Here is a 60000-nt window from a genome sequence, read left to right on the forward strand (position 1 = left end):
AAAGCAGTGAAAACAAAACCTACCATATCTTCTATCAAGAGAGGATGACGATCAGTCTGATGGCAGCTCTGTCTGGGAACGTGTTGGCAGTCCAACATGTTACTGAGTGTCTCTTTCTTCCATGGAGCCGTTTGTGTTCACCTCCTTTCATTCAGAGACGTCCAATGAATCATTTCTAGTCTGAAACATTAGATCCTGATCTTGTTAAAGACTCCATGCCTAACATGCTGTGGCAGCTGAACTGGAGTTTGTGGATCATGAAGTTTCTCTGCAGGCAGATTTTCTCCACATTATGTTACTGTTATGCCTTACACATGTTTGAAGTTATTGTAGGGTTATGCAATAACTCTCGGCCTGTTCGCCTGTATGTGTGCAGTGATATCAGCCCAAATGGCTGATATTGGGACAATAGTTCAAAGGTGATTTGAGCACTTGGATTCTTTTAACTGCAAACTCGCACACATATGAAATAACTGAATGACACTTCTCTTGTGTAAAAACAGTCATCATTTTGAAGAGACAAAAGGTGTGGGCTCTGCTGTTTCCTCATCTGCTTTCTTCACATGGTCACATCTTTGTCCTCAACCGTGCCCCCCCTTTCTCACTGTGGGATGTCCCATTTCCATTCTTCTCTTCCCATTTGGGACTCATCTGAGTCCCAAATGTCCTGGCCATGAGCCCCTTTTTATTGCATATGTAACACTCCATATCAGCCAGTCCATTTTCTTTCCTCTTCTTCTTCCCAGTGACCTCGATGTCCAGCTGGTTTTCATCACATTGTCTTTTCTTGTGCTTTTCTTACATTGAATTTTGCGTCTCTCATTATCAGTGATAAATCTTGTTGTCCAAGCATTGCACAAGTTCTGCGCATACTTCTCTGTTCTTTGTTTCATCCTTGACGAGGGCTGCTTTGTCTTTCTCGTCAATCTTTGGCTCCTCCAGAATAACTTTTCTGAGGCCTCGTAACTCCATGTGCGCGAGGAACATTGTTTCTCAAAGCTCTGAATTTTCATCTAATAAAGGTCTAAACCACTTTTGGCTTTCTTGATACAGTGAAACATTAAAAGTAACCTTTTTAAACTTTCCTTGCTCATTTCCCTGCCAAACCTCTGCCTTTGTCCATGTGGTTGAGTTTAGGCCGTCCGGTTGGAAGACCAGTGTGAGACTGGCTCGGGGCAGCAAGCAAGTGGCTAGCTCAGAGAGTAACTCCTTGTGAATCCCGGTCTGGAATGCAATTACGCAGGCTCCGATGGACTGGGCTGGGCTGGGCTTGGCCAATCGACAATGGGGACCTCTTCTTGTATGGCCTTAGGCTACCTGCACAGCTTGAAGGGGGGATTTTCAGATTAGCTTTTTTCTGCATAAACTGAGGAAAGGTTACAAGCAGCCTGGTTTCATGGCAGTCAGCTGGTTAGGTTCCGATGCTGAAAAGCAAGCTGTACTTAGCTGTGATTCTGGAAAACACCAATCATTGCTGGTCTATCCAGTGTGGACGCCTTCACAGACCACAGGTAAAGGGGAAAATAAATCCGGGGGAGCTTGGTACATAATAGTTTAGGCACACTGCTGTGATGGGAGCAGTTCCTTCAGTGAGGGAGTCTGCAGTGTCTCACATTTCAGAGAAGTCTGATTTTGTCCTGCCTGGCTGATTTCCTAACATCATCATTTGTCTGTTTTTACAGGTGTTTTGGCTCATTGTGGTAGATCAACATCCGCGCTCAACATCACTGCACCTAATAACACTGAAGCTCTGAGTGGATCTTGTTTGGAAATCCCATGTAGCTTTAATACAGTTAATCCCAATTATGACAGTAAAACAACTGTCAACGGAGTGTGGATGAAGGGTGGTTTACATTTTTGGTCTGTTCCAAAGGTAGTTATTTTCAACAGCAGTGGGTCAGTTAACACCTTTTCACTGAATATTGGAAACCTGACAGAGAAAAACTGCACCACTCTGTTTCCTAATTTAAACACAAGTTTTACAGACAGATACTTCTTCAGAATTGAAAACGGGAACTACAGATCAACAGCTTGTGCTGATCCTGTCAACATAACAGTTAAAGGTAAAAGCATTTTTGTTTTAACATACCAATATATTAAAATGTATACTGCTCTGTTGTTTCCATTTTCCTTATAATTTTTACAGGTTCAAAATGTCAGAACATTGGTTTTACAGCCTGTGCAAAATGTGCAAGCATCATTAGCAAGTTTACTCTAAGCTTTTGCTAAAAAAAAAAAAAAAAAAAACACCATGTGGGGCTGCTACACATATAACATTAATCAGATTGGAATTAGATACATTTGTCAGAAAAATATATATGTATATAGATGTGTGTGTGTGTGTTTGTGTTTGTGTGTGTGTGTGTGTGTGTGTGTGTGTGTGTGTGTGTGTGTGTGTGTGTGTGTGTGTGTGTGTGTGTGTGTGTGTGTGTGAATACATTCAGACATGTTCACTCTGAAATTATGTGTTTTATTTAAACTCCCAGATTCTCCTTGGAGTCCCAGCATTAACATCCCTGCTGATCTGAAGGAGCATCAGTCTGTCACTATCAGCTGCTCAGCTTTGACTCCCTGTCCACACTCACCTCCTGAACTCACCTGGAATCTCCAACAAGACTCTCACAGACAAACAGAGAAAAACACAGAGGGAACCTTTACAACTAAAATCCAGGAGACCATCACTCTGTCAGACACACATGATGGATACAACATCAGCTGTTCTGCCACATATCCTGTGAATGGAGGAAGCAAGACAGCAGAGACAGAAGTGACTCTCAGTGTTTCATGTAAGTGATCCTGTCAGCACGTCATGGTTCAGCTGTTTCTGATCAGTAAAGTTAATGTGTGTCCCATTTTCCTCAGATGCTCCTAAAGACACCTCAGCATCCATCAGTCCATCAGGTTTGGTGTCAGCAGGTAGCTGGGTGGAGCTGAGCTGCTCCAGCAGAGCCAAGCCTCCCATCAGCAGCTTCACCTGGTTCAGGAACAGCAAACATGGAGCCATTAATGTATCTGTGGGGCAGGTTTACAGCTTCAATGCTACTGAGGGAGAAGAGTATTACTGTGTGGCTACAAATGATCTGGGTGATCAGAGGTCATCAGTGATCCTTCTTATTAACAAAGGTAACTATTGTAATTTTACTGATTTTATTCTCTTTTCATACTCAAAATAGACATTATCATAGGATTTATCAAATTTTAATATTTAAGTTTTCTATCCTTTTGTAGAGGCATATTTTGCCGCAATTAGTGTTTCATGTAAGTGATCCTGTCAGCATGTCATGTAATTAGCAAAAAGATTTTACCCTTTTTTGTTAATTACCTCAAGCTCGGTAAGTCTGGGTGTAGAGCATCTGTATGCATTAATTTTAACATTTTTGCACCCAATTCTATAGATTTAGGCCTTGGTCTTTCTTCTGTATTGAGCTCCAACAAACCTCTGAGAGCTTCACATAACAGCTGCCATGACACTGAGATGAAGTTACAGACAGGTGGAGTCTTGTCCCTGCATCTGTGACTTCCAAAGGCAATTTGTTTACTCCAGTTGGAGTAAAAGGGACTGAATACATTATCTATACCTAACCTTTTTATTTTTAAAACAAATGTAAACAGTGTTTCACAGTTATGTTCTATTTTCTATTAATCAATCATATCAATATCTTGAAAAATAGATTTTTGTATATTTTTGTAAGGCTCTTGTGAAGACGTATATAGACACAACAATGGATAGACCAATGAGTGGAGGAAGTTTCATTGTGTGCTTTCAGACTTTCTTCATATGTGTTATGGTTTAGACATTTCCTGTTTTCTGTTAGGACTTTTTTCCCTGCTGTTTAGTGTTCTTCCTCTCATGGCTAGTTTAGCATAGGAACCTTGCGATGTCCCCTACCAGCACTAAGAAGCCTCAAGGTATCCCACAATCCTTTGTGTTACATTATGTGTAAGCACAGCCCACCTCACGAAAATGAACAAAAATCTCCTCCCCCCTCGGGGAGAAGAGAGCACAAACTTTGTAGTTCATTTTCTGAAGGCTTTAAGCCTGGATTTGACTCGCATAATCCATGTGCGTTTCCGTCACGTAATGACATCGGAGTTAAAGGCTGTTCAACATTGGCACGGCAGTCCAAAGCTCGTTTCCTGCCCACGACAGAGTTCTTACTGTTGCCCCCATGAAAGGTCAGGGGGCAGGAGCTAGAAGTTAGTATTAAGAGTTTTCAGTTTGAGTCTCAGTCTTTCCCTCTCACCCATCGCCACCATCCAATGAAGCTCATTCAGTCCACCTTCTGCCTGCTCATCACACTCATGCTTCCCACCCGTCTCTCCTGCTATAGAGGCTTCCATTTGTCATTTGCTGCTTGCTGGATTATGTTGTTCTTTTTATGCCAAGCCTACCTATGACCAATCCTTTTTTTGTTTCTATGTTGTTTGGTGCTACTCTCAAGTTATGCAGTAATCATTAGTTTTTTATTTTTTGTACTCTTTTATACCTGCCTGTCTACGTTTAGGCCCATCTCCAAGAACCTCATCCTGACACATCTCTTCAAATCATGGTTCATAAGATAAAAATGTCTTTAAGCCATCGGCTCAGATTTGACTTGTCAGCAAACTGGTGGAACATAAATTGATGATTTGGAGCCCAAACATATTCTGGTCAGAAAAAGCTGAGTATGCTGTTCTTTTGCAGGTCATCAGGACTTTGGACTCAGTTTCTATGTTACAGTGAAGATCCTGGGAATTCTAATGCTCTACAGTACAATCATCATCTTTGAGTGGTGAGACACACCTTGCTATGAGTTGATGCTCTGTTACAGGGTGGGGTTTAATCCTTATTATTATAATTATATAATTTTTTTTCAGCTGGTTTAGATTCTCCAACAAACCAAAGAAGGTAAGCTACATGACTTCCTTAACTTTAACATCCTGTAAACTTATTGTTTAAAAGTGGATGCAGAGTGTATTTATCATGTCCTATGGCTGGATTTGTTGTAAGACTATCAGAAACAGAAGTGACTTAGAAAGTTTGAACTGCATTTAATTAACTGCAGAGCAGAAACAATTCTGCTGTTTCATGCCTACTCAGAAGATGCAGGACTCAGAAGATGATATCAACAGAGTGATGGAGATTCAGGCATCATGAACCACAAGAACATGAGGAAGATGTTCACTGGTAGAGGTGGAGGGGGGTCTTCTATTCTCTTTCTGATATCTATTTAGCTTTTATTTTATGTCATAGTAAACATTACCACAAGCATCCAGGGAGGAGGCAGCTGTTTAATTCATTTGACTACATCCAACCATTTTAAAGGAGGTAAAACAATATAAAACGTTGCCTGTATGCCTGTATCCTAAGAATAAACAACTAAAGCACAAATCAACCGACCAAAGGAAGTTAAGATGTTTTTCTTTTGATAAGCACATGTCATGTGTAAGACTTGTTTTCTATCAATCATGCTACTTTATTATCTTATTTAGTAAAACACTGTATGTATTTAGTTTATTGTTGAGAATGAACTAAGGCTACATGTAAAATGCCAAAAATTGACTATAAAATAGCAGAGTGAATTCTTTCTTTCCTCTTGGCCTGCATGGCAAAATAGTTGAACACCACTGGTTTACAGGGACCAGATCATGGTTACCCATACCCTGTAGCTACGTTACAGTTCAGATGGATTTACAAATGGATATCTGTGCACAGCGGTGTTATTTTGTTTGTACTTTTTTGGTCCAGAATTTTAAAGTATGACTTACTCATGAGAAAAGTGAATAATTTCAAATGTTATTTAAAAGTTGCCATAAAACCTTGTGCAGTAAAATTGCACACATTGCTCACATAATTCCCATGTTAAGGGCATGTGTTGCTTTGGAGAAAAAGACAGATTGTGGCTGTTACTTTGTGATTAAGATTGTTTACTGAAATATGTTTTGTCTTTTCTGTATAGAAAAATAATTCTGTCTTGAATTGTTTTTGGATTTAGTATTTTATGAAAAACAAGTTTTTATTAAAATCTTTTCAATTGGCACTAGTTTTTATTTTGTGTTCATCTTTTCTTAAAATTACTTTGGTTATTTATACATTTGACCCTAATCCTATGATGGACACTGGAAGTTATTGCCATATTTTGCTGGTCCCTGTACAAATGTGTTAGATCAATTCAATTATAAATTCTCAAACATTCCTTGTGTCATAATTTTGTTCAGGCACTTTGACGGAATCAAGCAGTCATACGTTCGAGCTCAGGTTTTGTGTTTGTGGCTGTATTCAATATTGTTTTGCAACAGCGGCATGTCTTGAAGTAACATAGAACACTTTCTTTGAACACCTCCAGGTCTGGGTCTTCATATATTTCCTAGTTGGTCCCATCAGCAGTCCTGCTGGGGGTATCATCAGGACATGTTTGATCAGTTTTTGTGATTTCAAAAGCAGTTTTCTTGAGGAAGACATAAGTGGAAATTAAAAACAGATGTGATGATCCTGGCACTGGGGCGGTTCCTGCTCTTAATCAGTCACACCTGTTCAGTCTCCACCTATCTGCAATCAACCTCTACTGGCTCCACCTGTCTCCAGCTGCATAAAAATCCCGTCCTTGTCAGTCTCCAGTGCCAGATCGTCTTCGAGCCACCGTTGAGAACTTTCCAGTACTATTCCAGAAAACCTGCCTGTCTGTTGCACGACCTGTTTTGCCCTCTGTTTTTTTAGCCTGCCCGGTCCCGTTCTGGTTATCCTGCCTGCCTGAGTTCTGCCTTGCAGCCTCTGGATTCTGGACTGATTCCCCGTGTTTCTGACATCGGCCCGCCTGTGAGTATTGGAACCTGCCTGTCCCCTTTAAGCCTGTTGCTCTGTCGGATTTCGGACCTGGATCTGGACCCGGACCCTCTTTGGATTTCCCCTCTGTACCACTGCTGGAGTTGTGGATTAACCATTACCGGACCCGGACTGTCTCTGGACTTACGCCCCTGGAAAACCCCTCGTCGTCTGACTGCTGCCAGCCGCTCTACGGTCCGTTCCCATCTACCAGCGGACGGCTTCTGCCCCGAACACTCCCAGCTGTCTCTCCGTGCCCTGGCTGCTCTCGTTATCAGGTTAGTCAGTTTGTTACTTTGCTAACCTGCCTCAGCAGTCTCTGACCTGTCCCTCTGCTTCCAGGGAAGCTCCAGCCATAACAGCTGCATGCCCGAGAGCCGACACTGGTTTTACCCTACTTATTAATAAACTGTCTGTAAAGTCACTGACCTGTCGTGGTTGAATCTTGGGTCCGATTCTGATACATTACAACAGACACAGGTGGCCAGACTGGGCCAGGTGTGGTAGTGGCTTAGCCAGCTTGATGCTGCTGTACACCTTGTCCAATGTGTCTTCTGGTAGCGTACTTTATATGCTGGTGTAATTTAGAGAGTACAACCTTTAAGTCTCCATGATTAAAGTCACCCACTATAATATTTTGTACAGCATTAAGATGCTTGCTCTGCTAGATACTAAAGCTGCTGTAAAAGTCTGATAGTCGAGCTAGAATTAGCATTTGGTGTGATATAAACAGTAATTACCAAGACTATGGTGCGCTGGAGATGCACTGCCCTGCATTTCACTGTCACATATACCCCGTTTAAACTACCCCTTTTTAACTGTGCCGAGACCAGTCCGAGCTCGGTGACCGAGATCACTATGGAGTGTAAATGGAACGCAAACTGAACTGAACCGAGCCAGACACAACCGGACCGTGCTAAATGCAGACCAGTTCCATGTGTGGGCTCGGCCTGGTTTTTCCCTGGCTCGGCTCTCTAATAACAAAGAGCGCATGAGCAGAACACGTCATCTCTTTACAGCCTGCTGGCATTTCCGACATTCATAAAAATACTAGCTTCCCTACCGTGACACACGATTTCCAGGGAGGATTCTGCTTAGCAGTGTGATGAACCTTAGCATCTGTCGTTTCCTGCGTCTGTAAATCCTTATTAGAGGTTTGTTTGTCTTATCCACTTCCCAAAAGCCGACTCTGTCAAGTAAATTCACCGCAAACTCTCAGCAAACAATGAAAAATAACCAAACATAACTTCCTGAATGTTACGGGCGCTGCCATTTTATTTTCTTGATTTCCTCCTTCAGTCCTAGAGAGCAGTAGTACCACAGATCGTCACTAGGAGGCGAGGAACCAAGGAACTGAGATCGTGTGATGTGTAAACGGTCGTCAGAACCAAGCTAGGCTTGGTTAACTGATCCAAGCTCGGACCGGGCATGGATCGGTTTAACAAGGGTAGTGTAAATGGGGTTATACTCTAGGTCTGATGTGTACATCTACAGACACTCTAGGTTATTTAAGAACACACTTTCACTCCAAACATTTTCACAACGCACATCCATGTAGGCCACGATATGGGGGGCGGTGGGGGGAAGACGTCTGGGGGGGGGCTTATGTTGTTTGAGCCTCGCCCCGGGCGGCTCCCTTACACCCCCTCTAGCATTAACATGATCGGGGTAGTTTGCTTGGAGGGAGGCTCAGCTGGCACCTCATCCCAATCCGAGGGGGGTTGGGTGTGCGTGCCCACCCCTTTCGTGCACAGTTGTAAACCACAAAATCAACACTAAGACAATGTTTTTAACACACAACATCTAGAGGGTGCGTATTAGGATCGTGGGGCTTTGTCCCCCCCAGATCTCGACCGCGGCACGGATTTGCAGTGCTTAAATGAGTATTGCGTGCCACTGGGTACTGGATCTTTCGGGGGCTTTGCTTATCCACGGCTTACCGGACTGTGACGCCTTGCTCTTCCCAGAGGGTGTTTGGCTAGGTAAGTGTCTGGGTGATTATTATTAACTTTATATAATGTTATATACTTGGGCAAGCTCTAGGCGGATTGCCCGTGAATTCGTAGTCATGCCACCACTCTTTGAATGCCGTCACGGTAAATCCGCCTGTCATAACGGGCCAGTTTCGGCACTCGCAAACTCTCATGCATCGAAAACAACATGTAAAAGGAGAACGATGGAATTGAACCATACCATAACAATTTTATTTATAAAACACTCTACACACCCACAGGACCAAAGTGCTATACACAATCATAAATTACAAATGATCAATCACAAAACAATTAGCAAAATGGCATAGAAAAGTAGTGATAAAATTTAAAAAAGTAAAACGCAGTAAAACAAAGTCAACATCTCAGATTGTGTCAAAAGCCAAGGAAAAGAGATGGGGCTTAAGAAGGGATTCAAAATCAGAAAGGGACGAGGCCTGTCTAGTGCCCAAGGGAAGGTCATTCCACAGTTTGGGAGCTGCTACAGAAAATGCACTTCACTTGTGCTTGGACAACATATTCTTACCACAGATTCTTCCCCCATGTTCATCCATCCATCCATTTTCCAAACCGCTTAATCCCTCATGGGGTCGCGGGGGGTGCTGGTGCCTATCTCCAGCGTTCACGGGGCGGGAGGCGGGGCTCACCTGGACAGGTCGCCAGTCTGTCGCAGGGCCCCCATGTTCATTTAGAAGTTTAAAATGTTTTCATATTTTTTTTTATTTATACTGAAAATGATTTTTTTTGATACCCTAATCATCTTTTTTTGGAATCAAGTTATATTTTAGAAACTTGCATCATGGTTCACAGCTGTATCATGTAAAAATATTGACAGCTCATCTTTATTACATGTGTCGTACTTGTAAATCTAACAATTTCATGCAGTAATCGGCTTCCAGTAATAACTATAAATACAGGAACGTCCCCGTCTGAACAATGCAGTTCTACTTGTGATTGAAATAACTTTTATAAAGTCAGCAGTTTGCTCATAGTCAGATCTTTTTTCAGAGTTATCCAAACAGAATTTAATGAAAATGAACATATGTTTTTCTGCTTCACATTTTTTATTTTTGCATTTTCAATTATAAAAATGTGGTTGTAAATCTTTTGTTGTTTTAAAATAGTTCTGGCCACAGGGGAAAAGGTAGATATAATGCCCAAAATTACAACCCACAATAGCAATCTAGAGCTAGAAAATATTTTGTTCTACTCTGCTATAAGAATTGTCCCAGGGATGGGACTCAGATTAGATTTCACTAACACATGTAGAGTCAGAAAAAACAAGGAAAATCTAAAGCAAAAACTCCTCCCATTGATGATGGAATTTACCACAATTACTCTGTTGATATCATGCGGGTCTTCTTCCCATGGATGTAAAACATAAAATGTGTTGCTGCCCTGCAATTTAAACTGTTGTATGAAAAAATACATGACATTGGTTTTCCCCCTCTGTTGAATCAACACAACAATGCGAGGAGGAGTTTGATTATCCCTGAGGTCCTGTGAGCTGTCCAAGGCTTTGGTTCCAAGGTTCACATTGATAAGAAAGTTGAATATTATAAACTTCAAGGAGATTTGACAAATTAATAACAAATTGACCTAGCTAAAACCTTGATGTTGCTAATTACAATTATTTGTTATTTTGATGATATTAAATCCATTTCATTTTGTACATGGTTTATTTGTTTTACTGATGAAAGAGCCACAAATAAACCTGATTTGATGGTTGCATAAAAATTACCAAATCTAAATCTATGAAAATTTGTCATGCAACTGAATTATACAAATCCCACAATTTTGGCCAAATTGCATCTTGTTTGTGCTGAAATGAATTAGAATTTCTTTAAAATGTCTTTAAACTGAAGCATATTTAAATTTGAAAGGCAATTTAACCCATCATATATGTTAAAAAAAATTATACAAAAGATTAAAAGCTTTGGTGACCTATAACTTCCCAACTCGTATACTCGTAATACCCCTTGGCATCTAGAGTGCAGAATATCCACAACATTTTCAGTCAAGGTCCATTAGGTTAGTCATGGGTGGATACTGACGAAAAATTATTCGATACACAATCTACTTAAAACTTAATTGAAAAAATACTTGTTCAAACCAATGCAACAAAAAAGCATTTTAATTTGTGTTTTGGTGACATGTATAATGTTAGAAAACGCCACAGCCCAAAATATGCACCATCATCTGGTAGCCACAAGATGGTCCCATAAGCTCTTCAAAATATCTGTATTACAGTATATCTGTAATATACTGTTCAATAAGAATTGTTCCAATGATTGAGTTCAGCAAAGCATTAGATTTTACAACAGCTAACACAGGTAGAGTAAAAGAAGGAAGAACTAAAACAAAAACTCCTACCATTGATTATGGTCTTGATCACAATTACTCTGTTGATGTCATATGCTTGTTCTTCCTGTGGATGTAAAACATAAAATGTGTTGCTGCTTTGAAGCTTAAACTGTTGTACGTGTCAGCTTTTGCCATGATTAGTTGTCTACCAATAGTGCAGTGAATGAGGTTGAAAAAGGAGCCTGTATGGTTCCTCTCACAGCTCCTTTAGCATAGGAACCTCGCAAGGTCCCTTAAACAGGGCATACACTGTACAAGTTTTTGCCCTTTTTGGGCCAATTCGTGCAAAACTTTTTTGCATTGGGCTGAGTTTCAGCTTCATCATGCGTCCTGTATCGTGTAGTATATAGGGGGTAATGAGGGGTGATTAGCCCCTCATGACGACTTCCCGATCAGGAATCGGACGGTCGGATGAAAATTAAACATGTTTAAAATTCAATTGGCCCTCGTGAGTGATTGTGCGCGTATCCTGCTGTAGAAGCAGAGTTACGAGCGTCTACGAGATGATTTTTCCCCAACCTCACGCACTGTGCATGTGCAATTCAATTCAATTTTATTTATATAGCGCCAAATCATGAAACATGTCATCTCAAGGCACATTACAAAGTCAAGTTCAATCATATTATACAGATTGGGTCAGATTATACAGATTGGTCAAAAATGTCCTACATAAGGAAACCAGTTGATTGCATCAAAGTCCCAACAAGCAGCATTCACTCCTGGAGAACCGTAGAGCCACAGGGAGAGTCGTCTGCATTGTACATGGCTTTGCTGCAACCTGGACGAGTGTTTTGACATCGTAATGGGGAAATCTAAAATCCCGCAGCTTCAAACACACCTTCATTTAAACGCAGCCGGTCTAGCTCATCTTCTACTTTGTCTCTTGACAGGAGCTACAGCGACGTCCTGGAATCCATCAACAAGAAGCTTACCAGCCTGGACGTCCACCTTGCTTTGGTAGAAGTCCTACATAAGGAGTTTCAAGCCCTGAGGGAGTCGGTGGAATTTAGCCAAGCCCAGCTGGCTTCTATCACCACTGAGAACGAAGCGCTGAGGGGGAAAGTCACGGAGCGCACCGAGGGGATGATGCAGCTGTCCGGCGAAAATAAGAAGATGAAAGAATCCATTCTGGACATACAGTTGCGAAGTATGATAGATAATCTTGTCTTTGCAGGCATCCCGGAGCAGCAGGAGGAGGATCCCGAGGTGGTAATCCGTGAGTTTCTCCAGCAGAAGCTGAAAATACCGGCGGATCAGATAAAAAACATCACCTTTCTACGGGTTCACCGGCTCGGAGGTAAGAAACCCGATAAAACCCGTCCCAGACAGATTGTAGCTAAATTTGAGCATTATAAACAAAAAGAGCAGGTAAGAAGTCAGGGCAGAGAGCTGAGAGGAACGGATTTCAGTGTTAATGAACAGTTTCCTAAGGAAATCCTAGATCGTACGCGAGTGTTATTCCCAATCAGGAAGAAATACATTACGGAAGGCGTCAGAGCTACAGAAGCAGTTGACAAACTTTATATTAATAGTCAGTTGTTCAGGGATCAGAAGATCACTCCTTGGCTTTATGAGATGCACAACAGGTGGATTTAAAGCATGTCACACTTGATAAAAGTGCATAGATCGGAACACGGTGATAAATGAAATAAATGCACAGCTCAAGAGCACGTTGGCACGGTATGGTTGTTAGTCACGGTTGGGTACACGAGGCATGGGCTGTGGTTCTTCCTCTTTCACCTTTTCTCACTCTTTGCACTTTCTTAATTCTCTGGCTTTCTTTATATTATTCATCTGCTTATTTCCTGTTGACCAGACAATCACAAGCACATCATATGATGCTACCTGGGTCTTTGTATAACTATTTTTTCCAAGTACATGCACTTTTCAACTTCTCACTTACACCTATGATAAATGTAAAGTTGGTGTCATGGAATGTGCATGGAGCTGGCACCAGGGAAAAAAAGGTAAAGATCTTTAACCGGCTTACAAGATTAAAGGCAGATGTTTTTTTATTGCAAGAAACCCATAAATCAGCTACAACTGTAAGTGATCTTAACTCACCTGAGTTCCCTAATGTGTTTGTCGCCTGCTATAACTCTAGACAGGGAGGAGTAGCAATTTTAATCCACAAAAACGTTAGTTTTACAATATTAGACAAAATTGTACATCCTGAAGGTGTCAGGGTTCTCTTTGTTTTCCGTGCTCTAACTCTGCTCCACAGGTGGTTCTAGTTGACTGGGGGGCGTGGCCCACACCTGCGGCTCGTCAGGAGCGGCTTCCACTGGCTTCTTAAGGAGTGCTCAGACAGATGGAAGACGCCAGAGTGTTAACCCAGTCATGGTATGCCTAGGCCTGTGCCTTGTATTTGTGAATTCTTGGAAATCCTGTTTTTGGAATAATTTTTGTCTCTCTTGGTGTTCTTCAGTGTTTCGTGTTTGGATTTACTCACCTGCCTTGACATCGTGCTCAAAGAACCAGTTCCTCAGAATCCCCGCCGCTCCGATTTTGCTCTGGCAGCTCCCCTCATACTCTCTTGGTGGTACCAAGCCAGGTGTGAGACCCCCGTCCCTGGATTCACCTGGTTCACCCGCAATACTCCGGTTCTTCCATCTGCTCCTCCCGTCTGCCATCAACTGTGGTGCTCTGTCAGCTCTCCAGTCACTCAGCCACCTGTTACCATCAATGAGGTACGGTCACAGAGTTCCCTCGTCATTACTCTCCCCGGATAGGTCTTCTCGACTAAATGTGAAGCGGCGCAGCTTCTGGAATTTTCCCCTGGTTCGATCTCTCATAACTTTGTTCCTCTTTCTTTCCGTAGTCGTTCCAGCACTGGCGTTCAGACCTCGCTCAAGCCACACGTTGTGTCTTTCCCCATTGTCCGAGCCTTTAATAAACATCTTAAATTTATTCCTGTCTCTATCTATATCGGCAGGTGGGCCAAACACTTAAAAACCATGACAGAAGGTAGATTCATAATAATTAAAACATGGATTCATAACCAGAAGGTATGTATTGTCGGTGTATATGGTCCAAATGTTGATAAACCCTCATTCCTCCACAAACTCTTCCATGCACTTTCAAAACACTGGGATTGTTCTCTAATTGTTGGGGGTGACTTCAACTTTGGTCTAAAAGAGGAAATAAACAGGTTGAATACAACAGGGACTCAGCGCAGTTGACAGTCAATAAATGTAGTCAAACAATACATGAGTGATTTTGGTCTTTGCAATGCATGGCGATCTCTTCAGCCTAACAGTAAGGAATTTTTTTTTTTCAAATGTCCACCATTCTTACTCTCGTTTGGACTATTTCTTAATCAGCAGCTCGCTGCTGTCAGACATTTCAGAGGCTGTAATTCATCTTATTGCTGTCAGTGATCATGCTCCTGTTACTTTAACCCTAATAAATAAATAAATAAAATAACCCCACAAAACAAGAGCTGGAGATTTAATACATCGCTGCTTGAAGATGAAGAATTTATTTAAAAAATTCAAAGAAGAGTGGGCTTCATACTTGAAACCAGGCACATCAGCATCTATACTATGGCAAGCAGGGAAAGCAGTGATGAGAGGTAAAATAATTTTATTGTCATCTCATTAAAAAAAAAAGATAGAAAACAAAAAGATTCAGGAATTAGAAGGAAAAACACTAGAAACTTTTCAAGAAGAGAAAAAGTTGGATAAAATCTGTAAAGTAAAATTAGAATTAAACCAATATATTGAAAAGCAAAATAAATTTCAAATCGAAGATTTCGAATAGAAAATTTTGAAAATGATCTGTTGTGTAGGACAAGATGTTATTATCCCAATAGACAGCTAGGGCCCGGGACAACACAAACACACACACACAACCCCCCCCCCCCCCCCCCACACCCCCCCCCCCCCCCCACCCAAAAAAAAAAACTTAACTGTATACTTCATGCCCTGGAAATCTCTGTATTTTATATTGGATATTTTCAACCCATCTATTGAATTTAGCACACTAGTTAATCTTTTCTTCATAAGAGAACAGCAGCACTGCAGTCAAAATATGGCCTTTTTTGACCTGTTGTATATTAGCCAGCCCATAACAAATGTTTTCCCTTCCATTGCAGGAGGTAGAATATGTTAGATACTTTGGGAATTCTCTGCCCTCTGAATCTCTGAGAAAGGCTTCCTTTTTGCCATTAAACGCACAACATTCACAGATACTTTCGACATTTAAGCTTGATGTATCATGAAACTGTTGACCTTTCGGGTTTTGTGATTTTTGTTTTATTTTTACAATTTATTAATAATAATAATAATAATAATTTTATGTTTGTTTTTTTTCTTCCTAATCCACCTCTTATATCTTTCAATCCTTATGTGATTTTGTCTGTATTGTGTGCACCTGCCCGTTGCTTTAATCCTATAAATTTCTCCGTCGTGGGATAAAGGATTAGCTAATGTTATCTTAAATAACACTTTTTAATAGGATATATGTACTGGGTTCTTTCAAGGTCTTAATTACATTTTCTGTGTGGGCTCCAGTAACATATGATAGATAATATCTACTGTGAAAGTTAACATGAACTGCTGCTGAAGACCACTCTGATCTACATGGATGTTCTCTGGAGGACTGAAACGCCTCAGTCAGTGACGTCAGTCTGTGGGTCTGTCGGGGCAATGAGAAAAGTTTCGTCTCCTTTTCTATTTCTCGGCGTTTTCTTGCTCATGGTTTTTCCATGTGCTTAAATAGATTTGTTGTGTTTCCACTGAATTTAACTAGCTTTTTACAAAACATAGAGCTTGATTTCATTTACGGTATTAAAATAAAGCCAAACGGCGCAATTTTCACTCTTCATGTTTTTCCGCTGGTGCAGTCTCTCTCTCCGAGTCTGAGCAGCAGCCGTGCGGTTGTTTGTGAGAAACAGTTGAGTGGGCGGGCCAGGCTGAAAGTGCTGATGGGACTCTGAAGAAATCAAAGGCTCTCCACAGGAGGTCGTGAGGGACTGAGCCAAAAGCGTTTGCGAGGTCCAGGAATACTACGTGGAGATCTGTCCCCTTCTTCCTGGCGAGCTGGATTTGATCCCAGATGCTGCTGTGCTCCACACATCCTGAGAAGCCTGAGATGCCTGCTTTCTGAATTGATGTGTCAATCAGGTGGTTTCTTTGCAGGTAACTTGCTAACCGATGAGCAACCACGCTGAAAAAGATTTTCCCCTCGACATTCAGAAGGCTCATCTGGCAATAAATCAGGAAGCTTCCTAGCTAATCAGCTAAAAATAAAGAGAAAACGACTATATTTGCAGTTACAGACTGAACCAGTAATACATTACGTGATCCAGAATGTATAAACAACACCTTTCGAGATTTCTACAAATCTTTATACACATCACAGATAAATCCATCAGATAATGACATCAAGCAATTTCTGGATAAAATTACACTTCCTAAATGATCAGATATCCAAAGAACGACACTGGACTCACCGCTGACAGTTGAAGTTCAGGAAGCTCTAAAAAGCATGCCCAATAAAAAGTCTCCAGGTCCAGATGGATTCTCTATTGAATAAGGTTAGTCTTTACACTGATGATGTATTACTTTATCTCCAGCACTCAAACTCTTCCCTTTCTCAAGTAATTAGATTACTAGAATCTTTCTCATAAACTGGTCTAAATCTACGGTACTGCCAATTAATTGCTCTTTTCAGAACCCCCTAGATTTGCAATTGCAATCAGGAAATCTTAAATATTTGGGTATTACTGTGTTGTCTAAACTAGAGGATTTAGTAAAATTTAACCACACCCCACTCCACACCCCACTTTTAAAAAAGACAGAAGAAGAAATTGAAAGATGGAAATCTCTTCCAATTTCAATTATGGGGAGGGTAGCTTCATTTAAAATGATGGTCTTACCTAGAATTTATTACTTATTTTCAATGATGACTCTTCTATCTCTAAATTTATTTGGGAAGATAAATCCCCCCGTATCAGCTTTAAGACACTACAGAAAACTAAAGATAGATACAATACATCCCTAAATGGATAAAACATAATCCTTTAGACGAGCCCTGGATAGACACAGAACAGAAAATATGCAATAATATCATGATTTCAAATTTGCTGTTTAATAGCTCAAATATAAAACGGCATACATGCTTTAAAAATATTAACATTACATGGCATTAGTAAAAAATAATTCTTAGAATATGAACAAATTAAATCTATAATTAGAAATAAATTTAAGCATATTAAAGGTGGTTTAGAAATCCCAACTAATATATTAGAGTTTCTAGATTTACCCCCCCCCCCCCAAACTACTGTCTACATAATACAGGACACTGACTATTCTAGAAATTCTCCTGGCCTAAACCATAAAGTTGAAATATATATCTCTATGGGTAATGAAGAAATATGCAATTCAATTTCCGAAATAAAATAACTTTTAGTTTAGTTAGTTAAGAAAGTTGATTCAAAACTATGACTGTGTGTGTGTGTGTGTGTGTGTGTGTGTGTGTGCGTGTGTCCGTGTGTGTGTGAGAGTTGGTTACACCCTAACAATGCATGATGTTAAAATTAAAAAGTTTTACAATTTTTTTCGTTCAGCATGTAGAGGACCTTTGTTGTCACAAAGATTTGTCATCTTTCTTTAGTTGTTGGTTTTAAGATCTGTGCTACTAAGAGTAGTCAAAGCAGTCCCTGGATCTCTTGTCTTTAGCTTAATCTTTTTGTTCTCTTCAAAATTACTTATTGCAGAAGGCCACTTCAGTTTTAACATCACTGCTTTAAAATACTTTTTATAAAAGAAAATACATCAAAAGTATTTGCCTTTTTAATTACAAACCTTTGATCCTAAGCGTTTTTTTTTAAATCATGCAAGGAATATTTTTGTCTAATTGCTTTAAACTTTAATGTAGTCCCTATTTATGCACCAACCACTACAAAGCCAGATGGATTTGATCTGCATTTATAATAAACCCACCTCTACCTCCATACCTCCCCACAGTTCTTTAAGTGTATTTTTTATATTCAGCTGTCAAACTTCTTAATATTGTTGTTCCATAATGTTTTTTTTAAGTTTTGTTCATTCCAAAGGTCCCTGCAGCCATTTGACTCCAAGTAAGACTGAATTAGATTTACACTAATTGGCTTCAGCACAAGCTTGATTAGCCACCGTTATATTCCAGCCACAGGGTCAAATATTTGATCAGATTTTGTTGTTTCGTCTGCTAATTATTTTAAGACCACATTTGTACAAATATTTCTCTTTCTTTTACAGACCATCTTATTGCTTTTTCTTTCCTGAATAAACAAACAAACAAAAAAGATTTAAAGATCTATATGGACCTGAAACCTCCATGTTGGGATTGCAGAGTTTTGTGAAAGAAGAGCAATCTTTAGAAACACTTTATTCTTTCCTTTTGAAAATGATCTGAGTCTTTTAAAAGTGAACCGCTAAGTGAAATCCTCTGGCATTTGGTTTGACATTTCATTAAGAGTGAGGAGACTTTTGTTGGTCATGCCGCCCAGGAAGGGGGCCTTCATATCAAATGCAGCCAAAGAGTTTGCTCCTGTAAATGTCAGCTTCAAACCTTACTTCATTGTGATGGCCCTCATTAGGGAATATATTACTGTAAGCTGCTTTTTATCTAAAAGGACAATCTAGAATGATTTTTTTTTGCAGCCATAACTTGCTACCAGCACACGTGCAAAAGGAGAAGCAAGAAGAATCTGCCGTATTTCCTCATATGACTAAAAGGACATGATTGTGCCTGTTTTCATGTTAAGACTGCATTTTAAGCAGCTGGGCTAAATTTAGACAGCCTATGTGTCACTAAATGATGTCCCCCCCCTCCCACCGACTCATCAGCCACATACTGCAGCTGTGTCATTTCCTCCTCTACTTACAGATTGCTAGCAATATTTCAGTAGCAGCTTAAATGAGTTTTCCCTCCGGGCCCAGGAAAGATGTCACCCATGTTGCAGTTCTCTTCAGAATGGAAATGGTTTGTCTTTCCAGGCTTTTACCGGTGGCATCGTTGTGTTGAGTTCTTCTCGGAGAGGAGGAAGACTTGAATTATTCCCTGTTTTAGGGCATTCAGCTCACAATCACAGCTGATACAGTAAATGTTAGTTTGCATTGCTAGATCTATCCATCCATCCATCCATCCATCCATCCATCCATCCATCCATCCATCCATCCATCCATCCATCCATCCATCCATCCATCCATCCATAATGTTATCATTTCATATCTAATATACTACCCATAGTATGTGATCAATACAATCCTACAGTGATTTATCTTAATGACAAATTCTAATCTTGTTTTACAATGACAAATTTATTTATATGGCACATCTCAAAAACAGACAAGTATCAATACATCAAGAAGTAACAAGTGATTTATTTTAGATTTTTTTATTATTATTATGATTCATAAAGCTAGATTGTGTTTCTGTTGTCTAGGGGGGTAAACTCAGCATTTGACTGGAGAGCATCATATAATCCATATAATGGATATTGGGTGCTTCCAGTTTAATAATTTATTCAAAGGCCTAGCACCTCTGCCTTATGCTGGTCACCAGCTTGGTCACACGTTGCTGTTGGGTAGCCTCCCATGCTTCATCCAGACATTGTGGTTTCGTTGGTCACTCTGGGACAAACAGCACAGCTCAAACTGAATCCACAAGTGTTTAGCGGGGTTAAGGTCAAGAGTGCAGGCAGACTATTTCAACCTCTCCACCCCCAAATTCTGGAGGTAGTCTCTGATGAATCTCACTCTGTGGGGGACAGCATTGACATCTGGGAGACAGGGTTTAGTCCATTAGAGCAAAAACCTCAAATCTAGACGAGCTTTGTTTTTCAATAGTGGTTATTGTACCCCTACAGCATCACACTGCATAACACAAAAAGCTGTTTGGTTGGGAAGAGATGGTAAGACGTTTTCTTTTTATGTGTGTAACTCACATACTCAACTCTTCTGATCCCACAAATTCATTTCAATTTGTATATGGTTACACAAAAGGTAACAACAATGCAGTTTTGAGCTTTGCTTCTGAATATAAACACATTAAAGAGAGATCTGATGTCGGCAGGAATTGATCTAATTATTCAAACAGCCAAAGGTCAAGAACCTTAGGAGCTGATCAGATTACAGACAGTGACAAAGGTGGATCAGGTAAAACTCTCATCAGCTCTGTGAAACAGAAGCATTGTAAGGGTAATGCTATAATTGTGTGCCTGATAAGTGACCTCTATTCTGGAGGAATTTTTTCAAGTTTCTTGGATGTGTATGAACTTCTGGTTCTTGCAGAACGTAAAACATGAATATATGGGAGAAATTCAGACAGTTAAAGACAAAGGTGTCCAAAGTACTGTAATTCAGAAATGATCCAAAGGTAGCCGGTCCCAACAGGTGTGTCATGATTTAAGTTTTTGTGTGTTTTGTTTTGGACTTTTCTGGACGTTTCTTGAAACAGCCACCATCCAAACAGCTCAGTCTCCTCAGTCACCAGTCAGTTAGCCCACATCAGCTCCACCTGCTGCCAGTAATTACTGTCAACTGTGCTCACCTGTTCACCTGCCTATATATACCTGCCTCAGCCAGCTCATCCCTGCCAGATCTCTCTTCTTTTGTGATGTGCCCTTCCTCTGCCAGTTTCTATGTGCTCAGTCAGCTGGACTCTTCAGTCAAAGTGCCTGTGTCTGCGTGCTGCAGTTCTGCCTGTTTTCTCCAAGAGTCCCAGCTGCTCACTCTGCCTGTTCTGGTGGTTCCTCGGTCTACATCACCTGTTCTGGTCTGTCCCTACCTGCATCTTCTGGTCTTCTGCTTATTCCTGCCTGCCTGCACCATCTGCCACTACTCATCCTCACAATAAAGCTTTTTAAAAACGTAACTCTGTGTCCGGCTGAATATCGGGTTCACCAGCATTAACCATTACAAGGTGGTTGATTGCTGATGGATACTTTGATTTTCAGTTAGAAAAAAATCATTACAGGGATATCAAAATAATCTTACAATGAAAATCTCAGGTACAACACACAGTTTCCTTTAATAACTAAGCCTTTTTGATTTTCTTTATTTTCATAAAGGTCTACATCTGTCCAATAACTTTTATTCAAAAGGAAACTTTTGGGTTACCCAAATCTGCTTTTAGATCATTTCTTAAATTTGGTTAAATACAGGTAGTATTTAAAAACAATAATGAGCCAAAAACTCTCATTGCTGAGAATAGACTTTGTTTCTATTGTTTTAAATCAAGTCCAAAAGAAATTGGCAAAATGGATGCCTTTTAAAGAAGGCAAATGTGCAGAACCTATTTTAGATTTTTGATTTACAGTTTTCACGCATCCCTTTCTGGCTACTTTATTTGTTTATTTAAATAGTACATTCTCATTTTATTGTTGAGCAGTAAAAGAACATCAATCTAATTGTATTAGTTTTCTTCTGGCCAATACTTTTGACTTATCAATTTTGGTTTACGTTTAATAAGATATAACTTTTCAGAAATTTGATAATTTTTTTTAGGCAAAGACAGTACTTTCTGGTTTGATGTTAAACCAATCAAATGTTTTCGTCAAACAAATTGGTACATATCTCTTTGCTCTGATTATTTGACTCCTCCTAAAACCTTTCATGTATATGCCAGTAGGTTATTTAAATATGCATGGTATAGAATAAAACGGTTTAATCTATGCAGATAGAAGGCTTAAGGATAAGGCCTGTGGTTTGTCTTTTGTGATCCAGCATAATTACGAGCAAAGCAACGAACCCGTTTCTGCTCTCTGCTTGTAACCCTTTAGAATGCTGTGAAAGTCCATTAAAGACTATGACTCAGCTCTGCACCGCTTATAGACTGGTGTAATTTCTCATAATTATTTTCAACATATAGTTTCCGCACTCAGTACCGTTGTAAGATTTTTCTCATAGAAATATGGATATGGGTGGGTTGGTCTTCTGTGCTTGTGTGTTTACGTGATGGCCAAACTGTAATAACTCTCAGACTTTGAAGCTCTGGATACCGGCCAGCATCGGCGTGACAACATCCGTCTTCCAGCGGCTGTTCTCACATGCAACAGGATGTTTAAAAACTACTCAAAGGACCTTCGACTTTGCTGACTTTTTTCTTCTCTCTGCTGGGCCCCTTAACCGTCCTCAGCTTTATTCCCTACATTATCCCTCATATCAGCATCAGAAACAGTCGTCTGTATCGTCTGTATGTATACACAGGAGTCCATACATAAAGAAAATTAGTTTGGGTCATTATGGCTTGCACAGCACAAAGGAGTAAAACATAACCACAACATTTTTTATGGGCTCTGAATTAGAGAGCACATGTTCACATGACACAATACGGCCTCATGTAAAGAAATGCATGCTTTTATTACCAACATTATGACCATTAATCTCGATCAATGCACCCCTGCTTCTTCTCAAACCACTTCCTGCTGACACACGCACGCTCCTAATCTGTTAGTGCAGTAAATCAAACAGCAATTTCCCGTCGCTTCAAGAACAAAAACGGCTAAATGCTGCCACACTGAGACCATTTATCACCGTTTTTTTTTAAATGTTCAAGCTCCTCATGTTCTCCTTAGTATGCCAGCAAGTTTCTTCCGTTAAAGAGGCATTTGCCTGCCTGTCACTCTCTATTATCTGCTACTCTAGCTCACAAGCCTTGTGCTTCTCTCTTTCACCCCAAGGTCTGGCCCGCTCTCCTGGTCCCTGGCAGTTTATCTCTCTACCTGCTTGGCTTTCAAATCCGGTGACTCAGGGTTGTGCACCGAGCTCAAAAACCTTCCTAAAGTCTACGAATGTATAGAGCATTTGACTCAGTTACTCTCTAATCTATTTATAATGTTCATTTGAACCAACAAAGTGCTTAGTTGGAAATGTAAAATGCATTTAGCTCAAACTATGAAAAATCCTTAACAATCCAGATGAAATAAATCAAGTTAATGCTTGTTTAATTCAGGCAGGAGGAAAAAGTGGCTTTAATATGGCCAGTGGGGGGACTCACCATCTGCCCCTGGCCAGATGTGATCAATTTATGAATTGATGAAGATGATCGGCCCACAAGTCACAGTGGCAGATTTAGAATTTCAACACAACAGGGTTCAGTGTGTTCAAGTGACCAGCTGGGGGCAGCAATGCACCTGAGCTGCAGCTAACATTATCAGCAGAGCAGAAACTGGCTGCAATCGTGCAATAAGATTTCTGCTGTGAAACAAGCGAAAAACATCTAAACTTTCTAAAGATGAGTCACATGAACCTAATATGAAGTAGCCTAATGACATATAGAAAACGACCAACGACGAAGAGTTATGTTACTGTTATGTTATATGAAAAGAACAAGTTGTCAATATCGGCAAAGGACGAAGATTATTTTACTCCTTGCTGTATATTTGCAGTTTTGGTCTTATTTTGCCTCCAGCTTTTCCAGACTATTTGCGCCTTCCTTGACAAAGATTTGTAGTAAAATGCGGCTTTGTGACTCCAGGGAACATTATTTACCAACATGAGGTCAATCAGTTATTCTGGTTCAGTCCATGAACACAATGTGTCATAATTTATCAAATTCATCTGGTCCAAATATGGATCTGAATCACAAACAGTGCAATCAGAAGGCTGACAAATGCAAAATCAGCTCTTACAAGCCCCTTTAGGTATACATACATGACATTCAAGGTTGTTGTTATTTTTTCAATATAAACATTTTTAGCACCATTTACTGTTTTTCGGGGAAAAAAAGCAAGCGTAAAACTTTTCTTGGCAAAATTTAGTGAATTAATTTGAAATTTGCCATTTACACAATCCTCACTCGATATTTAATGAGATACATCAAAATGCACATTAAAAAACATTGATAGAAACGCGACTACTGATGGCTTGGGGTGTCATGCCATGGCTTAGTTCTGGTCCACTGTGTTCTCTGAAGTCCACAGTCAATGCAGCCATCTATCAGGAAATGTAGCGCTCCAAGCTTCCCTCTTCAGACAAGCTGTGTGGAAATGCTGTTTTATTTTTTTCCAGCAGGACTTAGCCCCTGCCCAAACTGCCAAAAGTACCAAAAGCTGGTTCAATGACCCTGGTGTTCCTGTTCTTGATTGGCCAGCAAACTCCCCCTGAACTGAACCCCATAGAAAATCTGTGGGCTGTTGTCAAGAGGAAGATGAGAGACACCAGACCCAACAAGGAAGATGACCTGAACAGAGCTAACAAAGCAATCTGGGCCTCCATTACACCTCAGCAGAACCACAGGCTCATCGCCTCTATGCCACGGCGCACTGATGCAGTCATTCATGCAAAAGGTATTAGGTGCATAGAAACGAAAATACCTTTCAGAAGCCTGATAGTTGTGCTTAAAATTATTTTATGATCTCTCTAATGTGATGTTCTAATTTTCTAAGACACAAAATTTTGGGTTTTCTTTACCTGTTGGCCATAATCATCAAAAGTACAAGAAATAAAAGCTCAACATATTTATCTTTGTGTAATAAATCTCTATAAAAAACCATTTCACTTTTTAAAAGACTGGCTTTTAAATATTGCACTTTTATGCAATATTATCTTTTTGAGATGTACCTGTATTCCACATCAAAAAGAAGCCAGATAATCTCAGCTCCCCTTTGAAATCAAGCAACTATTCATTTAAAAGTTGTAATTATTTTAATGAGTTCAATTCAAACTTTTTTTGCTTTTGCAGTCTAGCATTATGATTTTTTTCTCATTTCCATATTTTGTATAACTTACCCGTATTGTTTTTTCTTTACCATAGGGCAGTTAGAAATATGACATGTTTTGGATTTGACAACAGAATAAATTACCTGAGTGGGAATATGAACTTTTTGAGTTTTAATTATTGAAACCCAGAGGGACTCATTTGGAATTTTGATAGATACTCTGTCAACACGCTTTTCATGTTTCAAATATGAAATGCAACAAATTAACATATACAAAAAATAAATGAACAAGAAAGACAATTTCCCCCTTAGGGGCAAATTAAGAGACCTATTTATAGCACTGATGGTTAAGCCCGCCCATGTTTATTATATCCATGTCAATTATAGCCAGAGTGAATAACTTTGATTTTCTTTCTCAAAGACCAGCAATGTTGCACAAAATAAAATACAATAAAAAGAGGGTGTTGAAACGTCAAAAAAGTTAGAATTGATCCTCTCTTCTAATGAGATGCACCACTGTTATTTAAAATAACTTTTCTATTTATAAACCTTGTCTAGATTGTGTTTAATTTTTTTTTTAATAAGACCTTATTTCTGTGTACATAGACCATTAAACTGACGTTTCCGGGTTGATAAACAGCGATCTGTCAATTAATCATTATCTCAACACTGCTATTCATGCATCCAATCACCTGTCATGCATTTTGTTAATTAGACTCACCTGATCCAGGTCATAATAACCATCTCGCCATCATTACACCAACTCTGCTCAGTTTCCTATCCAGATCCATCTGTTCCCTCCACATTACCATATTTGTTGTCTACAAACCCTTTCTCAGCTGCTCCTCATATTTTCCCAGCTGGTGGGCTCACTGTTCCCTCCGTTTTATCCTCCCATATCTATAGGTTCCTTTTCCATAAATCACTGTAAGAGGGAAAACCTGTGGCATAATTGTTGGAGAACAAAAAAAGGAGTGCTGTTTGAATGTGTGCTGTTTCCAGTATCCATCCAGTCCCTTTGACAAAAGGGTTATAAACCTGTCACATTAATGCTTATCTGCCTTGTGTTTCAATGGCCTAGGAACAGGCACAGCATCATGAAAATAGCTCTCCTGCATCACCTTCCTATGCATTTGACATTGGAGCATACGCAAGTTGAACTCCAGCTAAGCCAGGGTGTCCAAGTTCTTTTGGACATGTACAAAGATTCTGTGGCAAAAACAGCATAGTTGTGAGAAAATATAAAGACTGCAAAATGGGCCGCTGCTGCAGACACACTATACACTATGATATAATATTATACACAATGTCAACACTTACTGATTAAAAACATATCACAGCGGCTTCACCTCATGAACCCTGACCTTTTAGTTCAGCTAATAATTATTTGACCACTTACAGGCACTTGGAGCCTCTGCACAGAGTGTTAGATATTCATCTTAGATGTTGAGCGGAAAATTAAGGGAGACAGTGATGTCATAAAGTCACATAACCTTGTTTCCACGGAGGAGAACACAATGATTTTTACACACACTTTACAAAACTTTCAATTATACTTTGAGCCATGCAAGACACATTTTTAAATGTTACAATGTGCATGGAAAGAAAGCAGTGAGACAGCAGTTTTAGGGTGACAGAAATAGCACAGGTGGAAGACCACGGGAGAAGCAATGAAGCCGGCAGGCGGGGGTAGACATTAAAACCTCTCAGGGGTCAAAGGACCTTGAATAAAAGAAGCTGCTATGTCAAAAGGGAGCTTAGTTCAAGTTAATCAGAAAATGCAAAAGCCTGGGCACCCCTCTAGAGGCTCCTGTTAATCGCTATGAGAAATAGACAATAGCCTCCATCACTGACCTCTAAAATGGTGTAGGTCCCAAAGTGTATGTGTGTGTGTGTGAAGGGGGGGGGGGGGGGGCACTGATTCTATTTACCCCTTTATCTCATTTTATTTGCATTTTGATCTTTTCCACCTACCCCTCTGAATCTGAAAGCCTCCCCTCCAGAGTCTGCCACCCTGCTCTTCTTCATTTGTGTCCACATCTTTGGACGTTCCTTGTCATCTGAGAGTCTCACTTGTGAGTGAGTGGCTGTGGTTTAAGGCTACATGCAAAGCCATTTCATCTTGATGACGAACCTTAACTTTGTTTTCCTCTTTTTTTGAATCAGTTCACATCAGGACATACATGGAACTGAGTGTTATTTTTTTATTTGCTAGTACCGCCTAGATTACTTTTCCTTCCCTCAATGCATTTCTCAGTCATTTCTAAGAATATGAAAAGTACACCACCTGAAGGTCCATTTTAATAAACTCAATCTATATTGTGACCATCTGTCTTCAGGCTCACTACCAAGCTGTTGGTTCCCTTTCCTTATTATTCAGCTGACTGTATGCTTGTTTCCTTCATCCGTTTCTCGCTGAACCACCTGGTGACTTTGTCAATCTGAGTTTTATGCAAACTGTATCTTTAGGACTGTGATAGACTGGCGACCTGGCCAGGGTGTACCCCGCCTCTCGCTCATTGACAGCTGGAAATAGGCACCGGCACCCCTCGCAACCCCACAAAGGATAGACGTGTTAGAAAATGGATGGATGGATGTATCTTTAGGAGAGTAAGAGTGATGCACCACGAAGTTAAGATGCTTGTGTTGGGCCCAGCCATGGGAGACCGAGGACTGAACACACAGGAATCAAAAGGCTGGCAAAGAACTCTGAACGACAGAAAGCACATTATCAACCCATTTTCATGACAGCTCCCAGGACGGAGGAGTCACAGCTGGAATCCCTGTGATGTCTTGAGCGGTTTCCAAATTTGACGACGCATCCTTCGAAAGACTAAGTCTATGTAGGCCGGATCTTTTGGAGGTTACGAAGCCCAGAAGTGAGCGGGCTGTGAAATTGGATGGTCAACCCATAACCACTGTTCCTGCCCTTACCTCAGTACAACTGCTGTCGCATAGCAATCATTACAGCATGAAGTACAGATATGGAGCCCAGACTTTTGCTCCCTTACAATGGGTTATTTTAACCCTTGATTAGCACCAGCAGTTGTACCATCATCACAGGCATGCAGAAAATGTAAATTTAGTCTCTCTAGGTGCCGCTTAGATATCTTTATGTTCTGCTTTGTAATTTTCAAGCCATTCAGTTTTCTCTATTTTCCATTATGTCTTTTGAACAATTACGTCACAGTATTTGCGGCAAAGCTGCGACGGTCTAATCTTGCCTGCAAGCTGAATTCTCACGGTATTTGTGCGATCACAAACACACAAGATTCCATCTTGTCCCACTCAAACATTTGAGAAGCGACCCAGCACGAATTGGTCCATCACATTTCGTTATTACTGTTTAAGGCAGGACATACTGCTGTGCCGAACGCAAGACCTACCAAGCCTAAAATTAACATGGCAGCACAGGAGGATGTAGGCGTAGCTGTTGCTATCACATCTGTTTTGTCAGAATCCACAATTTCATATTTGAAAGAAGAAGAGCAAGAAGTGCTTTGTGCATTTTTGAATGGCAAAGATCTTTGGGCCTGCTTATGACATTTCCATTTGATACTGTGATTGGCTAAGAACAAACTTTGGTTGGCGGCACTAGGTCACTCCGCCCAATATAGCCCGGAAGGTTCTGCTGAATGTCCCTGCTTTGGGAGCAGGCTCAGACTGATAATGTGTAGAACTAAACCAAGAGTGATACAGATTATCCATCTGCTTTGCCAGGTTAGCTATTGTCATGAACTTCCGGTTGATGTTGATGTTGTGTTCAATATAACATCAACATCCTTGATATGTTTTTAACAGAAAGGTGGATACATGAATTTAATTAAGTTTCTTTGTGAGAGCAGATGGCAAAGGAAAGGTGGAGGAGTGACCACTTTGTTTAACGATTCACTAAAATGTAAGGTGTTTTTGGGCAAATTTGTCTCTTGAATAGTTGGCTCTCCGGGTAAAGAGGCCAGTATACTCTGGAATGTTTACAGCCCTCCTAAGTCCAAATCAAACCTTTTTAATGATTTTAATTACCTCCCATCTACGATATGACTGTTTAATTACTATGTGATACACTTAGAAATTTTGGTTTGACTCAACATGTTACCAATGTGCAACAATATTTTGTATTATTGCACATTCGCAATAATACAAAATAATACTAACTAACTTTTTGTTCATTGCATTGTCATTCAAGCTAAGTTTAGAAATTGTTTGTGGACTGGTTATTGTCTATTTTATTGGGTTTCAATAACTGTAAGTACAATAACAATCACTACAAGATATTAATCCACCATTTATGTCCTGGCTCGCAATACACATCCCCACAGACTTCTCTATAGCAGTAAGAGTCACAGCTCCACAAAATAACTTTCTGCTTGTTATGATGTGGTCAGCTCTCATTGTTAGCTCCCATTATTCAAAAATATCCCAGGAGCTTCATTTTTCATCACAATCACCAAATCGCTAGTCACTCCAGCAGATACCGATGCAGTAGCGGTGTTTTGTTGTTGCCATTGTATTGAGACATAATGATATTATTGAGACATATTATTAGTGAACAGATTTGTGCTGAATATCGCCTCAAGCGTTACCGCTTTGCTTATATGACCACAAGATGGCCGCAACACCTGCGTCTAAATTTTGTAATTTGAAGAATTCCCTGTGGGACTTGAGCACAGCATTCGACACAGTGGATCACTCTATTCTATTAGAGTGCCAGGAAAACTGAAATAAACAAATGAACCCTCCTCCACTATCCGGGACTACTCAACACTTCAAGTGAGGAACATTCAGCGGAAAACCAAACTAAAGAAGGCTGCAGCTCCGGATGGCATCAGCTCCAGGCTCCTGAGGCGCTGCGCGATGAGCTGTCTGGTAGGCAGTTTGCCTGGCATCAGATGGATGATGCCATCCTGTTTCTTTTTTAAAAAGAGCAAGTAGAATTATTCCACAATTTATGAAGGCACATTGTAAGCAACCTTTCATAATTTAATAATGGTCTTAGAATAACTTTAATAATAGAATTGCTTAAAGCCCAGTAACGGACTGCACTACTTTGTTTAGGAAAAAAGTTATTGTCTAGCAGCAGAGCGCTGATAATGTGCAAAAATTATTTTGATTTCAATTTCATGTAGTAGAGACAATACATTCCAACTGCTGAAACAGAACAGGGTCTGAACGTTTGGCATGACTTTATCTCTTTGCCATTACTGTGTGCAGCCAGGGGGAAAACGGTTTGCTTCTTTGCTTCATGCATACCAGGTATGGATATCCATGTAAAATATGGATGTCAGGACAAGTTAGTTTTGAATTGTCCACGGACGCTGTCAAACCTGCTCAGTTAAACACACAATACACATGCGCATGCGGAAACACACAAACACAGCCTCTACTCTTATCTTTGACCGGTGCCTTTTTGTCCCACTGTTATTCATTTAAAGACGAGCCTGATAGAATTCAGGGCTTCATTAGGCAAAGCCTTCCTGTTTTCCATCTGAATAATGGAATGTAAACAAATAACTGCTCGTAAACAAAGTGTCCTATGAGGGTCTCTGCTGCTACACTTTTTAATTATTCCTGACAATTTATAATAAATTGTTATGGCGTCTTGAGAAAGGGATGTAAACAGATGATCCAAAGAACATAGAGAGATAGATGGAATGGAGAGGAAAACAATAAGGTATCTTTCAGGCTGCGTGATGCGTTGTGAAGAAATATTTTCCGATAAATAGATTTTTTTCTCTATTTTATCACAGTAAAACTATTTTGATCCAAACACCTTTTAAAATAAAAAAAGGTAGATTTCAAATGGGTAATTTATTCATTCATTATTAGTGAACCATGATTTAACAGTGATTATCCCCATTTCTCTGGACAATTTAAATTCAGCCCATTAAACCTCTCTGACAACATGAAGTAGGGCTAAAAGATCCCTATAGAAAGAAATTGGAAATAAAAGCACTACTACCTATTAATCTAGAAAGGATTAGAGAACCGTTTGTTTTTTTCTTCATGTGTCCTGTCACAGCATTTCAGGCATACCATATACTGTAGAGAAGCTCATTGTCTACATGTGGCAGGGCAGTTCTGCTCAACTAAAGGATATTCAAGATTGAATCCTAATTGCAAGATTTGTTTATTAGGCAAGACAAGTTTAATTGTATAGCACTTATGCTGTTTAAAATGCTGTTTAAAATGCTTAATCCAGATTAAATCCAATTCAATCCAGACTGAATTCAACGTCAGAGCTAGCAGGCCACATTGAAGTGATAGTAAACTGTTTGTATGATCATCTATGAGGATTATTTCTGTGTCTGTGTTTGGGTGTGTGTCAGTGGGTGAGCGTATCTATAGAAGTAAGACTGTTTGAGTTGAGTGGCAGTATGGGTGCCAATTTGTTACCTGAGTTGCAAAAGTGGTGATAATGGTAGAAAGCTTGCAATACACAGCTGTCACGGTTTTAGAAAGATTTCAAGGGATAGATCAAGAAGACAGAACACATGCTTCACCAGAAGGTGAGCAATTTCTAGGGACATGGGAAGCTTCTTGAGATGAATTAAATGACAAGCTTTAAAGAAATGGTAAACAATTGTAAGAATAGTTGTAAATCCTTTAGAGACAGTTAACCCAGAGATGAAGTTCAAAGCAATATGGGAATGGGGATGTTTTGTAACTACCAGGGTAGGTTGATTTCAGGTCTTGTTCTCTCACATAAATGGCAAGAGAGAACATGTTCCCTCATGTCTTTGTAGAGCGAAAGCCACCAGAAGGTTTGCCTGATCAAAGATCAAAGCAATAGCATGGCCGATAACAGGGTGACAGGAACAGGAACCTGGGAGTATGTGCCCAATTGATAAGATGTGCGGTGACAAAAAAAGGCATAAATATCTAATTAAAGGGACCTGTACCCCAGTCGTTTTTAGAAGCTGCACTTGGAGAACCAAGTCGTGAATCTCCCAGGTAATAGCCCAAATGACACCAGATGATGGTAGATTAGTGGTATCGAGTGCTTCAGTATTAGAGAACTATTGTCTGGACAAGCCTCAGGTTTGGTGTTCAGCCTGTTCTGTAAGAGACGATGAAGTTAAAACATGAAAAGAAAAATTACCACCTCGACTGGTGTGGGTTAAGAGCCTCTTTAAGATATGAAATGTCCTTATAATCTATTCAGACAATGACAGGGTGTTCTGCTCCCTCCAACCTATGCTGCCAATCTTTATTAGCCATTTTTCATAGCCAGTCACTCTCAGTCCTCAACAGGTTGAGTGGTGGCCTAGTGGTTATAGCAGTAGACTTGCCTTTTGAGAAGGCTGCAAGAACCTTGTTCAAACCCCTGCCACTATGGATCTTTGAGCAAGACCCTTAGCCCCAGATTGCTCCATGGGAATTGTAAGTGGCCCATTGCTCCCTACTGGGATGGATTAAATGCACTAGACAAATTTTGTTGGAATTTATAATTGGAATGACAAATATTTCTTCTTCTTATAAAAACAGTTTATTTCTGACATAGCTAACAGCTGGAAGGAAATGTTCCACTGATGAAGTTTGTTTTCAGGGGTTATGGTTAGCTCCAGCCCCTCAATAGCTACTTCAATACCTACCTCCATAAAAACCAATTTCTTGGGATCTGACTTGATGAGGATAGGAGCTTGGGCACATTTATTTTTAAGATCCTGAAAACGTCTGTCAGCATCAACAGACCAGTTAAACATGCCTCTTGGAAGAAATAAATGCACTAAACTAAATTAACCTGCTGTAGAAGTAGGTAATGCCCAAGAAATATTGCAACTGTTTCTATTTAGTAGGTGTTGGCCGATTTAGTACTGCCTGGATCTATAAGGACAATACAGTAGGTCCCAGAGTGGATCATCGGGGTACTCCACAAGACAAAATAGCTATGCCAGGGAAAAAAGTATTTATACAAACTGTGAGACACCTATCTAAGAGGTAAAACTGGAACCATTTCAAAACCACACCAAACTTCCACTTGGACAGGAGCTGCACTCTCAGAGTTAAAACCAGGAACAAATTGTGTTTGCATCTACATGAAAGGTATTCAAACCCTGGTCCTCAAAACCAACTATCCTGGATGTTTTAGGTGTTTCCCTCCCCCTACAAACCTGTCTTCAATAACTGTGATTAACTGGCCTCTGCAGCCCTTGATGGCTGCTGAGGATGTAATGCAGTGTTACAGGACTGTTTTGAGTGCACAGACTGGGAAATGTTCAGGAATGCTGCAAATGAAAACCAACACACCAATGTAGAGGAGTATGCTAAATCTGTGTCTTCATACCTCTAGAAGGTAACCATGATGTATTATAAAACTAACTGTGGAGCTGGGTGGGACTCTGGTACGGCACTCAATTGGTTCAAATTCTACTCAAAGAACAGGGACTTCTTTGTGTCAATAGGTAACTTATCAAACTGACCAAAAGGAGCGGTAGAACTTGTAGAGCTCTGCCAGAACAGGAGGTAACTTCTGCAGAGGAGAAAAACAAGATATCAGTTCAAAATCAGAGAAAAGTAGTCTCATATCCCAATGGATATGACACAGGCAGCCAAATGGCCTGCACAAAGATAGGTCATCAGTGAAGCTCAGCAGCCACAGACCCCAGGCCAATAATAGATAGAGGTGGTGTACCATGCCCAATTGTCCACCAACCCAGCGACACCAGCATTTCCAGCCATGGAGTCAAGCCCTTGGCAGCTGGAACTCGGAAGGAGGGCACATTACCATTCCACCTGGTGAGCTAGCCCCAGAGAGATCAAGACGAAGGGATAGTCACCAAAGCACAGTAGCCTACAGCCCAAGGTGGGTCTTACACCACTCACCGTTCCGGGACATGGCCTGAGCATCAACAAAATGTTGTGATAAATGCACTAAAATGCAATTAAGTTTGGGTTGTGGCTGAGTTATTCAGGACACCACTGCTTGTTGACAGCAAGCTCTCCCCCACCTCAACCACAAAGCTCTAAGTGCGTCTAGTGTAATACAATTGAGGTGCTGTCAGGTTGTGTGGAGTTGTAGCAGGACCAAAATGCAGACAAGAGCTTGGGTGACACATGATGATTTATTTAAGCAACAGCAAACTTACAGGCAGGGCAGGCGAAGACATGGACCACGGGTAAGACAAGAAGAAGACTGGAACAGGGATAGGATAACGGAAGAACCGTTAGGAGATTAGGAGGAACCTAAATAAACAATACTAAAAAGGTGAGAACAGACAGAATGCATGATCCCCAGGAACCTAAAAATAATTCAACACCTGGGGATAGTGACAGGTGCTGGACTGGACTATACTTACCAGCGGAGGGAGGGGCACTTTCTGATGCTCCCCCATGCCTGCGATGTCTATCCTCACAAATCAAGACCCCTCTGGAGTGGAGTGTTGCAGGTCAAGAGTCATTTCTAAGGCTTTGGTAACTAATGGGCAGGATTTCCTGCTTCAGAAAGTGCTGAAGGAGAAAGTCAGGGGTGCAGGTCTTGACCTGTGTTATGCCACAAGACAATGATCCAAAGCAGACCAGCAAAACCACTTGTTGATTGCACATAAAATAAAGGTTTTTGAGGTGTATATGTCTAGAGAGTCTGAAAAGTCATTACCAGCTGTTTCAGAAGTTAAGAGGATGGGCATTATGGCTTCAGTTGAAATTGTAAGGAGGTCAGAGTGTATTATATCGGCCAAGGTCCCCACAAAGATACCACTACAAAGGCATGTTGTGAAAAGGCACAGGTGCTTCCTCCCTTTGCAGCTTTACTCCAGTGACCTTTGCTGCAAAGATAACTTTACAGCAACGATATCAATAGCAGACAGACTTATTTTTAGGTGCTTGACTCATGGCTGCCTCCATTGTTTAAGATTAAGGCTAAACCGTTTATTGGAGTGTAATATAGCCTAAAACACAGAAATAGCTTCATCTGGGGTTTTTGTTGTTGTCCTCAGCTCATCCATCATGTTATATCAAACAAAGATTTGACAGGGGACAAATGTTTCATCATTGTAAAAGTTTTTTTTTCTTCTTTGCAGATTGATTGTATTGTGTTTTCACACTGAGCTAATTGAAAAATGAGTGGAACATTAGAACCTTCTGATGTGGTGCAGGCCAAACCAGGCATGTAATCAGACGAAGACACAAGGTAACCTTTGCATTCACTCAATCTCAAACAGTGAGTCAATAAGTTCCTGATTAGAGGATTATAATCAGTCAGTTATATATACGCAGGCTGTTAATCACCTCTTGAAAACACATCAGCAGATTTATGAACTGCAAGATGAATGTTAAAGGGATAAAACTCTGTGTAAAAACACGTATCTAGGAAGCATTTAACGGGTTTCCTCAGGATGGGTGACTGGGTGTTTGGTACGTGCAGGGCCACCATGTGTCCAGCCTATTAAAATGCTTCACCAGAAAGGAAGATATATACAATTTGTAGACAACCAATATAAAAGGAAACAGGAACATATCATTATAAAGCTCCAGGTGGTTGGGTCATTAAAGGTCAGTGGTCTGAGAAGCTTTACAGACAATAAGGCGAAGGGACTCAATCTGGGGGAAGAGGAAACTGTTAAGTGGTTATTTATGACCACCATAGAACCAGGAAGATCTACAAACATCAGCTATAAAATAAGTGGAATTGTGATCATTTTAATTCGCTCTCCTATGAACAACTAACAGATTATAAAGAAAAAATGTGTGTTACAAAAGGAGACAGACCCCTTTAATGTTGTCATACTTTTTTGTGTATAAACCACAGAATATATATTTTTAGGTGACGGGCCAACACAGAATGGTGTATAATTGTGTAGTGAAAGTAAGAAAAAAAATTCTATTGTTTCCAGATTAAGTGTTCTATACCATTTTATTCAACACAACCAGAGTAACACGCAGATGGATTCTTTTCACTCATTAGTTGTCTCACGAAGGCAATAGGTTGCAGCAGAAGTAATTCAGGGGCGTCTGAGTAATTATTTAATTATTTTCATATTTTATTTGTAAACAAAATTGCAATCTCTTCATGTCCTTCCACTGCACAATTTTGCACTGCTGTGCGCTGGTTTATCATATACAATTTGAATAAAATACACTTTGTGGTTGTAAGGCGACAAAATGTGACAAAGTTCAAGGAGTATGAATAGATTTGCAAGTCCCCAAATTAAGTGGTAAAGATGAAAAAATATATATAAAAAAGTTGCAAGTCTTTCTTGAGTATGGTCCTCTTTGTCTGATAAGTCCTTTGTGATGAAAGTCATCACTGATACATTTGTCAGGACAGAGAAAAAAGTTAATTACTTTTTAACATATCTATCCATCTGTGGTTGTCTGCCATTTGACTGGAGAGCTAATGTCTGCTCTTTTTCCATTTTTTACTTATTTTTTACTATCCTGGTGCATCACTTTAAAAGAGCAAATTTATTACTTTAAAGTCCTGGTTGAATGTGACTGTTTAAATTAGATATAAAAACCTAATCTTCATGAAAGTGCATCACATCATATGCATTGAAGCTCCATAGACTTCAAACCCCCCATTTGATTATGGAGGCAGAAGTGTCATACTGATGAAAATAGATGTACTGTGGGAGGTTCTGCCAATCAATGTTGGAGTAATTACAGCTTTCTCCCTTCCGTTATTGAATTTGACCCCCTGATTTGAAGTCTTTCATCACATTAGTGTAAAACAGGATTGCTTCATGACCCTGGTGGATACATGGAACATTACAATAATTCTGTTTTGTATTTTAAAGTATACCGTAAAACACATACCCATATTTCAGATCATTGAGGGGAGGATTTATGTGCATTTTATGCCATCTTTTTAGGGTTCCATTCTTTTCTTTTTTTAATCAGTAGAAAACAGCATTAAATGGTCCTAGTCATATATCTCAAGATCATGAATGCAAAAAAACAATATATTAATCGTCAAATAAAACAATATACATTAAGCATTCATCCTGATATTGTTTAGTTGTCTTTTTTGAGCCTGAAAATAAATTTGCACTGGACGCGATCAGCAGATATAAATATTGTTGTGCAAATGTCGGCAGTACCGCAGGACTATCAGAATAAGAGATGGCAACAATTGATGCAGAACTCATAGTCATAGTTGACTAGGTCCCTTTAACATTTTTAGAATGTGTCCTGGAGACTATCACAATTGTATTTTTGATCTGAAAGACATTTAATCGGATCTAATGATGAAGGCTGAGGACTGATAGAGTCCCATAAAGGGAAGTGTTGTGAAAAAAAACTAATCATCTCTGTCCCTCTAAGGAAATAATCAGGTAATTAAAATGATTTGTGATCATCATAATTTAGTACCCTACGCGGGAGTAATCTCACATAGGCACTAAATTAGGTAGAGCTGGCCCTGGCTTTTGGTGTTCACTTTTGACATTCACGCGGCCTCATCAGTGCACAACAGATCATATTATACCCCCAAAACCTAAGAAAAATGAATTTTGTTGTCATGACTCTTTTAAGAAACCCGCGGTTTTGTTCAATGGATGGGGTTGTGTGCTGCAAGGTCAAACAGTCCGATGCTTGGAGGAGTAAGGAGCAGTAAGGAGAAGACAATTTTACAAACCTTAATCTATCAAAAAAAAGTAGTAAACCAGTAATCAGAACTCAGTTTTCTAATCATGATAAAAGAAAACTGTGGGCAACAATATCAAAAGCTGAAGTAAGGTCCATCAGTACAAAGATCACAGTCAGGCTGAGCATCACCATTAACCAAATATTATTATCATTAAAGCCGTTAGGATACTGTGTGAATATTTAAAACAAGACTGAGAGATTTAAAAAAATTCCATTCTCATACAAAAACATATTTAATTGAATAAAAACAATTTTTTCCAAGATTTTAGAGCGGAAGGGAAGCTTTGAGATAGGTCTGAATTTTGATTAGACAGAACAGTCGATTCCCTCACCTAATTATACTGAACTCTTGAATTGAAGGCATCCAGACATACTGTCTGATTAATGTATTTCTACAACTGTGGGGACTTATGGAGTGTTGAAATTGCATCCCAAGATGACCAGGTCCTCTTTAAATATGTAGAAAATCAAATAAAAAGAGGTTCTGATGTCACGGCTATAATTCATTCTTTCCTTCCTAACGCAGTAGAACAGTAATCATTTTCACTCCCTTCACCCCGGTACAAACAGACCATAAACAGCAGCACGTAAAATGCAATAAATATGACAGAACAAGATGTTCCACAAATAAGTATAATTTTCTCACACTTAGGCACATAATGTACAATTTCTGATACACCAACGTGCATAACAAAATCACAAAGCAATGCAACAGCTCTATGGGTTCAGCGGCATCTACTGAACCCATAGAGCTGCAGACAAGCTCACTATATGTTCATTCTATCTGATAAAAGCTGCCTTATTGTTGAAACATTGGTATTTTAAATTGCCTGCAGTACAATATTAAATCAATATGTCTTTTAAGAAAGCAAAACTGAAAAAACGTTCCCTCCATTAACCCTCTCTGTCAGACTTACCCTAGCAGAGCACTATACCTCGTGTACTTGACTGACTAATCTTTAGCATAGATCTGTCTTATTTTCAACCTCTGCCTGATGGTTTTTGTTGCTTTACACTTGCTTCCATGTACCTGTTTTGCAGTATAATGTTTTGATAATTTTCTTTTGTGTTCAAAGAGATGTCATAGTACACAATAAAGTAAGTCCCTCATTTTCTTTCCGTCCATGACTTTTATAAACATTTAGTGACCATTATAATAAAAAACATATCCCTTGAGATATCTGTATCTATTAGCTCATTCCACGCTATCTTGCCTTTACAGTGTTGCTGTTTTAAACATTAGAATGACTGAGTTATATAGAAGAATAACTATTACTTCAAAAATTTAACACATTTAACTTGAGTCTTTAAATGGAACCGTTGAGGTCGTGTTGCCCATAATCCTTAAAATGTAAAGGGCCAGTTCAATCAGTGTCGCTCTGTCTTTGCGTAGGAGTGTGCCTTGGTAAAAATTTGAGGTGTCCTTTCTTGAAACTAGTCTAGCAGCCTGTAATCTCTGTGGCAGGAGACCTCTGAGAACATACCAATTACTGCTTGTCTCAGAGAAAAGAAGCTGACCTCAGCAAGGAGGTGACCAATAATTATCTTTGCCTAAACAGCTACATGGAAAATGCTGAAATGCTTGTTTTATGAGATCAAATCTTCATAAAATAGAAAAACACAAGCTTTTGAAATCAGTAAATAAGACTATGGTGTTGGGAAATAATGAGTAAGCTCTTTTCTGTGGGCAGAGGGTTTACAGAAAAATTAGTCATCACTCAGCTTAAATGGCACGTGGGTATTGATGCATTGATTTGATGGTGAATAACAACCCACATTGAAGTTACACATATACCTCTGTTGGACCAGAGTCATTCTGTAGTCCCAAAGTCAGTTTTTAAACCAAGCTTAACTGCCAAGTAAAACATTTGTTTAAGATCAGATTTAAATAAAAAAAATTGATAGGTCCAGAAAAAGTGCAAATCACGCAACAAATAAATCTAAAAGACAACTTAATTTGCTTCTTTCCCCATTAGTGAATTTCTTTCAGTTGTAATATGGTGATATTAGTATCAATTTGTGAAAAATTATGTAATAATCTCTGCCTTTATCCTGGGCTGGATGATATAGTAGAAAAAAAGCACATCAATAAAATACAAATCATACTGATCTATATGGATAATTATCAAAACATCAACAAAAATATATCTTAAGTGCAGTCCTTGCCATTTCATGCTTATGCTTATATATATAGAAAACAACATGCAAACATTGAATTCACCCCTTTATTAAATCAACTTTTTATAAAATCTGCAAGTTTAAAAAAAACAAGAAAAAACAAGTGCTCTCTGAAATCATCATGGGGGGCGGTGCGTTCCTGGGTCTGTATTTGTGATTGGTTGGGAGGATTAATGACTGATAGGCTAAAATGCAAAACAAACGAATACTGCTCTTCTATTAAATTTTTTACTGACCCTTTTTTTTATTGGTCAGTAAAATAATTCAATAACAATATATATTGTTATTGAATTATTGTCCAGCTCTACTTTATCCATCTATCTTTTTTGAGAAATATAATTGCGAGAAATAATGTTAAATCTGAATATATTTTTATGTATTGATTCTGTACGGGAAGATTGAAATAACACTTACTTTCATCTAAGGTTTGAACCTTTGAGTTGTACACACTGCGCAGTAATGACAAGACGCTTTCCAGAAATCAGCTGAAAAGACAAAAACAAAATGAGAGCCATTCACCATGAACAGTGTTCTCTAACCAGCACTAATACACTTCCATCCATCCACCCATCCATCCATGACACTAGCAGTCAATAGGTGATCTACATACAGAACAGATCACCAGCTGACCACAGTATAAGACCTTCTAAGTCAAGCCAAGAACTCGTGCTAGTAAAGCTCAGGTGATGCGGGACTGACCAGATGTCTTTAAAGCAGACGAGGAATAGGCCTTAGTTCTTGTTACTTTGTTTTTCCTTAAGCAATATACACCATGATGATAGCAAAACACTGAGGAGAACAGTGAAATATTACAACGTAATTGACCTAACTAGTACACGTGCTTAGTCCACTAGCTGAACTACTAAGAACAGTTTGACTGTAAACAACGAAGAAAAGATTTATTCCACACAAGCAACTAAAAATCATATAAAACAACAACCTGTGAAAACACATGGAAAATGTCATTTTAATTTATTTTTAAAAGAGATATTCCAGATATTAGTTTTGTTGCTTTATTAAGTTGAGAGCTACAATGCAAGATAGAGAGAGAGAGACAGAGAGGAATTATGCCAACTTGTTTGCATGTTGGTGTTGTACAGGTAGGTAGAAAGAGTCAAACTGTACAGGCTGGGTAGTAACCACAAGAAAAATCCTGGATATAATGAAGGACACCCCTGATTTTGTATTCAGAAAACAAAATGTAATTTTTCTACACTCGACTGTGCATAGGCTTACTCCATTGCAGTGTCACTCTGCGCTGGTTAGCTAAACATGAGGATGACACTCCACTGACAATAAAACACATCCTGGATAAACTGAAGGATTAAGCAAAATTTGTATTTGTAAGAAGAAAATGTCCATTATTTTGCATTAATTGTGATTTCCAACCCCAAAAACACATAGATATAGAGAGATATTAGTGCTGATTTGTGTGTGCAGCTGGTTTGCTCACCATTAGTCCTGATAATAATGGCTAAATGCAAACTTGATGGAAGGTTTTCAGTAACTGGCTAAACTTTGTTTGATTTTAGTTATAACATTGACAGTTAAAATGCCATTTGAATGTATTTGCCTCCAAAAATGCTTATCTCTAAGTTTTTCTTTTCATATTTCATCAAAATGTGTGAACAGTTGTGTACATACTCCTGGGAGGGTGAGCGGAGATGTTTTAAGATGCAGGAGGTCAACTGCAGAAGGACATGAAAGATTTCTGTTGACAGATACAGATGGCAAAGTTTAGATCCCATAAATAAATGATGTCACTCTGCTATCACCATCATATCTTATGGTTACTGGGATCTTGGGGAAAAGTTATGTGTTTACCAGCTTCTCGCTATTTAAAGTTGAAATGATCATAAGTCACAGCAGGTGTACCAAACTCCTGCTAATGACTTAGCGACAATAAGTATATCCACATGCAGTTATACAGCAGATATTCACTCTCTATGGTGTCAAACTAAGGACACGTGGAAAACGGTTCATGCAGATGTTTCATTGATAATATTCAACGAGACGACGTGAAAAATTGTTTTAGTTCATACTGATTTTGACTGAGCTTAGTGCAATAAAAAAGCAGGTCCGCATTGACGTTTGATTATTTGAACTTTGCAGCAAAGGAATCTGGCTGTTGGGAATTTACATACCCATTTTTTTCCAGAAGTGCTGATGCAATGGTTTATAAGCAGCAATCTGCTGTAGTTTTCTGATGATGCATGATAAATGGGAGATGCTGAAAAGTGCATCTTCCATTTCTAGATTTAAAACAAGGACAGAATGACACATGGAGAATTGTCACAACATTACAGAATATCAGCCTATTCCTCCAGCAGCACACAGAAAACAAAGAGAGATGCGGGTGTGTTTTGAGCTAAAAGGCCATTTTGATAAATATGTTTCTACCAAGACTTAAAAGCGTATTTGTTTCATATTTCAGGCCAAGACTCTCAATTACATTCTATGCAAAAGCAATCAAAAAATTGCACTTAGGTTCTTTGAAGTATATTTTAATTGATCAGTTCAAGCAGGCAGAGCTTTCTTTGAGATTTCTTAATCACTTTAACAAAGCATAGATTTCGATGGCAGACCATTTTCATGCTACCACAATTACCAGAGATCATCCATAATTAATGTTTTAACTAACAAGGACTCATGTTTTAGTTTTATGTGCTGGAATATAAACTAATACTGCTCACTACATCAACTCTGTAGCAATGTTGAGCTGTGACAAAGTATTATTGGTCATAAATCGATCAATACTTTTTAGTCTATCCAAAAAAATCTATCTTTTAAGTCACAGAATTACATATTACATACAAAGAAGCATGGGAAGAGTTGTCTTGAGTTCTTAGAATCAAAACAGATTACAGAATCAACTTAAAATTATTAACCCACAATACGAACTACTAACATCAAGAGTCAGGTTTATCAGTTATCAAACTAATGCCTATTCAGTAATCATTAAGAGTGCAAAAGGCACAAAAAACAACTTAAAATCAAACAAACAATTAAAGAACGTAGTACGTGACACTGCAAAAGGTGAAATTTGAAATCTGTATGTCTAAAATGTGTCCAGAGTTTGTCAGTCCGTGAACTGCTTAAAGGAACTATACCTGATTTTGCACAAATTCGAACCCTGAGTGAGGAGAACAGTTGAGTTTGAACTGTAAGCCCCACTGCTATCAGTTTTTTCCCCATGAGAAACCCTCATCATATACGACACTAAACACACGCCTCAAGCTCGTGCACAATTGTCCAGAGGAAACGAGGCGTCATCGAGGGACTTTTCTTTGTTTTATTTAAGATAAATGCCTAGGTCTAAGGCAAATGATGTGTTCCTATGTGAATGGTCAACACTTACATGCATGCCTCGCTGTTCTGTTCACATACCCTGTCGTGCACGCGCTGGAGGAGCTGCTGCTTAGCAACGGCTCCGCAACTCATTGTTCCATTGGTAGAGAAAGGCATCCCAGGTTGTCTCCAGTTTGCTGCTTGTTTCTAATTAAAAAAAAGCCTGAAATTGCTCGAAAGTACAATTAGTCAATTATTATTATTATCAAATTACATATTTAACTCAATACATTGCATAAAAAGTATTTTTCTTTACAAGACAAAAATAAATTAAGGTATAGTTCTTTAATGCAATACATTTTAATTGTGAATTTTGAGTTATTCTGAGTTTGAATGCGTAATTTAGTCTGAAGCCCCTTTTACATCATTATTCTACAATAAATGTACAACTGCAAAAGGATTAACAATTACTTAGATGTTTTACAACTAGCAGTTTACAGATTACGGTGGATTTCCCAGAGACAATGCTATATGTTGCAGTGCTCATGCATCCGTGTTTGTGTATATCAGCTTGTCTTAGTCACTCCTCCTATTTTGGGGATGCCAGAAGATTACCTATAAGGTTAAGCATTGGTAATAAATGCTTTAACACCAAGCAGGGGGAAGCAGGTTCTGAAAAAAAAATTCTGGTCCATAAGCAGTTTAAAGCAGGGGTGTCAAACTCATTTTGGTTTAGGGGCCGCATACAGCTTAATCTGATCTCAAGAGGGCCACACGAGTAAACTCATTGCAAGATTAAATAGAACTAATAAATGTGAACTTGTTGTTGATTTTTATATTAAATGAATTTCACTTTTACACAATATATTGTGAATAACCTCAGCGTTTTTAAGAAAAGTATGTGCAAATACTTTTACTCAGTTAAACATTTACTTGTGCATTATACGTAATAACTGATCACAGTGATTGTTGAAAAACATTTATTCACATTTTTTGGGACTTAAAAACACTGTCCTGCATGACAAAATAATAAAACAGATAAAAATTAAGAAATTATTTAAAATTAAAATTAAAAATTATTAAATTAATTATTAAAAATAAATTTTACACATCAAGCTCAGTGCTACCATCTGCTGATTAAATCACAACGCCCCTCGTGGACAATATAGTAACTGCAGATTTTTAATTAAATGAAGTACATGTTTTTTTCAATAATTGTTTTATCATTCTCTTCCTTTTATCTGCTCTTTCTTTCACCTTTTCTTTTTTTCTTCTTGTTCTTCCTTTCCTGTCATACTTTCCCATTGTAGTGTCCACATCATTTGAGATATTCCCCGCATGAATCATAATAAAACTATTCACATTCATAAATCAAGCAGAGCACTATGGCAAAAGCCATACTGCTCCACTGGTGAAAGTCAAATCTTTTTGGCATTAAGACAATTCTTATTGCCACATTGCCAGACAGGACACTGAAAACAAAAATCATTGTTGAATAATGATAATGCATTTAGCCACCGGGCCGGAGTAAATTGTTCGGCGGGCCTGAACTGGCCCGCGGGCCGTATGTTTGACACTCTTGGTTTAAGGTAACTGAGCTATTCTACCGGAATGGTGTAAAGAATTGGGCATGTTATGATATGTTGCCAAAAGAATGGCACAACAGAAAGAAAATAAGAAATAAATGACAAACTAATCTTTGACTTATTTCCATGAAAAGACATGTGACAAACGTATAATACGGTCAATTTCCTACTGCTAAACTGTATCAACAAATTGCACTCAGATAATGTGTTTATTTCTGTTTAACAGAAACATTTGAGGACAAGTAACGTAGATATCTATATGTTGGGGACAGAATTAGAATTCTTTGCTGAAAGGTAGTAGTGGTCCGATTATTCTTTTGATAAAATGTGGAAATTTGGAGCTACGTCCTTTTTATAAAGACTTTTCAAGGGCAATCTACAAACAGATAGGTATGAGATAGACAAACATATTCAGTCACATGTTTAAATTCTGATTATCATTCCAAATATGCAATTGTTTCCCAAGACTCCCAACCATTTTTCAGTGTTTTGCATTTAGAATAACTCATTAAAAAGCATGAAAAAAATTAAACTTTCACTGGCAAAAGTATCCTTTGCACCTGAACATTTACATTATATCTACAGGTTGCAGTGCAATTTGTTGAAAATGCAGTCCACAGTGGGGGAATTTTGAGTTCAAAAGCACATTGAAGCATGCAGATACATGAAAAGGAAAAATAAATAAAAATAATAATATAATATATATATATATATATATATATTAGAATATGAGACTGTACAATGAGGGCACAATTACAACATGGGAAAAATACAGGACAATCATAAGTTATTAAAAATTTTTCTTTTTTTCATCACAATATAATTATGAGCTAGGTATTCATCTTCCTCCTTCCTTAACCTGCCTGCACCCTCCTCTTTCAAATTATGCTCTACTTTCTCTCACATAATAGCTCATCACACTCAACCCACTCAGTCATGCGTTCTCAGTCATTTTCTTGGAGGGAAAGGGTTACCTCCAATTCTTCTGTTCCCTGTTTGTTCTCTTCCCCCCTGCCTGCAACATCCTCTCCTCTAATCCTCTTTTGAATGTTTTTGTTTTTCTTAATCTGAACAACAGTCTCAGTGAATCCAACAGAAATCTAATTAAATTCAATTACTTTTCTTTACAAAGCTTACATCCTCCTGTAGGCTAAAAGAAATATCTATAAAAGGACAAAGGAGTTGGCAGCAATGAAGGATGTGGCGGATGACTTTAAGGGACCTTTTGCCTTGACGGCATAAGCCTTAGAGCACAATGCACCATTATATAAACCATAACGCACTCTATATAAAGCATAACATACTCAATATGACGACAAACATGGCTGTAGCTCTGTCGGCTACATGTGCTGAAATAAAAAATGGTTCCAGGGGTCCTAAAGTACATCAGGGATGTGTCCTCAGCCCTGCTTTCTTCACCCAGGACTGTTCTGCTATCCACCTCTTCAAGTTTGCGGATGACACCCCTGTGGTGGGTCTGATCTCCAACAATCATGAGACCCACTATAGAGATGAGGTCCACAATATGACGTGGTGGTGCTCCGGGAACAACCTGATCCTGAACAAGGAGGTAATAATAGATTACAGGAGGTCCAGAAGGACTGAACACGCTCCTCTCTGCATATAGGGGGAGGTGGTGGAGCGCGTGGACAGCTATAGATTCCTGGGCCTCCACATCTCCTCCGACCTCTCCTGGACCGTGAACACCTTCCATCTGGTGAAGAAGGCCCAGCAACGACTCTTCTTCCTCAGGAAACTGAAAAAGATCTGGACTTTCCACTAAACTGCTAAAGGACTTCTATAGGGCTACCATAGAGAGTTTGTTATGTCTCAGCATAACTGCATGGTATGGGAGCTGCACAGTACAGGAGAGGAAGGACTTAGCACGGGTGGTGAGAACAGTGCAGAGGATTGTGGGATGTCGTCTGCAGGATATGGACTCAGCGTATGCAGCACGAGTCCAAAGAAGGGCCAGACACATCTACACTGATCCCACCCACCCAGGCAATGTGCTGTTTGCCCCTCTCCCATCAGGTAAACGCTTCAGAAGCATTAAATCCTGTGAGGGCTACTGCCTCCTGATGTTACATCAACATATACATACGTTAAAATCGCTCCACTGTTACTGCCGCAGTTCTTCAGCAGAGGGTGATGGAACCCTGCTGAGAGGTTGTCCATCAAAAGCTCATCATATGTTACAATCTATCATGATTTAGGTTTTTGTTTTGTTCTGGACTAATTAGTTTCCACTCCTCTCAGCCGACAGTCATCTGTCACCACCCAATCAGCCCAGATCAGCTCCACCTGCTGCCAGTAATTGCTGTCAACTCTGCTCACCTGTTCACCTGCCTACATTTACCTGCCTCAGTCATCCACTCACTGCCAGAACGTCTCATATCATCTTGTTTCATCTAGTGCGATGTGCCCTGCCTCTACTAGTTCCTATGTGCTCAGCCAGCTGAACTCTTCTGATAAAAGTCGCCTGTGTCTGCATGCTGCGCAAGTCTTCCTGTTTCCCCGTGAGTTTCAGCCGCTTGCTCTGCCTGTTCTGGTGGTTCCCTGGTCCACATCACCTGTTCTGGTCTGTTACCATCTACTACCTGCATCTTTTGGTCTCCTGCTCAACCCTGCCTGCCTGCACCTTCAGCCATTATTCATCTGTCAAATCTGGATCTACTGCCACTATTCATCCTCACAATAAACCTTTTAAAAACATAACTCTGTGTCCGGCTGAATATCAGATTGACCAGCATTATCCATTACAACAATCCATCTAATGTTAAATATGTTCAAGTCCATCATATGGTACAATCACACTACTGTTTGTCACTGATTTAAAGTGTTTGGCCCACATGCAGATCACACTCAGGAGACCAGAATACAAAGGTACATAAACATTTATTCAACAAGCTAGAGACGACGGCGAAGGGAGTCGACGGGGACGTCTGGGAACGTGGGGGGCGAGGTCACAACTCTGATGGCACAGAACGAGAGGTTAGTACTAAGACCACGAACGAGGGGAAACTACAAGGTGTAAGGCTTACCATGGGTACATCCGGAATAAACCCGAGGGGAGGAGGTGAGTGGGCTCTGCTTAGAGGACTGCCTAAGGCAGGACGTCAGGGCCGCGGTGGAGAAGGTGGCTTCGAGGCAGGGAGGCTGAGCGATGGAGGGTGAGCAGGGTCCGAAGGGCGTGACTTGGGGAAGCGTAGCTGGCCGGCTGCCAGCTGGAGACCACATAGGAGAATACAATGGAGTAAGACAAGGAGATTCTACAGGAGACCTGGGAATGCTGCGGAGCACAAGAGACACAAGTTAGCGCAAGGAGCGAGGGACGTCTTAAAGACAGAGGCCCACTGAGTCATACCACAAAGGTTAACACTCTGGCAGTGTAGTGCTGGCAGCCGTCTGCTTCTATGCTCCCACAGAGGGCCGTGTGATGCAGGGAACCTGCGGCTCAGTGCCTCCCCGCTCATCAGCAGCCACCTGCGGAAAGAGAGGGGGGGAAATAGAGGCCCACAGAACCCTGACACTGTTATTACCTATTTGCACACTCTTCTCTTAGGAATATCAAATTGCACATTTCTATAAATGTAGCCTCAAAATCATTGCACAAAGCACCTTATTACCTCACTATTTGTGATTCATGAAGGACGGGCTAATCTGTGCAACATGGCTCATATCACCTGCGTAGGGACTGATATCAAAACCCTTGGACTCTGACACCAATGTTTTATCTTTTTCAGGAGCTAATGTGAAAAAAAGATGTACACATGTTTATAGTCTGTTGTTTTTTTGCATGTACTCCAAGCCGGAGTATGTCCTGAAAAGAATTTCACCGCGGTAACACACGGTGACAATAAAGAATCTTGAATGAAACCTGAGTGATGTTCCCAAAAAAACTCCTGTGAATGAATCACCAGACTGTTCTGCTGCCTTTTCCTGAGAACAAGGCAGTATGACCTTAGCCACCCCATAAACCGTAAGGCTGAGCAATAATTTTATCGTGGTTGGCACTGCCAAGCATCTGTCATAATTACCCTGGGCTTCTGTGGATGTTACACTCCCACAGGTAAATGCTCATAAAAGGCTGATATGCACAAAAAAGTCCTGCATCTATCAAAACATGGCAGTCATTGCCAGCTTTTTAAGCTATCTACACATTTATGTCTCAGCTATTAACTATAAAACGGCCTCTCAAGCGTGTAAATGGATTAGTCAACATTACTGGTATTTGTAGAGTAAACTATCCAAGCAATTTGACATTAAAACCAAGTGGAAATTATGCAAAGCACTTTAAGTTGTGTAATAAGCTTTAATTTTGCATTTATGCTGCTTCTTACTGTACAGGAAGGATATAAAGCAGATCGACTGATAACTGCTGTCCTTTTTCTACCCCTGATCATTTAAATTTCAAATACCACGCTGCCTGCGGTCTTTTCATCTTCAAAAGGATAAAAAGAAATATAGATCATGCTGCTGTTAGTGTATGATCTTATGTTAGCTTCTTCAGTGACCTGATTTATATGCAGCGTTTGTTAAACTGCTATGATCTGATTAGTGCCGTAGTTATATAAAAGAAAACAAATCTGAAATGGGGACAATTGCAAAGAAATGTACAGTGACTGCTGCATGAAGGTCCACAGGATTAAATTAACACTTTGTATAACCAAGTTTAAAAAATGTAGTCCTATTTGAGTTTCATGAGGTTATATTATTGATTGTATTCATAAATTGCCCCTCAGATCTTAGCTATTGATGTAAGATTAATCAGAGCTAATAAATAAGGTTATAATTCTTAGTGGCAAGAACTGTACTACTTAATCTAAATTGCAATTAATTCATCTCTACATTCAATTTACAATTAATAAAAAAAATTCCTTTCTTATTAACCCAGTTTTTTTGTTTGTTTGTTTCTCTGCTGACACCATGTTGGGGATTATGAAACAGAAACCTCCCATGTTCCCATCAAACTGCAATGCAGCTAAAGTATAAAGAGTATTAAGTCCAGTTTTGTCCATCCCGTTTTACTAACATTTCCTTTCAGAACCAGTGCTGCACCAAACTAAAGTCAGACACATGACAGGGTCAGAATACTGTATATCTTTTTTAAATCAATGTGTCCTGTATTTTAAATGTCAGCCTCAGATATTCTGTTTCATAGTCGTTTCGTTCCAACATGTATTTGTAGGACTTCTAACTATTTTCTATCGAAACAGAAAATTGTGTTCTGAAAGCTGCACACTGATGCACAGCTGTGTATTTGTTTTGCTCTTATTTACAGTCCGAGCACTGTCGGGGCCATTATAAGTGTCCTTTACTTCCAAACAGCGCCCTCAGGCAAAGACCACCTGCAGTGAGTCTGCTTCGCATTAAGATTTAATTTCCAGCCCTGATGTACCATCACAATGTCAGAAAAAGCCGCCCGGTCACCATCAGTGTCCCAGCATTAGAAGGGCTTTGGTGCTTTGCAGCCATTTTCCTCATGACTTCAAAAGGACTCATCAACAGTTATTTGCTACAATGATGTGACAGTCTGATAATAATTATTATGCTTGGGAAATAATAGGAAAAAGACACCTGTATCACCTTTTACTATATATTTACACCTTTATTTAAAAATCAGCAAGATTAAAATCATTCTATTTTTGGGTATTAGCTCAGCCTGTAATACTATTATTTCACAGCATGTGGTGAAGAAACCAGGCGCTCTGGATTTTAACTCCTATTTGTGCAACTAGCTGTTTTAAAAATGCTCACAAACATTCCAAGTGGTGCAGGTGAAAACAACATTTTTGGTGCAATCTCTCAGAGTAGTGGTTCTCCTCATGGTTAGGGTTTTGAGTCCACTTTGGTTTTCTCTGATGAGTCGTGACGAGTGCACAATGTCCACTCCAAAAGCATGGGAAGCTTACAAAGTATGTGGACGACACCATAGTAAAGCACGTCATGACAGTACTCTAGTAAAGTACCCCTGTGCTGCTGTGCTCTGTTTGGTTTCTGCTCTGTCTTCTCTGACCTCCAGTCAGTCGGGGCAGATGACCGTTCACACTGAGCCTGGTTCTGCTGGAGGTTTCTTTCTGTAAAAGGGGAGTTTTCCTCTGCAGTGGCATACATCCGCCACAAGGTGTCACTAATCCGGCATGCCACCTGCCGCCCTTCTGCGAAAATGCTTAGATTTTCGGGTTATTTAATACCTACTATATATTTACATTCAATTATTCATGTATTAAGTTCACATAATTTAACAAACATGTTCAAGCAACACACTGACACACTGTGGCCGTTAGGTGCCACAAAGATGCCACGATAAGTCCATAGGATGGCAGGATGCCACCAGCTGCCACAAAGCTGGCGGTAATTAAACAAGGTTTTATTGGAAATAATATGAATAAAACATGGTTATTTGGAAGTAGTTAGAGTAACGGGTAGCTAACAAATCATTTGCCCACACACAGCCACAGGAATGCAGCAACAGCTGTGACATCTTCTTGGTAAGTGCATACCAGTGAAAGTCCTGCAGCCATCGCCGCAATTGCCACTCCTGCTGCCACAAGAAGAGCCAGTAGTTGGTGGAGGTGTCACAAGAAGTGCCAGGACTTGGTGGAGGTTCAGCTTTTATTGGAAATAATGCAATAAAAATATGATTATTTACAAGTAGCTATAGTGTAACAGACGTCTGTAACAAACAGTTTGCGTAAAAACAGAAACAGCAGTTCCACACCGCATGCCACACCGCATGCCACACCGCATGCCACTCCGCATGCCACATCGCATGCCACACCGCATGCCACTCCGCATGCCACACCGCATGCCACACCGCATGCCACTCCGCATGCCACATCGCATGCCACACCGCATGCCACACCGCATGCCACATCGCATGCCACACCGCATGCCACTCCGCATGCCACATCGCATGCCACACCGCATGCCACTCCGCATGCCACTCCGCATGCCACACCGCATGCCACTCCGCATGCCACACAGCATGCCACACCGCATGCCACTGCATGCCACACCGCATGCCACTCCGCATGCCACTCCGCATGCCACACCGCATGCCACTCCGCATGCCACAAATCACAGCATGCCACAGGAAGTGCCGGTGTCAGATGCCGCTGCCACAAATTGAGCCTGCTGTCTCTCCATTTTTGACCATTATGTCTGTATCATTTGATTGAATTGCCTTTGTAAATTGCCCTAACATGGCATGTGTTGTAAATTGACACTGTATAAACACACTGATTTTATTTGATGATGAGCAGCAAACGGCGAAGACGTAAACCGTGTCTCTGAGGATGGGGGTCGAGAACCACCCAGCCTTAAATTTCAGCTTGCTCATCTGGTGACGTTGTTGCAGGGTTCTGTGGCCTCCCATTGAGCCTCCTCTGTTTTTATGGCCTGTTGGTCTTGCCTCCTGGCTAAGCTCCTCAACTATTTTTGGATTGAGCTTCAGTCCCTTCTTCCAAGACCCCGTCAATCTTGTCCAGGCTAACTACATCTTGGATATGTTTTGCTAAAATTGCCATCTGAGAGCAATTTGGTCAACAGCATATTTGGTACCCCTTAAGTATAAATCTGTTTTCCATGAAATAACTTTAGACAAATAAAACATTTTGTTTTAGTCTGATAATGGAAGACGTTAAAGCTGCACAAAGAAAGCGGTACCTTACAGCAGCTAGTTTGAAATAGAACTTCAAATTATTAATCCCTTATTTAACAGTGATCTTATAATCACTGTTGTGCAATTGGGCCATGAGAAAAAAGATGAAGTTTAAAGCTACTAAACTATGAAACTTTTAGAGGCCCCCAGGGCTCTGCCCTATACAGCAGGGGGGCCAACACCGTAACGATGCTGAGCTGCCTTTCTCCCATCTTCCTCTTTGCCTGTGAACCTTCGAGGAGAGAATTGTACACCGGGGAGACAAACCACCCATGCATGGGGTTTGCAGACTCACCACATATGCAGGCAGAATCTAAGCTAAGTACATCCCTGCCCTGTTCCAACATCGGAGCTTGAACAGTCGACCGCCATGGAAACAGACTGTTTATGATCTTTCTCAGCTGTCGCAGGAATGCTGAGTCGAGACGGCGCAGAGCAATCTCCTGTGGCCAGGACAAGCTAAGAGGAAAGCTGATCTGAAGTCGGCTGCTGCAACCTGCACAGGAAACCCCACAAGAAGCAGCTACGCCAGGAAGGCTGTGCAGAGGTCCCAGTGTCCACAGCTCGAGCAAATCCCCACGGAGCCGTGTACAGCTCGCCCAGGCCTGGTTTCCCAAACGACGGCTGTTTGCCCCCTTTCAAGCTGGCCACCTGCTCGCTGCTCAGATAACCAGCTCTACCTAGGAGTAATTCACTGCAACCGGATGCCCCATCTCCACAACCAGAGACAACGGCAGAGGTTTGGCAGAGAAACAAATAGGGAGAGTTTAGAACGGTTTACCTTTAATATATTTATTCTACTTCTTTGTTTTCACATGAGGTGTGAGTCTTTCCCGGCTTTTCAAACAAAATAGGAAGAACAAAAGGAAGTCACATAACAGTTAAAAGAAAAAACTGTAATTAGAGTGGCAATAATGGAAAACTGAGATTAAATCACATTCAGCTAGTATAAATAAATATTTTATAATATATGAAATGAGGTTCTTTAAAGTTGTAAATCTGTTGCTTTATCAGACTGATATGCATTGTAGGTTAGGTCATCTGTGAGGCCCAAACTCCTGTGGGTACGTCTGCGATCATTTATCACAAAGTCATTCATTGTTCCTTCTCTGCTGCTGGATGATGAATGAATAAACCAAGCTGTGTTGATAAAAAACTGAGGAAATGAGTGATTTCATAAAGCTTGTGTTGAAAGGAAAAGAGGATGATTTTTTTTCCCCATCCGATCAGAAATTGCATTTTTTGTGAGAAATATACAAAATCTCTTCACCACTTTATGATTGGTAGAGGTTGACCAATGGATAGGAAAGGAATTGTGATAGATTATGACACTGATTGGTTCATGAACCTTAAAATAATTTCAGTGAAGTTTAATGAGGATACACATAGAACACTGCCCGAGCAACAGCAATGAGCAATTAAGTTATGACATGTGTGGAGAATGTTTTAGAAAGGATACATTATACGTATCTTGTAGGAAAGGAATGTTATTGCCAACTGTCACTTCTGATCTGCAAATGAAAGGCATGTCTCTGACTGTGATGTCGGCGCTCAAAGTGAGCTGTTTGCTGAATACCGAAGGCTCTCCTCGTAATTCATCTTTGATTTACACATCGCAAAGGAAGTGGATAAGGAAGTGGTATAACCTCACCACATGCCCTGAACTCATTCACAAGGAGGATACCTCCCAGGTTAGTTCATTTAGGAAGCCTTTTGTATTGTAATTATGTTAGAAGTATTGAGAACTTAAATAACTGCCTTAACATGTAAAAAAAAAAGTTCTAAAAAATCCCCAGTAAAGTGAAAGTTCTCTTTAAAGTTAATTTCATGTTTACCCTGTGATTTCAGCAAAGCATGGCTTAACTGTCTAAATGTAAAGTTTAGAAATTGCATTACAGGGTAAAAGGGGTACTTTTCTAACTGATAATTTCCAGATTCAGACCAAAACCACCCTCTGAGCATTGTGACTCAAATGTGTTTTTTCAGATCTTCATCATTTGAACCGATATGGTAACAATGTACCCAGTACCCAGGAATCGATACCAGTACTTAACTGTACCTATTTTCAGTTCTTTTGTGTGTTTATGTAGTAATAACTGTTATTTTATTAATGACCATTGCCATTACCATTAAATGAACCTTATTAGATGATTTATAAATTTTAAATCATTGCCTGAATCCACAGCACATAAAACTATGTTTTACCCAAACAACAGTTATCAGAGGCACTGAGTGAACAAGGTGAATAAGGGATTTAAGCTGTTTATTAACAAAATTCAGGGAACTGTTTTAGTGTACGGTTTTAGAGAAGAAGAAAAAATATCAAAACGTTTTAACCCGTTTTGTAAATCAGGGTGCGAAACATTTGCATTGAGGGAACAGAGAGGCCCTCCTCTTTTCGCTCTGACTACAGGCGTGTTACAGGAGCTCACAGCAGCACTCGCAGCGCTCTCAAGACAATAACTGCAGAACAATTATTACGTTCGCAGGAAGTCACCAACACCACAGAAGAAAGTCGCTAGATCCTTCGCTCGTGACCTTTTTGAATAATGGTCACTGGATGGGTCTGAAAAGTCACTAAATATAGCAAGAAATTTGCTAAATATGCAGCAGTGACCATGTGCTTCTCAGATTAGAAGGATTCCCGCCGCTGGTCTTGCACTTCACCTCACAGATATGGCAGCAAGTGTAATCTGCAGCGCGTTTTGAAACACGGAGCCATACTTTAAAGTCATAGGCAGAAATCCCGTGGGACCCGGTAGTACTGACAAGATTCGGTCAGTGCCAATGATCATTATGACATCCCAGTCGGGTTTTTTTTAAATACATCAGCTCTTAGATGTTCACACCTATTGCAGATTCACCCAAAGCCACTCAGTGCATGAGGAAAAGTAAACACAGGCTCATTATGCTACCCGTTTTTATGACCACAATCGTGCACGTGCAAACACAGAAAGCTCTTACAGCAGGAGGTGAGGATTGTTGTTATTATCCACCACCGTAGTTTACCATCAACGCACATCTTACTGGAGATGAATGAGAAGTGAGGCTGCCAGGAAATAATTTACTTTAGAACATGGGTCAGTGGGTTCTGACCTCCTTCCTTCTGTAGCAGCCTGGGGAAGCTGTGACGGGACAGCATGCTGTGATGAGTGATCTCTAAAACCAGAAGGAAAACTGGGATCAGTAAAGGAATATTGCTTTGCGCAACATATTGCCTATAAAAACAGGCCAAATAGGAATCAATAAAAGACATTTAAAAACATATATAAAAAACAAACAACCTTGACAACAACATACAACAACACAACATTTGAGCAGTCAGAGGCAGGCTCGGGGTCTTTCTCACACCCCTGTTCTCTGATTGCCATCCGGAGTCAGGGGCCTGGAGGAGGAGCAGGCCACCTGGTTGAGGTTTTGGCTGGGGGCAGCCGTTGAGTCCTGGGGGTCGGCTCGCTCCCGGCGGCTGCCCATCATCGACGGCACCAAGGGTCCTCTTTTGTCTAGCAGGTCCTCTGGCTCACCCATCTGAGCTCCAGCTTCATAGAGGAAAGCCTCCAGAGACCCAGCTACTCTGCTACGCCAGGTAATGCTACTAGAGACCCTGCCACGCTGTTTCAGAAGGGTCAAATCATTGGTCAAATCATCTAAGGAGATTGCAGAATCTACCAAAATTGGGTTAAGAACCTGAAAAGATGGTGGGGACCCATCTTCTTTAAGGAAAAAATGTGTCCGGAGAAAATCCTGAATCATCATGATCAGCGATCACTTAAATGTCTAGTGAAATCAAATCAAAGAAAAACAACAGTAGAACTCCAGGCTGTTTAATGGTGAAAGTTAGAGCACTTCCACATGCGAAATGCCAAGGGAACTCAAGGGATTGGGACTGAACAGCTGTGTAGCCTTGAGAAAACCACTAATCAGTGAGGCTAACCGGAAAAAAGGCTTCAATTTGCAAGGGAGCATAAAGATTGGACTCTAGAGCAATAGAAGAAGGTCATTTGGTCTGATGAGTCCAGATTTACCCTGTTCCATAGTAATGGACATATCAGGGTAAAAAGAGAGGCAGATGAAGTGATGCACTCATCAAGCGGAAGCTTAAAGGAGACAGGGCCTTCTTTGTTGGAGCCCCAGGTTTATAAAACCATGTGCACGCACACCAGCACGCAATTTTCCTTTGTAGATCATAACTGCACCTGAACATTTGCCTACCAGGTTCTGCGTCAAAAAACCATAGTGTCCAATGCATGATGATTCCTCTCAGATATTCAGTTTCTCTCCACATCAGACCTCCATCATGGTTCGACTTTATATCGTGACACATAACTATTTTGGGATGCCGTCTGCAAGATCTGGAAATGGTTTATGCTGCAACAGTCCAGAGAATGACCGGAGGCATTGCCACATATCCCACCTACCTGGGCAATCCACTTCCACCAGAAATACTTCGGAAACATTAAATCAAATACTTAATTGACTCAGAAACAGCTTTTCCCAAAAGCTTTAAAAACTATGATATGCATCAGGCAGATGAATGTTTTTCTTGACATAACCCTCTCCATTTATTTGGGCTTGGGACCAACACAAGGAGCACAAAGGACTCTGGATTCTTGTGGCTGGATTATTATGTCTGTTTTTATTTATCAGTGAGAATGCTGAGTCAGCATTCGGCCCGTTCCAGACATGACTGCTAAATCTCATGATTACGCTAACTTTTATACTTTTTAAAATATTTAACTTTTTGTGTGGTTTTATTTTTTGGTCTCATTGAAATGAATGGCAAATGGCTGCTATGACTACCACTACGACTACTATTAATACTACTAATACTATTACTACTACTGATACTACTACTTCTACTACAACTACTACTATTACTAATAATACTACTACTACTGATACTACTACTACTACTACTACTACTACTACTTATAATTCTACTACTGATACTACTACTTCTACTACAACTACTACTATTAATAATACTACTACTACTACTGATACTATTACTACTAATACTACTACTACTGATACTATTACTACTAATACAACTACTACTATTACTAATACTACTACTACTACTGATACTATTACTACTACTACTACTACTACTACTACTGATACTATCACTACTACTCCTACTACTAATAATACTACTGAAACTACTACTACTACTACTACTACTGATAATTCTACTACTGAAACTACTACTACTACTACTTCTACTACTACTATTACTAATACTAATACTACTATTACTACTGATACTACTACTACTACTACTACTACTACTGCTACTACTAATACTACTACTGCTACTACATTTTAACTGGTTTAGCTTTCTCACAACATTCTTCTAATCCTTCAGCTGTTGTCCTTTCATGTTCAAATTGGTTCTTCTTTCATTTCAATATATATATATATTGAAATGAAAGAATTTTTTTTTTTTATATAGTTTTTCTACTCTCTTCTGCTCAAATCATTCTGCAGAGTAGGATTCTCACTTGCTATTACACAGGAACAGCTTTTTGTGGTTATATTTTAATTTTTTTATTGTGAATATATTTTAAGAGGAGGACTAAAAGAAAAAGACAAAGAAAGCGTCAGAGGGGGTGGGGAATAACCTGGACAGGTCTCCAGTCAACCATAGGGCGACACGGACAGGGGATAAACAACCATGCAGGCATAAAGTCACTTCCTGTGATCAATTTACAGAGACCAATTAACCGAAAAGGCACATTTATTGGACTGTGGGAGGAAGCCGGAGCACCCGGAGAGAACCCACGCATGCACGGGGAGAACATGCAAACTCCAAGCAGCCAGATCTCTTGCTGCAAGGCAACAGTGCTACCAACTGCGCCACCGTGCAGCCCCACTCCACTCGCCAGGGTAAAACTAGTTACCCTGGTAGGGAGCCAGAACTTTTTCATTTACAAGAAACTTTTGAATAGCTTTGAGCCAAGGAATGCTGGACATGTTGCAATGGTTGCCTTTTTCAAACGGGGGTTAAGGTAATTAAAATTAAAAGTTATTAGGAATTAAAAGGGATTAAAAGTTAAAAGTCTTTGTCAGTTTGATAGTTTGGTTGGAGGAGGTTTCATTAGGTTCAGTGGTGATTAGTTTTCAGACTGAGATGGAGCCTTTTTGGACCTTTTAAAGAGTTTGGCAATTTTTCTCCTGAAAGATGTCTTTTTGGGTTTGCTTTCCTGTAATTTGTCCATCTCCTGTTGCAGGTTTTTCAGTTTCTCTATCAAGTTCAGTGTTGAAGCTTTTCTCTTCACCTCCGCCTCATTCCGAAGCTCATTTGTTGTTGCAACGATCTCTAGAAGGCAGGACTTCTCTGTTTGCCACTCCTGCCTTTCATCATGCAGAAGCTCCAGAACGTCTTTCCTAGCAGCTTCCACATCACTGACAGCTTTCTGCTGCTCGGTCAGAAGACTGGACTTTTCCTGGGCCCAGAGCCGTCTTTGGCTCTCCACGTCTTTTTCTAGTTTGACCAAAGCAGCCTCTATTTCACAGCTTTCCTTCACTTGCTCAGCCAAGCAGTTCTCAGCCTCCTTTGTTCTGGTTTTCTCAGCAACCAGAGCAATTTCCATCTGAATGACTTTTCTTGCAGCATCTTGATGACTTTGGTTCTTTTTCTGCTGCTCCAAACGCAGATCAGCTATCTCCTGTTCTGCCTCAGCTTTCTGTGACTCTAACTGCTTCACCAGCTGCTCTCTTTCTTGTTCTTTGGTCAGAAGATGGGATTTTTCCTGCTCCCACTGCCGCCGCTGGTCCTCCAAAGTTCTCTCCATGAGGACCAGAGCAGCCTGGAGGTTAGATGTCTCCTCTTTTTGCTGGGCTAAGCAGTCCTCAGCCTCTTTTGCTCTATTTTTCTCCTCAGTCAGGTCTTCCTTCAACTGTTCGGCCCTTTTGATGGCATCTTGACTCTCCTTGTTCTTCCTGATCAGCTCATTATACAGAGCAGCAACCTGATCTTCATGCTTAACTGTCTGCTCCTGCAGCTGATATTTCAGCTGTTCCACCTCAGATGTTTCTTGGTTCTTGGTCAGAAGACGGAGTTTTTCCTGCTCCCACTGCCGTCTTTGTTCCTCCAAATTGCTCTCCACTTTGACCAGAGCAGCTTGCAATTTAGAGATTTCCTCCATCTGCTTGGCCGAACAGATCTCAATCTCTTTCGTTTTGTTCTTTTCTGCGATCAGAGATACTTTCAGCTGATCGGCCCTTCTGATGGCATCTCGACGGTCTTTGTTTGTCTTAATCCGCTCATCATACAGAGCAGCAACGTCGTCTTCATGCTCAGTTTGCTGCTTTTCTACAATCTGAGTCAACCTCATCACTTCATCTCTTAAAGCCTTTTTCTCCTGGTCGTCCTCATGTTGGTGGACCGGTGCAGGCTTGGTCCCCAAAGCCTGACCAAATGTAACTTTCCTGGTATTGCCTGCTGTAGATCTGGTCGACATGTTGGCGCTTCGACTTGATTGGTTTAGAAAGTCGGTTATTGGACTGCTCACTCTTCAGAAGAGGAAAATCTTCTAAAGTGTGCAAAGTTCAACTCACCTGATTTGCTGTCGCTGAATAAAGAGCTGATAAATTTCAGCGTCTCTTTCCGACGGCAGCTATTCTCCACAGATGAATGTCTGCTGACAGACTCTGTAGTTAAACGATTTGTTGGTTGGTTTTCAACAAAAAGCTTCTTGAAGAGATGACTGGACTAATTCCTCTGTGAAAAACTGGGTTTTTCTCAAAACGCAAGAGAGTGACTCAAGAGATGCATTCGCTATCAGGTTTTGTCAAGGAATGGAATTATTTGCTGAAGTCTGTGATTTAAAGGCTGCTGATGATGTCACAAAGGGACAGAGCAATGATGTCATGGAATGGATGGT

At 40.1% G+C, this 60000-nt stretch overlaps 2 protein-coding genes across 2 annotated transcripts; one reads left to right on the forward strand and one right to left on the reverse strand.

Annotated features, from left to right (window-relative positions):
- Positions 1–1284: 1284 nt before the first annotated feature.
- Positions 1285–46483, forward strand: LOC118556791. The gene is made up of 12 exons (XM_036125124.1): positions 1285–1300; positions 1683–2063; positions 2487–2786; positions 2863–3123; positions 4685–4772; positions 4858–4888; positions 6698–7080; positions 12048–12454; positions 13678–13847; positions 45869–45961; positions 46073–46176; positions 46480–46483. Exons 1-12 carry the CDS (start codon positions 1285–1287, stop codon positions 46481–46483), a joined length of 2238 nt encoding a protein of 745 aa, XP_035981017.1.
- Positions 46484–58227: 11744 nt separating this feature from the next.
- LOC118556792 (trichohyalin-like) lies at positions 58228–59666 on the reverse strand. Its single transcript, XM_036125125.1, has one exon. It carries the CDS (start codon positions 59575–59577, stop codon positions 58228–58230), a length of 1350 nt encoding a protein of 449 aa, XP_035981018.1. The 5' UTR covers positions 59578–59666.
- Positions 59667–60000: the final 334 nt, after the last annotated feature.

This window comes from Fundulus heteroclitus, chromosome 21, assembly GCF_011125445.2.
Source record: "Fundulus heteroclitus isolate FHET01 chromosome 21, MU-UCD_Fhet_4.1, whole genome shotgun sequence".
NCBI lineage: Eukaryota > Metazoa > Chordata > Actinopteri > Cyprinodontiformes > Fundulidae > Fundulus > Fundulus heteroclitus.

Bases quoted from the DNA above. Each gene is read 5' to 3' on its own strand.
- LOC118556791 (XM_036125124.1), top strand. The intron at 3,124-4,684 runs GTAACTATTGTA...GTTCTTTTGCAG, and splicing joins GATCCTTCTTATTAACAAAG to GTCATCAGGACTTTGGACTC. The intron at 13,848-45,868 runs GTACGGTCACAG...TTCTTCACCCAG, and splicing joins CACCTGTTACCATCAATGAG to GACTGTTCTGCTATCCACCT.
- LOC118556792 (XM_036125125.1), bottom strand. From the start codon at position 59,577: ATGTCGACCAGATCTACAGCAGGCAATACCAGGAAAGTTACATTTGGT.